At 43.8% G+C, this 69,308-nt stretch overlaps 3 protein-coding genes across 5 annotated transcripts; all 3 read right to left on the reverse strand.

The window, feature by feature from the left end:
- Positions 1-12,934: 12,934 nt before the first annotated feature.
- Positions 12,935-27,074, reverse strand: LOC307154378 (NLR family CARD domain-containing protein 3-like; the record flags this gene model as incomplete). 2 transcript variants are annotated; one of them, XM_079864271.1, is made up of 6 exons in its annotated part: positions 26,988-27,074; positions 24,266-24,618; positions 21,941-23,797; positions 15,923-16,096; positions 15,661-15,834; positions 12,935-14,947 (listed from the first exon to the last, which is right to left on the reverse strand). In XM_079864271.1, exons 2-6 carry the CDS (start codon positions 24,580-24,582, stop codon positions 14,536-14,538), a joined length of 2,934 nt encoding a protein of 977 aa, XP_079720397.1. In that variant the 5' UTR covers positions 24,583-24,618; positions 26,988-27,074. The 2 variants fall into 2 exon arrangements, with proteins under 2 accessions (XP_079720397.1, XP_079720398.1); XM_079864272.1 differs by lacking the exons at positions 12,935-14,947; positions 15,661-15,834; positions 15,923-16,096 and having other exon boundaries at positions 21,937-23,797.
- Positions 27,075-42,773: 15,699 nt separating this feature from the next.
- On the reverse strand, positions 42,774-47,280 carry LOC307148003 (uncharacterized protein). The gene is made up of 3 exons (XM_079853167.1): positions 45,652-47,280; positions 45,259-45,574; positions 42,774-44,537 (listed from the first exon to the last, which is right to left on the reverse strand). The coding sequence occupies exons 1-3, from the start codon at positions 45,781-45,783 to the stop codon at positions 43,588-43,590; spliced, it is 1,398 nt and encodes a 465-aa protein (XP_079709293.1). The 5' UTR covers positions 45,784-47,280; the 3' UTR covers positions 42,774-43,587.
- On the reverse strand, positions 46,313-50,806 carry LOC307148010 (uncharacterized protein). 2 transcript variants are annotated; one of them, XM_079853181.1, is made up of 3 exons: positions 50,643-50,806; positions 49,499-49,565; positions 46,313-47,805 (listed from the first exon to the last, which is right to left on the reverse strand). In XM_079853181.1, the coding sequence occupies exon 3, from the start codon at positions 47,796-47,798 to the stop codon at positions 46,482-46,484; it is 1,317 nt and encodes a 438-aa protein (XP_079709307.1). In that variant the 5' UTR covers positions 47,799-47,805; positions 49,499-49,565; positions 50,643-50,806; the 3' UTR covers positions 46,313-46,481. The 2 variants fall into 2 exon arrangements, with proteins under 2 accessions (XP_079709307.1, XP_079709308.1); XM_079853182.1 differs by having other exon boundaries at positions 49,499-49,697; positions 50,643-50,774.
- Between the last annotated feature and the right edge of the window lie 18,502 nt (positions 50,807-69,308).

A 69,308-nucleotide genomic window follows, 5' to 3' on the forward strand; every position in this document is an offset into this window, starting at 1 on the left:
AAAAAACCTGTAAAAGCTGCCGAGGAACTCCCTAGTTTGCTAAAACACATGACAATCTAAACATTGCTTTGAATAAAGAGTACTCTGTCTATCCCTGTTTCTAGCACTGTTTGATTGATTACTAGCCTAGCTTACAACAGGGTTATTGTTGTATAGCGAACACGGTTGAAGAGTACCTAAAAAGGTAGGCTTATACTACAAAGGGGAGATTTATTATATTTATAATTCTTATTATCCTTGTAATAAAATACGAATTTGTAGAGACTGATTCACCTAACTCTTAAAAGAACGACTAAGGGATAGGCTCCTTAGTTACCTCGGGATTCTTTATATGTCCTGGTTGGATGTAAAATAATTTGGAAAGGTATTAATCGTATAAATCTTTTACATTATACAAATCAGTTAAATGATTATTAGGCTGCATAAATTAGGTCAGCCGGAACCGGGAACACTTCCTATAACACCCAATGTACTCGTTACATCATAAGAAGAATGGCATCTACACTAATGTTAATCTTTCTGCTTATTCCGAAGTTTACTGTAATCAGCCGGATCCGGGCCGTATCCAGATCAGATGGAGGACCTGCGCCTAGACACGACCACAACGCATCCCTGAAGTGTCAGCAGAGATTGTGCCAACTAGACTCTCCCCTGTGAAGGCCTCATTGACACGACAGCCATTGGCTCTGATCCTCAACAAACCAGTCTCCATACCGGCATGATGACTCTGGTCTTCAACCAGATGGAACTGGATAATATTCTGATTGTTCCAATCCAATCTAACTTCTGACCTGTAATGCTGCCTGAATCATAATCATACACTGTTCGTTCGCTGGCCAGAGGAGAACTGACCCCCGACTGAGCCTGATTTCTCCCCAAGGTTTTTTTGTCCTTTCGGCCCTGATGGAGTTTTGGTTCCTTGCCACTGTCACCTTTTTTCACCTTTGTTGCCATTGGCTTTTGGCTTGCTTAGCTGGGGACATAAAATTTTACATTAACATTAATTAACATTGACTGAATATTAGAACATATTAGATATTAATGCATATTAGAACTCAACCAAGCTGGACCATGATATTACGGTTTTCTCCAGAGCGGAAATATACATAAATTAACTAAATTAATACCTTTTTTACAACAAAAATGAAACATCACTGAACTTACTTAAAGGGATAATTCACTGCTGGAAAGATGAATGTGTATTTAAATTGGGTCATTTATGTAGTAGAAATGTGAAAAGCCAGAAAATGTATTTTTGGCTCATGTGGATGAAAGACATGAGGGAGGGAAGCACGGTCATTCGAAAATACTACCGGGTTCAATTCAGATTTTTAGCTCATATGTGAGACAGATCGGATGTTTTCTATAACAGTGTAAACAGGAAAAAAACGCATGCATTCTGATATTTCGAGATCGGTTTCAGGCCTCGTTCATTTGTGGAAATAAATCAGATATGTGCCAATGCGACTATCATGTAAACAGACAGATCCGATTTTTTTAGGCATTAGGCTACATATCCGCGGTTTAATGATGAGAGAAACCCCGACGCGCATCTGCAAAGGGACGGATGGCCCGATGAAACATTGTGTCGTCGTAGGAGAGGAATGTGGACACGCATTGACACAACATATCAAAGGTTGGATTGCTCATCCTAAAATTTCAGACCCGTTTACGCCAAAAATAGTTTTTGAGTGCATATGATACGCAGTTCCCTTTCAGTCGCTCACGTTCGACGTAACGTCGACGTGACGACGTAATTGGGATCACTTCAGGGAGCCCTATCAACTTTGAGTGTCTACAGAACGAGCCAATGAACGTTGGCGTGCGTGAATCGCGTCACGCGCCCCGCCCCGCGGGTATAAACAGGAAGCGGGCGCACGCACACATTGTCTTTCACTTCGGAGCCGAGCTTTCGTGAGACTTCTGTCTACAAAAAGATTCAGCCCTTGAAGACTTCAAAGAGATCTACTCTCTGCTTACAGTGTTGGTGTGACGGCGCGATCAGCGGTGGCTGCGAGCATTGCAGCTCACAAACTGCTGTTTTCACAGCACTATTGTTCTGTGTTTGTGTGTGTGTGTGTCGGTTCGGTGGGCGTTTCCTTGTGTGTTTATTCACACCGCGGCTACCCTTGGGTGCCTCAGCACTGAGAGAGTATTTTTTCAACCTTTTTTGTTTTTACTAAAAGAGCAACACAAGCGTGACCCTGCGTCTTTTTCAAGATGTCATTCCGCTTGTGCGTTTCTGGATGCCGTCGTTCCCTGGCGCCAGCAGATGGCCACAGCAGTTGCCTCTCGTGTTTGGGCATTCAACACGCTGAGGCAGCTTTTGTGGATAGTTCATGTTCCCATTGCGGGAATATGACTATCGCAGCGCTTAGATCGAGACTCGCTTACCTCAAGGGAGGTGCAGTCCCCTCGCCTATGCCCCGATCTAGTGTCTATTCTGCCCTGCAGAATAGACCTACTTCGGTGCATGACCAGGGTGATCTGAGGATTACCGTGAGGGCTTCCCCGTCGAGTCATCCTCCGCGGGCCCCTCACGCCTCACAAGCGCTGTCGCCATTGGGGCTCCTTAGTGAACGTCTTGGTCCTTCTCCGGAACGACCAACCGTTTCCTTTGGGGCTCCAGCTGACGATCAGATGTCGATCGCAGCATCGGAGGGGGAGCTGTCCTCTGGAAATGACGACTCGGCTACGTTGCCCCCCTCGGGGTGTGTAGCGTTGTCCGAGCCAGATCCAGAATGGACTGCTATGCTTTCCCGGGCCGCCGAGAAGGTCGGGCTTGCGTGGAATCCTCCACCACGTCCCGAACCTTCTCGGTTGGACGATTGGTTTCTCGGGGCGGGCCGTGCTGGTTCTCAGTGCGCCGCCCCGGTACCTTTCTTTCCGGAAGTGCATGAGGAGTTCTCTAGGACGTGGAAGGCACCGTATAGTGCCCGAAGCCGTTCTAGTGGCTCCTCACCCCTCGCCACCCTCGACGGCGGGGCAGCTAAGGGGTATGTGGATATCCCCCCGGTGAAGCGGGCCATCGCGATGCAGCTGTGTCCGGCGTCCGCTTCCTCTTGGCGGGGTAATCCACGCCTCCCGTCCAAGGCCTGTAAGTTTTCGTCCGGGTTAACGGCGAAGGCTTACAAGGCCTGTGGACAGGCTGCTTCCGCCCTCCATGCCATGGCGCTCTTGCAGGTCCACCAGGCCCAGGCGCTCATGGACATGAACGAGGGTGGTTCTGACCCAGAGCTCATCCGGGAGCTCCGTGTGGCAACCGACCTCGCCCTCTGGGCGACGAAGGAAACCGCACGTTCAGTCGGTCAGGCGATGTCCACCTTGGTGGTCCAGGAGCGCCACCTTTGGCTCAACCTGGCGGATATGAGGGACACCGATAAATATCGGTTCCTGGATGCCCCTCTTTCCCAGGTTGGGTTGTTCGGCGACGCGGTCGAGAGCTTTGCCCAGCAGTTCTCGGCCGCACAGAAGCAGACCGAGGCCATCCGGCACATCCTGCCCCGGCGGACCCCTGCTGCTTCCACCCGTCCGCCGGCTGCAGACCCTCCGTCTACTCGTCGCCGAGGTCGGCCTTCTGCGACGTCCTCCGCTCCCGCCAAGCCCCAGCAGCAGCAGCCATCATCCAGGCCTCAGCGTGGAGCAAGCCGCAGAAAGCCAACCCCGCCCGTCCAGGCCGCTGCCAAACCAGGAGGCAAGCGACGGTGCAAACGACCCTGAGACGGGCGTTGCTCTTCAGGAGATGGCGAAGGCGCCACTCCTTCCCCCGGTGGAGGGCCGGGCGGAGAATCGACCCCACGGGTCAGTGGTACCCACATTTTCAAAAAAAGAGCAATTTCTGAAACCTCTGGGCCCCAAGAGGGCGCGCTTGGCAGTCGACGACGCCGCCATGCCTTGTCACTCCCGAGCCCCTCTTTCATCGCCAGCGAGCAGCAGTGGCTGTGTTCCGGACGTGCTGTCGCCTCCTCACACTCACTCTGCCCTTCGACGGAAGCAGGTATGTGCTGCACCACACACTCAGACCCCACTTCGGGCCGCTGTGCCGTCCGAGTCGGGTCCCTGCATTCCGCCGCGCTTCCCCACCCCGGGTACGTCTGTGGTGCCGTTAGTCCCGCTTGCTCGGTCTCTGGGAGCCTGGGTAACGCTTCCCAGCCCGTCTCGCTGGCTCATCCGTACCATCAGACTCGGCTATGCGATTCAGTTCGCCCGGCGCCCCCCTGCTTTCAAGGGCATCCTGTTCACCCGTGTTCTGGCGGACAATGCCCCCGTGCTCAGGGCGGAGATCGCAGTCCTACTGGCGAAGGACACAATCGAGCCGGTCCCTCCAGCCGATATGAAGACCGGCTTCTACAGCCCGTACTTCATTGTACCCAAGAAAGGTGGTGGGTTACGACCAATCTTGGACCTGCGCGTCCTGAACCGGTCCCTTCACAGGCTACCGTTCAAGATGCTTACGCAGAAACGCATTTTCAAATGCATCCGTCCCCAAGATTGGTTTGCAGCGATCGACCTGAAGGACGCGTACTTTCATGTCTCGATTCTCCCTCGACACAGACCGTTTCTCCGCTTTGCGTTCGAGGGACGGGCATATCAGTACAAGGTCTTACCCTTCGGGCTGGCCCTGTCGCCCCGCGTCTTCACGAAAGTCGCGGAGGCGGCCATTGCTCCCATGTGCGAGCGTGGTGTTCGCATCCTCAACTACCTCGACGACTGGCTGATTCTGGCCCAGTCGAGAGAGCAGTTGTGCGAACACAGGGACATGGTGCTCAGTCACCTCAGCCACCTAGGGCTTCGGGTCAACTGGGAAAAGAGCAAACTCACCCCCGGGCAGAGGATCTCTTTTCTTGGTATGGAGTTGGACTCGATCAACATGACAGCGCGCCTCACCGAGGCCCGTGTCCAGTCAGTGTTGAACTGCGTGAGCACGCTCAGACGCAGAACAGCGGCACCACTGAAACTGTTTCAGAGGCTCCTGGGGCATATGGCATCTGCAGCCGCGGTTACGCCGCTCGGATTGCTTCATATGAGGCCGCTCCAACACTGGCTCCACGATCGAGTCCCGAGATGGGCGTGGCAGAGCGGCTCGTGCCGGGTCCAAGTGACTCTGCACTGTCGCCAAACTCTCAGCTTGTGGTCGGACCCTTCGTTCCTGCGGGCAGGTGTTCCCCTGGTACAAGTGTCCAGGCACTCTGTGGTCTCCACGGATGCCTCTACCACCGGCTGGGGGGCCACGTACAACGGGCATGCAGCTTCAGGTCTGTGGACGGGGCCTCAACTGCATTGGCACATAAACTGCCTCGAGTTGTTAGCAGTACGTCTTGCACTGAGCCGTTTCAAAACGCTGCTACTAGGCAAGCACGTACTGGTCCGTACGGACAGCACTGCGACCATTGCGTACATCAACCGCCAAGGTGGTCTACGCTCCCGCCGCATGTCACAACTCGCCCGCCATCTCCTCCTCTGGAGTCAGAAGCATCTGAGGTCGCTTCGTGCCGTTTACATTCCGGGCCTGCTCAACCTTGCAACCGACGAGCTCTCACGGCAGCAGGTGCTACCGGGAGAATGGCGACTCCATCCCCAGGTGGTCCAGCTGATTTTCAGGCGCTTCGGGACCGCTCAGGTAGATCTGTTTGCCGCCCCGGACACGTCTCATTGCCAGTTGTTCTATTCTCTGACCGAGGGGACCCTCGGCACGGATGCTCTGGCACACAGCTGGCCCCGGGGCCTTCGCAAGTATGCGTTTCCCCAAGTGAGCCTTCTTGCACAGACCTTGTGCAAAGTCAGGGAGGACGAGGAGCAGGTCTTGTTAGTTGCGCCGTATTGGCCCAACCGGACCTGGTTCCCGGAACTAGTGCTCCTCGTGACAGCCCCTCCCTGGCCCATTCCTCTGAGAGAAGACCTGCTCTCTCAGAGACGGGGCACTTTATGGCACCCGCGTCCAGACCTCTGGAAACTCCATGTCTGGTCCCTGGACGGGACGCGGAGGTTCTAGGTGACCTACCCCCTGCGGTAGTTGACACCATCACTTCCGCTAGAGCCCCCTCTACGAGGCGCCTCTATGCGTTGAAGTGGAACCTGTTCGTTGACTGGTGCTCCTCTCACGAGGAGAACCCCCGATCTTGCTCGACCAGAGCCGTGCTTTCCTTCCTGCAAGAAGGGCTGGAGCGAAGGCTGTCTCCCTCCACCCTTAAAGTGTATGTTGCCGCTATTGCTGCACATCACGATGCTGTTGATGGTAAGTCTTTGGGGAAGCATGACCTGATCGTCAGGTTCCTGAGGGGAGCAAGAAGACTGAATCCTCCTCGCCCACTCTCTATACCCTCTTGGGATTTGTCTCTGGTCCTTTCGGCACTTCAGAGACCACCCTTTGAGCCTCTGCAATCAGCTGAGTTAAAAATCCTGTCCTGTAAGACAGTACTCCTGGTTGCATTGGCCTCTATCAAGAGGGTAGGGGACCTGCATGCATTTTCGGTCGACGAATCGTGCCTAGAATTCGGCCCGGATAACTCTCACGTCATCCTGAGACCCCGGCCCGGATACGTGCCCAAGGTTCCTACCACTCCCTTCCGGGACCAGGTAGTGAACCTGCAAGCGCTGCCTTCGGAGGAGGCAGACCCAGCCCTGGCTTTTCTCTGTCCCGTTCGCGCTCTGCGTCTGTACGTGGACAGAACGCAAAGCCTCAGGACCTCAGATCAGCTCTTCGTCTGTTACGGAGGCCAGCAGAAAGGGAAGGCTGTCTCCAAGCAGAGGATGGCCCACTGGATAGTGGATGCCTTCGCCTTGGCTTACGAAGCCCAAGGCGTGCCCTGCCCCCCTGGGTTGAAAGCCCACTCCACTAGGAGTGTCACTTCTTCCTGGGCGCTGGCACACGGCGCCTCGCTGACAGACATCTGTAGAGCTGCGGGCTGGGCGACACCTAACACGTTTGCTAGGTTTTATAGCTTACGTGTTGAGCCGGTTTCTTCCTGTGTGCTCGCTTCTACTAGCTGGTAACACCGAAGTTCCCGCTCTAGTGTCGGCTTGCTGCGCCACTCCCTTCCTAGGAACGGATACGTGCGCTTTTTTACTCCAGTCGAGTTCCCCATTGGCGAACCCTGTGAGTTCCTCCGCACCCCTTCGGCAGTCGGACATTGTGGAGCGTCCGACGCCAGGCCTAGTGCTCGTATGCTTGTGTAACTTGTGCTAGGCTGGGTTCCATATGTGCAATCCCTGCGGCGATCCCATATGTGTATTCTTCCACGACCAGCTCCCTGCGGTGAGCCCGTGTCTTCCCTTGGCAGAGTCTGCTCTGCCGTCACTGTCCGGTGTGTCTCCCCCTTCGGTTGGAGCCACCCCAGTGACATTCCATATGTCGCACTGCCCTGTCGGCCAGTCCATATGTGTATTCTCCACATGTCACCTCCCTTCGGGCAGGATGTGGCTCCGCAGCGTTCTTTCCCCTGGAAAGGTACGCTTTCCCAGTGTTATCCAAGAGTTCCGCTGTGTGGGGTATAATGGAACAGCAGTTGAACTCCCTCTACGCAGGCCTTCCGCCCCAACAGTTGGGGGTCTGAGAGTCTTGCGTAGGGCGCTGGATGTGGCAGCAACCGTGGCGTTTTCCATGGGATCCCAATTACGTAGTCACGTCGACGTTACGTCGAACGTGAGCGACTGAAAGGGAACGTCTCGGTTACTGATGTAACCCTCGTTCCCTGAAGGAGGGAACGGGAGACGTAACGTCCCGTCGCCACCGTTGCTGACCATCGCTGCATGGCCGTCACAAATCTCGGCTCCTCAGCGAAAAACAATGTGTGCGTGCGCCCGCTTCCTGTTTATACCCGCGGGGCGGGGCGCGTGACGCGATTCACGCACGCCAACGTTCATTGGCTCGTTCTGTAGACACTCGAAGTTGATAGGGCTCCCTGAAGTGATCCCAATTACGTCGTCACGTCGACGTTACGTCTCCCGTTCCCTCCTTCAGGGAACGAGGGTTACATCAGTAACCGAGACGTTTTCACGTGCATATGATATTTACTTTATGCCGTGTAATACACACGCACTCCACACCCCTAATCGTACACAAGGGGTTTACAGTGCATATCTGCATGCAGAAACTATTTTTGCCGTATAAATGGCACGAGAAATAAAATTTGTGGTATAGATACACACTTTCATGAGATCGTGTTGTATGTTCCCACCAGTCTTGAGATCTCTCTCGCACACAATAACTGAAGCATATGTGCAGGCTGCAATGATGGCCCTTTTCATCCTCCTCCGCCTCAAAATCATGGTGATAGTTGGCGAACTTCGCATAAGCTACCGTATTTTCCGTACTATAAGTCGCATCAGTCAAAAAATGAATCATGAAGAGGACAAAAATACATATATAAGTCGCACTGGACTATAAAGCGCATTTATTTAGACATTTATTTCACAAAATCCAAGACCAAGAACAGAACATTTAATCTGGAAAGGCAAGTTATTCAACTACACAATAGCACACAAAACAACAGGCTGAAGAGGTGTCCGGTATGTTAACGTAACACATTAACTAGGGCTGTAACGATATGCGTTATGAAACCGAAATCGCGACACACAGATCCACAAACTTGTGTTGCAGTGTGAGGCAGAGAGAGACACCCCTTCCACTCCCAGAGTTATCCTTACCGTCCAGATCCAATGCTACCACATCTTTAAATTACTAATAGTATTATGTTAAGTTAACATTATAAAATACGTAGACCTACACCACAAAACTAGTTGAGGATAAATTCTTTAAAAGTGGGCAATTCCAGCGTTATGGACATGACATTTGCAGTCAAAACTTGAAATAGAAAATATAGAAAATATCTCTGCATGTGTTTTATATTTAATATGAGGAAAATACACACGCGTTACGGACACAAAGAAATCTTTAACTTTTAGGTGGCAAAATATTTTTTAGTAATTCTGTGAAATACACTGCGCAAACCAAAAGTAATACTACCCACCGGATGAAGAAGGGTTGGCTCTCCACAGAAATTTTTTATTTTTTGTGTTCGCATTGAGGAAAAAACAGTGTTACGGACGGGACCGCTCTGAAACGGCACTAAAAGACTGCTTTGAAACGTTCACAGAGACCTCAAACAGAAAGCACAAAGCCTGTCTTTAAATTTAATTTCGTTTTGTATTAATTGTATCTTAATTTTAATCTTTTATTTAATAAATAAGAAGTATATATAGTAGACAATAGATAATCCCGACACGGAGGCACCGGCGCGTCAACTGCAGCTCATCTCATAAATGAACCGAAACTCAGCATATACGGTGGCCTACTTGCCTCACAGACCTGAGACATATATAGAAAGCTTGAAATGTCTACTTTTAAACAGAACAATTCAAAACGAAAGAAAAAAACTGCTCTGCTCTCTGCTTATGTAATCTGTATGAAAATAAGAATAATTATATTATCAAATACTCTGATGACACAGTGATATTGAGTCTCTTAGAGAAAGATCATGATATAATAGCGTATCAGTCTGAAATTGAGAATTTTGTGCGGTGGTGTAATGTAAATCATCTTATCGTAAATGCATCAAAAACGAAGGAAATGATAATACATACAAAAAGATTAGGTGATTATAGCCCAGTTATCATCTATGATAATATCATTGAGCAGGTGGATACCTATAAGTATCTAGGTGTGGTCATTGATCGTTCATTTACCTGGAAAGCCCACATTGATTATATTTGTTCAAAATCTCAACAACGATTGTATTTTTTGAGAAGACTTCGGCTGTTTGGTGTAAATCAGAGAATCATGCAATTATTTTATTATGCTGTTTTATGTAGTCTTGAATTATGGGATGCAAACTTGGTATGGCAATCTTTCGGTCCAATTAAAATCACAGCTTGCTCGTCTTGTGAAAACTGCAATGAAAGTTATGGGTGTAAGAGAGTACTCATCACTTCAATCAATTTACGAATCGTTGATTTTTAAAAATGCACAGACAATAGTGAGTGATTCAAGCCATGTTTTATTTCCAATGTATCAGATGCTGCCATCAGGGAGACGGTATAGAGTCCCATTGTGTAAGAGCAACCGTTACAAAAAGTAATTTATTCTTGTATCTATTAATATGTTAACCCTCAGGGGTCTGAGGGATTTTTGGGGTCCTTGAGATGTTCTGACATGCCCTGACAATTGTGCTTTTTTCAGTTGCTTATAAACATATTAATGGCAAAGGTGTAATTACACTCTATTTAGCACAAACAGGGCTAGCATGATATGTGAGCAACATGTATGTACATGTTTGTATTTTTGAGAGAATAATGTTTATGCATGGTTATTGAAAAAACTAAAAACTAAAGTTTCTGAAATAAGGCCACAAAACACATACTAAATATGTGGCAATAAGACTTTTGACTAATGGATGTCGTTGCCTAGAGCAGTGGTTCCCAACCTTTTTTTGTCTGAGACCCCCTTTTTCCCAAGAAAATATTTTAGGGCCCCCCTTCAAATTTAATGATTAAAATGAAAATTTAAAATTATCGCTCTTCCCAGCAAACACATTTACGTTGTGGCAACGTCTGTGGCAAGTTGCATTTCTTCTATGGCAACGTCGCTGTCTACGTGCTCGCAACATTGTAACAACGTAGAATTGTAAGACGCGACAGGGCTGTAGCAACGTTGTTGCGCGACATTCAGCAACTCAGAGACGACGTTCTGACAATATTTTTATATGCTGCTATATCCCCCATTTAGCATTTTGTTAGATAATTATATACTTTTATCGTTTGTTTATTTATATTATTATTTAATGGGGCTATCAACACCTGCAAGTGTATACTTTGAAGAGTAAAAATTACATAAGGTTTCGTTAATTCAACTTTATTAAAACTGCATATGGTAATCAAATTGCACTTCCAAAAGTAATACATTTGTGAAAAAAAGAAATAAACGAATATACAAATTTATTTTAAGTATAATAAATGAAACATAAAAAGCGAAAGCAGATCTGAACATTTAATGAACAAACCCGGGTCTGTAGGCTATGGCAGACAGTAGCCGAAAGCCGGACGAGAGGAGCAAAGAAACGAATGAGACTAAATAGCGGAAAAATCTAATGAAAACAGTGCAAGCGAGGCTACATTAATCACATTAGAAATTAAAGTTGTAGGGTGTGTTTGATAGCTGAGGTAGGCTTAATTAAACGCAATACTCACGTATCCTTGCTCGATGAAGAACGAGACAATGAGCCCAACAGGTGGTTGGGATTTAAAATGCTGATTTTCGCGCTTCAGGGCAGTGACGAGTACATTATGTAGTCCAGTGGTTGTCAAGACACCGTTGGCACAACCTTAAGCAATGGCCCTGAACGGTGGTTCAATGTCAACATTGTGACAAAGCTGTAACAACCTTCACCACACAACATAGAGAGCAACCTTTTGGCCATGTTGTTAGAAGGTTGGGTATGTTGCGCCAACGTTCTGTGTTTGCTGGGTTGTAAGCTTGCAGCAAGGATGACAAAATATGTTGTTTTCAAACAAATGGTATGTTTAGCCTACTATAACCAGATATGTTTATGCACAAATAATAGCCTATAATATTGAAAAATACAATAACAAGAACATCAGTAGGCCTAGCCCCTTAGTAATTTAAAAACGTAAGCCTAGGAGTAGCCAATAAATTGGCCCTATTTGAAATGCAATAACAAAAATATTCACACTGGTGTGTAGGTAAAAAAAACAAGAATATAGACTATTAATAAATGACTGCTGTCTGGGACCTCAATACTTGCATGTTATTTGTGAGGCTTTATCAATGTGAGGCTTTATTTTTGACGCTTTTGGCACTATAGCGAGCGATAATAAACTTGCGTTTATTAACAGAATAAGGCGGCGTTCACATATCGCGCCTAAAAACGCATAGAAAACGCTAGGCGCGCCGCATTCTCCTTTTTCCAAAGCGCTCGGGTGGTTGCGCTCCGGAGGCGTCTGTCGTTGCTAAGCTTGGTACTTGTCACGTGACCTGCGGTGCGCTTGCGGCATTCTAAAAAAGTTGAGATGTTTTTATCTCGATGCGGCGCGGACGCGCTTGGAAAAAACGAGCGCGTCGCCCCGCGACCGCGTCGCTTCCATTATGAGCGCGCATACCGCGCACCTACATTTGAAATAACGAACTTGCGCGCGCAAAAGACGCGATATGTGAACAGGCCCTAATGCGTCTTTCGGAAGAACATTGTAGCCGGAACTACTTCTCTCTGTGTACGTCTATGACGAGTCACGCAGATACTGGGCTACTCCGCAGCGGCAGCGATCCGAACCAGTGTGAAATAGTCCCAATGTAAACACTTATTATAGGTGTACCATAGTGGTTCAGGATAAGACAAAAACACGGATTGGAAAATGGATTCATGATTCATTACATAATGAACTCGCTCATTATATAAATTTTGAACAGAAAAAAGTTAAGGACTATTATTTAATGCTCATTGCTAAAAAAAATTCAAAATACGACGCGACCCCCCACAGAGCTCGCTGAGGCCCCCTTGTGGGTTGCGACCCCCCTGTTGGGAACCACTGGCCTAGAGTGTTTTCTTCAAAATGATGTGAAAATCATCCTGCCTAATCATTCACATAACACAATACATTGATTTAAATCTTGTAAAACACTTTTTGTTTGGAAAGGCCATATGCGCAAAGGGCGTCAACCATTCAACACCATCATGCATATTTAGTGATTCACACCTGAGGAGACAATGGGGCCCGCATACTTAATGAGCCATTCATTCAGGTGTGTCACCTATAGCAACAAGAAAGAATGCAAGAGCAGTATATATATATATATATATATATATATATATATATATATATATATATATATATATATATATATATATATATATATATATTCTACCAAATTGGTTCACAGTTGGAAGCAACTCAATTTTTATTTATTTTTTTTTTTCACAAATTGTGCTTGCAAATTGTATAATATCCAAGGAAAACATGTCTAGTAATTGTGCAGTTAATTCTCATACTGTATTTTAAGTTTTGGAATATTTATCATCTCCACAAATTTGTCAATAATAAAACACAATAACAATTATTTAAAGAAAAGGCTTATATTTAGCTTTTAAAAATCGTTAATTCATTCACACACAGAAACGCGATTTACTAGAGAATGAAATAAACTTACTACAGTATTCCATCCATTGCTCCTTGAAATACCAGCACTTCTGAGGTACATTTTCCATTATTATTATTATTCCTCACAGCGCTGCGAGACACAATGATCTGAATAAGCTTGATGTGTTTTCTCGAGCTGATATGGGGGCGTTCACAGTTTGCACGGATCGCCTCAGTCATTTGCGTTTGAATAGCGCGTGCTCTCCGTGGGCGGGGCAGATTTAAACGTAATGAGCTGAGATGAGAACGACTGACATCTCTCACTTTTCATAAAGATTACATAAACAGAGAAAAAATTTTCATTTAAAAGAAGAGAATTCAAGCTTCATGCCAGTGTGTCTGTATGCCTGTTTGACTGAGTATTCGCTGAGTTATGGTTCATTTTCGGACGCGTTTCAGAATGGACTTCACTGACAGAGAGGAGGCAGAACTCGCATCATGTTTTATTTTTCTTTATTTGGCGAAAAACACAACACTTTGTTTTTATTGTGAGTATACGCAAAAATAATACACACTTAACAGGATCGATTGATGTATAACACAAGCATATAGGATAAAAAGTAATATTTTTATTTATTTATCTTTTTGAACTGATAAGGAAAAAAACGAGCCTATCGCGCCGGCGTGATAGCCGACCTCTAGGGGTTAAATAGCAAGATGTAGTAATGAAAAACGTTATTTTTTCTTTTTTTTTCTTTTTTTTTTATTAAATCCTTTTTAATTTACCTATATGGTGGGAAGAGGCACTGTTGATGCTGTTATCACTTCAGCTTTTTATTGGTTTGTGTGTGCATATGTGTATGTATGTATATGTTGTGTATTATTGCAGCTTGAGTCCAAGACAAATTTCCTTGAAAAGGACAATAAAGTATACAAACAAACAAACAAACAAACGTGTATTTCTCTCTGGCGCGTTCACTACGGCGAATATCAGGAGTCAGTATCGTCAACTTCATCTTTGCAGCCGACACTGACACAGAAAACACTTGTTAATTAATAAACAATTAAAATGTCTCCTTGCTATATTTGACATATTCATAATCATTACTTTTGCTGGTTCTTTGTGACAGCTTTTAGGTGCTTTATTGGCAGCGCCACCCTTACATGTTACATGAACGCGTCACCACCGCATCAGCTTCGTAAACATGGAGATTTTTTTCTTTTTGAGGGCATTTTGTTTGTGTTCAGTCTTTTGTTCAGTTTTTCAGTTGTTTTCAGTAATTTTTTTCAGGGGTATAAGCTACAGAAGCAGCATGTGTACTCTCGCGGCTGTAGACGGTAATGTTTTCTCTTGGTTCATGTCAGTCAGTATGAATTAATTTTGATATACAAGTCGCACCTGACTATGAGTCACAGGACCAGCCAAACTATTAAAAAAAGTGCGACTTATAGTCCGGAAAATACGGTATATCGCAAAGCTAGCATCAAGCATATTTCACGTTTGTCCATCTGTGCAAGAACCCCCTTTAAGCATGCGCAACGTTTCAGATAGTATGTCAAATGTAAACACATTAATCGGATATGGGGCAAGAAAGTGTAAACGGATGGTAAAAAAAAAAATCGGATATAGACAAAAAAACAGATTTGGGCATCAAGACCTGCAGTGTAAACGAGGCTTGCTTGTCCCACATACTTGAGTATCTGCAATGAGCAGTTTGGATCCATCCATTTGCCAGAGATCAGCTTGACTCCTGGGTGATTGTAGCTCAGGTCCAGCTCTCTCAGGTGTGATGGGTTTGAACTCAGAGATAAAGACAAATAACCACAGCCTTCCTCTGTCACCATACAGCCAGACAACCTACAGACACACAGTCAGATCATCTACAAAAACACACATGACTGGCAGACTGTAAATAATCTCTTATATGTTCTTTTTTCAATTTCAGCGGACAAATATATACATTTATCAAGGCAGAAATTCTTCTTTACAATAAAACAAAAACATATACATCAATACAGAGACAGCATTCAGCATTCAACCCATCATGTCTACATCAGCATTATAACCCATCATGGTCATGGAAATTCAAAACTTAAGCCAAATACAGATGTTTTGTGTTTTCCTCATTTTGACAGCAACTATGTACAAGAACAAGGGGAGCTATTACTTCTATATATATATATATATATATATATATATATATATATATATATATATATATATATATATATATATCATCAACTGTAAGTGGCTCTGGTTTTAGCCATTTCTTTGTAATAACTTTTTTACTGGCTGCCAGAAGAATAAACATCAGTTTTTTATCAATGTTATTCCACCCATCAAAAGAACTATTAGCCAGATATAAACATTCACACTTGAAAGGAATCAACACCTCAAAACCAGCTTCCAAATTTCCTTCAATCCCTTGCCAAAACTGGGTTAATTTCTGACACTCCCCAAAAATATGATGGTTAGATTCCCTTTTCCCACATAATCTCCAACAGCTAGCACCTGTCCCTTTGTATCTTTTCTGTGTTGGTGTGGTAAATCTCTGATATATTCTTAAATACCTCAGAATCTGCAGCTTACAGTGTGGGCTCTTCAGTCCTTCAGAAATAATCTTCACTCCTGAATCCTGCAAGTCATTGTTACTCAGATCCAGCTCTCTCAGGTGTGAGGGGTTTGAACTCAGAGCTGAAGACACATAACCACAGCCTTCCTCTGTCACCATACAGAGAGACAACCTACAGACACACAGTCAGATCATCTACAAACACACATCAACATTATGACCGGCAGACTGTAAATAATCTCTCATATGTTCTTAAATACCTCAGTATCTGCAGCTGACAGTGTGGGCTTTTCAGTCCATCAGAAATAATCTTCACTCCTGAATCCTGCAGGTCATTGTTACTCAGGTCCAGCTCTCTCAGGACACAGTTTGAGGATTGTAGAGCTGATGACACAATTTCACAATCCTGACCAGTGAGATTACAGCCAACAAGACTAGAAGAGAGTAAATACAGCACAATAAGTTGGGGTTCAGGGTGCTTTTCTTTAAAGGGGCAGCAGTAGCACCTTAAAAACTAGAAAAACAGAGATAAATAATTGGCAATACAAAGATAAAATAAAGTCAAATATTGTGAAATATGTGGTAGTTGTGGAGAAGTAGTCCACGTTGGTGGATGAACATTTTGACGGTCACTGACCATAGGGTTCCCTTGTCCATAGCATAGCCTAGTTATTCCAAACTGAAGTAGTATTCATAACAAAAATGTAAATATATATATATTTGTATATATATATATAAAAAAAAATTCAAGTAGATAAAGGATTGCCAAGATATAATGTAGAATGAATCTGTTTCATATGGAGTTGGGACGTGAGGTCAAAGACTGTCACTTTCGGCTCTGGCCACATCCCCAGGTCCATCATCCCCAGAGGCCTTGAGTCTAAAGGACTTTGTATATGTTAAATTATGTTGTAAAACATATGCATAGAGAGTGTGATGTCATATTGTGTGCACGCGCATCTATGGTTTGCGTGAAAGAATACGTCAGTAGCGCTAAGTAAAAAAAAAAAAAAAACATTCGTCCGCAGCCGCTCCACTCCTGACCGCAAGTCCACCGTCAGTGATGTAGACTGGCACTAGGCAGGTTTTTTGTGTTCATTTCTATTGCATTACGATTGAAAGCAGTATCAATAATGTCAAAAATATGATGTGCAGTCAAGTTCGGGTGTGTGTATATGCTGTTTAAATGAGTGTTCTCACTGATACGCTTGTTGTGATTCGCGGAGTTTTGAGGAGTTTTATTTTGACGACTTGATATTATTTCTTATTCAAAAGTTTCCCGCACCCCTGCAAAGATCCAGGCAAGACAAGATTTAACATGTTTACTTGCAAAATAATTACATTCTAAATTTAGAAAGCCTAACATTCCAGTTTAATGCGACATGTAGCCTAAGCTATGTGTGGCGAACAGTAGGTTTATTACGGAAAGAGGTTTAAAGAAGAGTCGACTACGCCACCCTGGTCACTAAACCAGAGAAGTATCCTAATGAGGACACACAGGTTCGGTGTTTTTGCAACAACTCTATTATTTTTCCAGTCATAGACCAGCACTCAAGCACTGACTAGAATCCAGCGCTGACTAGAATCAGCATTCACGTGCTCAAAAATGTGTTTGGCACTGACAACAATCCGGTGGTGGCTAGCATCCAGCGCTGACTAGAATCACGCAGAGGAGGAATGGAAAGCTCACAAGCCACTAAAAATGATTGACTTAAGAAACACTTATATTTTTTTCAAATATTTTCAATAAATCATATTCCCATTCACTCCAGCGACGAATTTATAAATTAATTAAACTAAATTCTATTTATAAGGTAAAACTTTAACATTTTTAGGCATTAACTAATTCCAATCCCTAATGCCAAAATGTTTTCTTTGTTCACTAAGTAATTTACTGGTCAGGGATTATTGTTAACTCGCAAGACAGTAAGGAGAAAATGACAATTTGATGGATAATTTAAATATATTCTGCAATCACATTTTGGTAACGTATTCATTCCGCCGTCACATCCGAGCGCTAAACGCTGCTTGGGTAGTTTCAAGATATAAAAATAAATATTTAATTGTTCATATGTGTTTATTCTTGTTAGAATTTTTTTATGAACACAAATTAATCACGACAAACCTAATTAATTTTAATTGTATTAATTATACCATTGATGAAAACAAGCAGATACCGAGGTATTTTAGGCCTACAATTCTAACATAATTTTTCATGAAAAATCATGATTGTATTTATTTATTTTTCAAAACTAAGGTTAATGTAAGCAGCTTCTTGCAATACTCTCCTAAATGTGTAATAAAACCTAAGTGCAAACATTACCACTTTAATGACTGTCCTTTATTTTTCAGTGCATTTGTTTTACAATATATGGCAATTACTGTCATGTAGGGGTGGAACGGTACATGTATTCGTATTGAACCGAAAAGGTACCGGGCGTCACGGTTCGGTGCATGAATTTACACGGAGAATACATGGTATAAAAATAAATAAAACTCGCGTGCAAATTACTTAATGTAGTGCGGAACTACTGTTAGATACGCGGGTTCTTTAGGGACACCTAATCTGTAGCCCCGCCTTAGCTCTGAAGCTCTGTGGCTATAATGAACAGGCTGCAATGTCAAGATTGCAATGCTGGAATATGTTGTGTGTGTGTTCCTGCGTGTGTGTGTGTGAGAGAGAGAGGTGCGGGCGCGATCGAACAGTGGAAACATAAAAACATACTCCGTCATTTTGTTCATACAGGACTGTCAGGTAGCTGTTAGGACCACAGCCACCAGCCCAAAATTGTTTGCCGAAAGGCCTGGGAAAAGTTGTAATGAGTGGAGTACACAGTAGGTATGGATTAATGTCCAAGTGGATTTATTAGGACAGCTGTCTCAGCACACGTGCTCCCAAATGAAGTTCAAAATAAACTAAACAAATCATCAAAAATACGAAAAATAAACAATATAACTCAAAAATAAAACATGCTGAAAGCAGCAAAACACGGCATCAAATCTAGCCTTGAGGAACAAGCCTCTCACAGTAAAGACTCACATCTTGCAGCACTTGACTGTACAAGCTTTGGCTCTTGGCCCATCTCCCCCTCTGGCTCAACTAGCCTCTCCCTTTGTACATGAAATCTTCCCGCCAAACACTAGCGGACCATACCAACAGTAGGGGTCGAGTAACTCCCATGACAACCAAAATGCATTCAATGTCTATGCTGTTACATATGCATTTAAACAGAAAACAATCTCAAATAATATAATCAATCAAATAAACAATATGAAAACAATCATAACACATTAAACAATAAATCATTGTATACAACACTGTGCACTGATGTTCCTATGATGATAACCCCCCAGGTTCATCATCACAAGGACATCATTCAAACTGCAAAGTGTTTACTTATATGTGTGTACACTTGCAATAAAACACAACATTGTGCTTTTGTCAAACTGTAAACTCTTGTCAAACTGTAACCTAGAACTGTCACCCAACCAAAATCTCTCTCTCTCTCTCTCACACACACACACACACACACACACACACACACACACACACACACACACACACACACACACACACACACACACACGGTTTAAAAGCAAAAAATATGTATCCAGCCCCATTTAAAAACAGTCTGTGAGTGCCATCTTTTGGACATTCATCATATTGCATTGGTTTTCATTTCTTGTCTTCAAACAGAGCACAAATCTGTTTATTTTTAAGTTACACATTCTACATTGATTAAAAAAGAAAATCAATTGTGTTTTTAATAGTAGTATTATTTTATACAGAAATAAATTATTTATAATTAAGATGAGAATAAAGTTAGTGTTAATTAAAATTTTAAGGAAAACAAATAAATTGATCTGAAATATAATTTTTTTTAAATTTTAAATTAATTCAGGTACAATTACCAAACATATCTCAAGGTCTTTTAGTCTTTTTATTAATTAAATGAATAAACTAATTATATAAAACAATTGTCAATGCACTACAAATAAACAGCAAATCTATGCCTTTACTTTATTAATAAAACCTATTTAAAAAATACAAGGCTTAAGACATTTATTTTCCTTTGGTGGTACAGCCTGAGACATGCACAATAAAAAAAAATTGCCTTCTGCATTTTTGTTTTGCTTTTCCCTCCATTGTACCGAACTCGTACCCAACCGTGATGTCTGAACCGAGGTATGAACCGAACCGTGACTTCTGTGTACCATTCCACCCCTACTGTCATGGGATTAACATTATAACTATTATTATGTAGTACTGTAATGTAGACAGACACAACTAAAAGAGGTTGAATTTTTCATATAATTTGCACACAGAATATGGGTTGGAGCTTTTCATTTTGAACTCTCAAAGTGCACCAGATTGATGACTTTAACATTAAAATGCACAAAGTTTTCGTTCAGGGACCTGGATATTGCATAGGGGGCGCTGGCCCAAAAAAGGTTGAGAACCACTGCTCTGAATGGCACGAATGGTATTACTGACTATTTAAACTGAGCAGTGTAATATCTTATATGTAAGGTTGACCATTTTATTTTGGTATTTTGGCGCGTGGCTCCTTTAATACTTATGTTCCGGTTCTGGTTGCTCTCCTTCGGTTCAGATAAGCGCGACTGAAGAGAGGCGAGTTGTGCTGAAGCTCCGTCTAAAAAGATGATATGAGTTTTGTTTATTGTACTAAAACATGTAATTTTGTTCTTTAATACACTTTAACCTTATTCATACTTGTATAAAGTTTGTGTGAAGGATGTGAAGCATGTATTTTTGAAGAGAGTTCATTAAGCATGAGTGTGGAAGCTCTGGCTAAAATAATGCCTTACTAAAATAATCACTGACAGGCTGATGTTACAATGGCGAGAGATGGCCACAGATTCCAGCTTGTTTTGATTCATTTGTCCTTTTATACATGCAGAATAAAATCTGCCTTGCGTAATTTCTGTTGGTCTCGTTCATTTACCCACACAACGCAAAGCTAAATGAAGACCGGTCACGCGTGAGGCGCAGACGCGATCGAACAGAGGAAACATAAAAACATACTCCATCATTTTGGTCATACAGATAAGAGCAGGATTGTTCGAAACTAGGGAAGCACCGAAACCATTTTTCCAGAACCGATCCGATCCCAAAAATTCTGAGTATCGGCCGATACCGATCCGATATCAGCACAGTTTTCTTTTTAATCAGTGTAGAATTTCTATACCTCTGTTTGTTGAACTGATAATTACACTTGTGTGTTAAACATCATTATAAAGAAAAACAACAAATGAAAAAATTATATGATCATAATCTATGACAAAATACTATTATAAACTAGATTAGTTGAAAATTCAGCAGCAAAAGTTAATCTAGAAAAATCATGAGAGCACAGTAACTGAATAAAATCTAAACATTTAGAGAAAACATTATTTAGTGGAGATGGAGAACAAATAAAAGTGAATAAGTGTAGCACTAAATCTGTTAAAATGTTACTCATTGCTCTTTGTATTGTTGTAAAATACATTCATGAAAAACAAGTAAATATATTTATGATATATACTATAAAAGTAAAAGACATTTCTTTTAAATGTTTAGCATAGCTGTTTAATGAGGCAGCAACATATTATATATAGGACAGAACAAGAAAGGCTATCAATAATCTTTCATTGCCCAAAAGTATTATAATATGAAAGGCTCCAATACAGAGCGGCACAAAGCGCTTATGCGTATCCCGTGCGCAGAATGATGCGCTTGAAGCAACATGGAGTCACAGCGCTTCACACTTACAGTTCAAAACTGCATTTTGAAGTATTTAATTTTATTTGTGTACACTCACAATAAACCAGAACACTGTGGCTTTGTAAAATAAATAAACAAACAGGATGTGTTTTCCGGTTTCCTTCCCGTCAACTAGTTTGTGGAGCGCTTCACAAAAATAACCCGAACTCAGCAGAATACTGTCACACCGCTTTTTCTTTTCTTTTGTAAATCTGTTAATTATTTAAGTCAAATATACTTAGCATATTTATTCCTTTTATACAGCCCTATAGACTATGACTTTATGAAAAAAAAATTTATTTTATTTTAAATGTAACTCCATTCTCCTTAAATCATCCTGGCGACCCAGGGTTTGGAAACCTGAGCTCTAGGGTTACTGAGTTTGGCTCCTCTAGTATAAGTGAACCTCAGGGAATATAATAAATAATGTAAAAACTCCATGTCATGACCCCTGTAAAGATGTAAGATGCATTATTAAAAAGGATTCTTTAGCTATTAATGATTAAACACTCACAGAGCTTTCCTGCAGTTGACCACAGCTGGTATCAGTCTTCTTCTACCCTCAGCTGATGTGTTGTATTTCATGGTGTTCAGCTCATCCAGCGCCTCCTCTGAGATCTGAAGCATGTAGGAGATTGTAGAGCAGTGAGCAGGAGAGAGTTTCTCCTCTGAGTGTTTGTCTGATTTCACAAACTCCTGAATCTCTCTGGACAGAGTCTGATCTTTCACTTCCAGCAGACAGAGGAACAGATTGATGGATTCATCAGCTGAGAGATTATTAATATTCCACTTATCTTTGATCTTGTCTTTAATGTACTGTGTGGTTTCTCTGATGTTCTCTGAGCTGTTCTCTGTGTGTGTCAGTAGATCCTGTAAGAGTCTCTGATTGGACTCCAGTGAGACGCCCAGCAGGAACCGCAGGAACAGATCCAGCCGTCCATTCTCACTCCAGAGGGCTTTATCTACTGCTGATCTTAGTAGATCATACAGAGAGACTTCATCAGATCTGAATACATCCAGAAGCTGCAGTGGTTCCTTGTTCTTCATTAAATAGCAGTAAAACACATAGAAAGCAGCAAGAAACTCCTGAACGCTCAGATGAATGAAGCTGTAGACTTTCCTCTGATGAATCACAGATTCCTCCTTAAAGATCTCAGTGCAAATCCCAGAATGCACTGAGGCGTCAGTGACGTCTATGCCGCTCTCAATCAGGTCCTCCTCATAGAACATCACATTGCCCTTCATCAGCTGATGGAAAGCCACTCCAGCAAGTTTCAGGATCGCTTCTCTGTTGGACTGCAGGAGTTTCTCTGGATCTCTCTCTTCATACTTCTGATTCCTCATGTTGATCTGAATCAGCAGGAAGTGGATGTACATCTCAGTCAGAGTTTGAGGGATTTCTGCACTCAGATCTTCTTCCAGGAGCTTCTGAAGCACAGTGGAGGAGATCCAGCAGAAGACGGGTATGTGGCACATGATGTGGAGGCTTCTTGCTCTTCTGATGTGTGAGATGATTCTGCTGGCTTGATGCTCGTCACTGATTCTCTTCCTGAAATATTCCTCCTTCTGAGGCTCATTGAATCCCTGAATCTCTGTCAGACGGTGGATGTATTTGGAGGGGATCTGATTGGCTGCTGCTGGTCTGGAGGTGATCCAGATGAGAGCCGAGGGAAGCAGATCTCCTTTCATGAGCTTTGACATCAACACACCCACTGATGAAGTCTCAGTCACATCAGAAACTTCCTGAGCGTCTGAAAACATCAGTGTGATTCTGCTTTCATCCAGACCATCAAAGATGAACACAACTTTACACTCCTCATAAATCTTTGAGTCCAGATCTTGAAGTTCAGGATGAAAGTCCAGCAGAAGTCTGTGAAGACTGTACTGATGACCTCGGATCAAGTTCAGCTCTCGAAATGGAAGCACAAACATGAAATCTACATCCTGATTGTCTTTTCCCTCGGCCCAGTCCAGAATGAACTTCTGCACAGAGACGGTTTTCCCGATTCCAGCGATGCCTTTAGTGAGAACAGTCTTGATCTGCTCTTTCTCCTGGCGTCCTGGTTCAGGAGAGGCTTTAAAGATGTCATTGCAGTAGATTGGAGTGTCTTGTGAGTGTTGTGTTCTGGCTGTTTTCTCCATCTGTAAAACCTCATGTTCTTCATTCACTCCTTCTCTCTCTCCCTCTATGATGTAGAGCTGTGTGTAGATCCTGTTCAGGAGGGTTTCATTCTCTTGGAGTTTCAGTCCCTCAAATAATCTCTCATACTTGTTCTTCATGCTGGCTTTGTGTCTGTGTTTGACTCTCTGTAGTTCATCATTCACTGGTTGAGGAGAATCCTGGTCTCCAGTCTGATCATCTCTATAAAATCTAGAAAAACAAAAGTCCACAGATTTAAGATCAAGAAAAATAACATAAATTAAAATCTAAATCTACACAATCTTGTCAATCTTTTATTTTCTATACAATTAATTAATGTGTTTCATTTCAGTTTTAGTTCAACACTTTCTGCATTGCATAGCTCTCCGACTCCAGATCCTGAGAAACACAAAGAAATAATTATTCCTGTCTGCCGTTTAATTTATTTAATTAGGGCTGCAATAACTAATTGATCAAATGAATAATAATGGATGATGTGGAAAATACATCTTCAGGAATTCATATTCATTTTGTTTTGATTTTTCATCTGATTAATTGAAAGAATAAATCAACAAATTAATCCATAATCAAAATAATCATTAGTTGCAGCCCTATTGCAAATCTCCTCTCTCTGTGTGAATTCAGTGTGTGTTTGACTCCCATAAAACAGTTAATTCACCACTACAGGTTTACACTCACCTGAGGTCAGAGGTCACTGCTTCATCACTGGGGTCAGAGGTCACTGCTTTATCACTGGGGTCAGAGGTCACTGGTTTATCACTGGAGTCAGAGGTCACTGCTTTATCACTGGGGTCAGAGGTCACTGCTTTATCACTGGGGTCAGAGGTCACTGCTTTATCACTGGGGTCAGAGGTCACTGCTTTATCACTGGGGTCAGAGGTCACTACTTCATCACTGAATTTAGGAGGAGGCTTATCCATGGATCCGTCACTCTTCACAGACACACAGCTGGGATCTGGAGATGAAGATCTCTCACAGCTCTCTCTGTTCTCCATAATGAGAAACTGACTTCAGATCTGCATAAGGAAACACTGAGAGAAAAATCATAAGACTATTTAGTAAGACTACATAAGACATTAAAGGAGAACTCCGGTCAATTTTAACATTGAGCTCATTTTTTTGTACATTTGGAGTGCTGTCAATACAGAGAACAACGACAAAAATCGCTGTTGCCTACACCGAGTTATTCTATTTTTAAGATCTGTTGACTTCAATGGGGCAAGTTTTAAACCTGCTTTTAGCCTCTTAACATCCTTGATGTGTCATTTCAAGTGCACAGGTCATGTGAGTGATTCCTTCAGAGTGAACACGAGTGAATCTGACTGCAGTAGATGTGAAAGATAGGGATAAAAATGATGTTTATTCAGCCAGCGCAAATACCTGTATTTACATACTGTTTTCGGTCGAAGTCCACAGTAGTCGATTGTTGAGTTCACGCGCTTGATCATAGGTAACTAAACATATGCGTGTGAACTCGCGCGCGCTCTCACATCTTCAAACAACACGTCGAGTGATGTCTCCCTCGCGCATATTAATCAAAGTCAATTGACACGATAGTAAAAGGTCGGAAGACCGCAGTCTCACGTGGAGCATTTGGAATTTTTTTCTCTTGAATTACCGCGGGGTGTGAATTGTAGGCTACTAAAAAACGTTGCCTTATCTTCTCTAAAAAGCGTTCACTATTCAGTGATGCAATGTTTTCTGTGTTGACACAAATCTTGTGCGATGTCCTGTCCTAAACTGCTGGGATAATCACACAATGCCTGCCATAGGCTACACGTCTGACATGTCCGATACACTGTGTATCATACACATAATACGAAAGATTTAGATTATCTCGTCCCGGGCCCAGGCAAGACTGTCAGCTGGCCTGACTATATATGTTTAGTACGAAGACTTCTGAAGGTGAATTTACATTTCCTAAGGATCTTCTTTACTTTCGGTTTCTGAATGCGCATGCGCAGAAGGCTCAGATATCAACGATAAACCCCGCCCATCTCTCTTCTTCTTCCTCAGTGTTCTGGCGGGTTTAGTTCTGTCGTGAAGGATGTTTAGCGCCTCCTACTGTATACTGGAGTGAGTGACATCATGACTTCCTCAATCTCTAAGCGCAGAAATGCTGTAATAACGGCGTTAGACTTCTCTTTACATCTGTAAATATCATCAAGCTGGTTTTGTCATTTATGAACAGTTTGATCATCTGAGAGATTTCCAGGGGTCTGTGATTATAAGAGCAGAAGTTTCATTAATTACTGCCTTTTCCTCAGTTTACTCTCATTAATTTACCAATATCACATTTTACTAAGTCCCAATTATTAATAAAACAGCGTTAATTACAGCTTTTTTTACAATAATGCTTAACAAAATATTTAATTTTAAGCTTAATGGTATTAAGAGATATAACACATATTTAACTTCCAATATGCTGGTTTCAACTGTTTAAAGGCTTCTAGATACACGAGTTAGAAAGTGTCCCAAAGTAACTTCAGCAAACAAAACAAAGTTCTTTCTGATATTTGTGTATATAACATAACAAAATCAGATTATATGTATTGGGAGAAATATTTCCATAATAATCATAATGGCAAAGCCACAATAAATGTACTAGTGTCTCTGAGTTATGTTTACAAGAAGAACAATTTGTATTAATATCTTTATGGAATTTCTAATAATAACAGGATAAACATGATGGATAATCTGGACAACAAACCAAAACTAAACTTTAGTGAGCAGTTCCTGTTTGCACAAAGTGTCCTGATCACATATATATATATATATATATATATATATATATATATATATATATATATATATATATATATATATATCACTGAAAACAAATGTTCTAAGACATGAAACATAAAACTATGTTCCACTGGGTCAAACGCCTTGTAGAAGTCTTAAAAAAGCTGAAACAATTCTGATCAAACCCACAAACCTTCATTTCATATTAAGGGTCTTTCTGAATATCTTTGTGTACTTTAGAAAGCTGTCTTTTAATTCTTTGGCAAAAGGCGACTCAAATGTAAACTGAAAACTTATCGTGTTTCTCTCAAATAACTGATATTATATAGAATAACGATAGACGATTAATCAATAATCACGACAGGTATAATTGTGCTGTTGTAGAATACAAGCGTTTCAATGTACAATCTCTCACTAACTTTATGCACATGACAAATAAACTTAAGCATCATGAACTCATTTCGTATACATGAATTGGGAAATAAGAAATCAAGCTTTATTTCTGACATGAAACAGAAAAAAGAAAGGCGGTTTAGAGGCTATTCTGTTTTGACTAAACTGAGCCAACAAACGAGTTACAGACACACGGATCTAACGACGCACATGTGATAATAATATGTAGACCTACACATCAAATCAGAAGCAAATAACTGACCGTAAAGTGTGACATCTGTGAGAGTCTCCGAAGTGGCGTCTTCTCATCCATCAAGTGTTTTAACTTGTTTTCGACGATCTGTTTCCTGAAGGAGAGAGTCGTCACACCTGTTCCACCTGCTCCTGTGCATCAGAGCTCACCTGACCTGAAACATGAAAACCATGAGGCGGATTGAAGAGTTTCTACACCAGATAGTGACTGTATTTTACAACACAGCGAGTCAGAGCAAACATTCTGAATTCATTTCCTATCCTTCGCATCAGAAATAGTGAAAAATACTGGGAAAAAATATAGAAATGTGAGAAATACAGAAATAAGCTCGAACTTCACTTAGGGGAGACCGGGGACAGTTGCAACAGTGGATGGTTGCAAGTTGCAACATGTCATTTTTCTCCAATCAGAAACAAGCTTGAGTGATGACACACACACTGCACATGCACAGTGACATGGATATGAAAGGTAAAGTTAGTTTTAGGTTCGATATTCGCCAGACATTCGTTTTTCCATGTCACTGCTCTATAGTCAGCAGTCTTACAGATTATCAATACCAATATTTCTTTTAACAGTTGTCAATCAATTTATGTCGACATTAAATATTTGTTAAAAATAACCTTACGTGCATTGTAGCTGCATATTTATACCTGAGAGTGCTTTTAATGCGCGGTCACGGCTCATAATGCTTGAGGGAACGTCTGCCAATTAAACCAACTGCGTTAAAACGTATAATTTTTACTAGTTAAAATGACTTTTAACATTTAAAAACAGACATGTTCAAATTCCAAAGCTTGCTTTAGGTTACTATTAGAAACACCGACTTACCAGTGACATTTTGCCAATACCTCCCTTACTGAATGTACAGGAGGCCTACACAATTATTTTCAGAAAAAAAGTTACTGTAATTCACCAAAAGCTTTTTTCTAAGTTTAAAGCTTGTAGTTTGTTCATAGGGGCCATACTGACTTACTACAGGGGATATTTTGCCAATATGTTGCAAAGTGTTTTCTGTGCAAAAGGCTGTGAAGATTAAGGGCGAAGTAGCGCTAGACATTATTTGGGGACTTTTATTATGAAAAACGTTACGTGCGCACGCGCGCAGAAGCAAAACAATTCCTCTCAGAGCAACGCATGTAGCCTCAGACGGTAGTAGCCTCAGACGGCATTTTCATCTCATCCACGAGCACTGGGGAAGACGAATAATATTATCAGCCTCGGATTGAGTGTATTGTGCTTCTGTGCGTCTTATAAGAGAAAACCACATCAAAATACCAGCACAATTTGTTACACTCTCATCAGAACAAGACTGTGCCCCTTGTGCTCACATCTCTATGACTGCTTGCTCGCTTGACATTCGCTCTCACCCTTAACGCTCCTCAAAGCCCATTGCAGTCTACAAGCCTCTTTCTCTGTCCCTCAGAGTTATAACAATGTGTATGTTAACGGTGGGCTCCTCCCTCTGATGTTCATCTTCTCATTTGTCGTAATAAAACCATCCAAGTTGATCACTCTCATCTCTGTCGTGTTCTGACCGACACACCTGGTACACTGCTAAACACACCTGAAACCAGCCCTTATCATCTTCAAGAGTAGCCTTCGCTACAGTTTGGTCCTTCGAGCCGGATACGCAGCTGTGCTGGGAATATGCAGCAGAGGGATGAAGCATCATGGGCCACTCGGCCCAAACGGCAGCTAAGGCAGCCATCATATTTGAAGGATTATGAGGTCAGTGCAGTGCGACCGAAGATACGTGGCCCACCACATGTCAGCCCTGTAACACATACGCTTAGAGGGGATGAGTGGAGTACACCGCCCCATGTGAAGTGGAGTAGGCTCCCCAATGTACAGGATGATTTCCCCCCCTGCTCAGAGGAGAGCTTTCACGACACCCTAGGATGGCAACATACCCATTTGCCCTACACTGAAAAGGGAGCGGGGCAGAGCATGCTACATCAAGAGAGCAGGCAGTACATTTTAGCCTCACCTCATGAAGATAGAAGGGATACATGTGAGTTAACAGCCTCAGCCAGAGTGCTAGGAGCAGCTCAGCACGATCCGTCCTCATAGCAATGGCCAATGCCACCTCTTCCAGTACCGGGTGACTTATTAGTGTTAGAGGAAGAGGAGTATGACGAAGGACTGCCTCCTCCACCATGGCCTTCGTTTGAATACCCTCCAACGTCTGCGGTTGCCGAGGAGCAGCGTATGGTCACCGTGATAGACCGAATGATGAGCGAGTTACAGCTAATGAGGGACAGTGTGACTTCCAGCGTCACAGCCCATACTCGGCCACATTCTACCCCTCGTAGCTTAAACCCCCCTCATAGTTAGGGAAAGTTAGGAATTTTTTTTGCCAAAAAAAAGAATTGGTAAAAATTCTTACCAATAGCTTTTTTTACCATGTGTTCCCATAGATGTCTAGTAACACCTCCCAATTTATCCACGGCCAAATCCTCGGGGAAACGCCTGGAGAGGCGATCAAAGTTGGGGTGCCCAGACGTCCTGGGTAAAAATAATGTTTTTTTTTTTTTTTTTTTTAATATTACCTTTTGAGATGTCTAACTAGGGGTTTTTAGGGGTGCCGAATCTATCCCAGCCATTAGTTTTGAGTAAAAATGACTCCAAGTCCATACAAAAACCACATAAAAATGGTTTTATTGAACAATTACAAAACAAAACTTACTAAATCGGTTTAAGGCCAGACACTACAGGTGAATAGAGTCAAATTTTTAACTAGCAGATATCACCATGAAACTTTCCCAGTTGATTACCTATATTAAGATGAGAAAAAAAAATGTATTACAAGTTTTCTGTAATTTAATGTTTAAATATGCAAATTAGGCAATATCTAATTAAATATGCGCTAATTTGCATATCTTTTAAAAAACTAAATCTGAGTATGGGATAAAGCCAGGTTAAAAATTATTTTTTTCATTGTGTTCACATATTAGATGGGAAAAAAATTGCTGAGGGATTTATGGATATCTACTTTTGTTATCCTGTAAATCAGAATATACTGTCAATAGCCTTAAAAAAAATATTTTCGCCATGTTTTTTGGAATAAAATGTTATATAAATCAGGCTAGGAAAAATATTTTTACAAATCCCTCTGTATATATCTTCATAATATAACTAGGTACAAGACTGGAGAGTTTGGTGTATATCGGTGCTACGGAAGTGCAGATTTCGGACTTGGAGAATGAGAGAAAAGTCATTTTGAGAAAACGGGCTTTAAAGATTTATCATCAGCCAATGAGATTGCGCATTCAGCCCTTTTACTTTCATGATTGGTTGCTGATAAAAAGGAAATGACCATATTTGGATCTGACAGTTGGATTTACAGCACTCATTTACAAACAAACATTTTTTTTCGCCTATCGTGCGTCTACTCTACACCGTACCACTAAAAAGACGGATTATATCCAAGACTTCAGCCATAAATTAGTATTAATATTGATAGCATCACTGGTAGCGTCGTTGCTAACTTAACGTACTGTCCATCTGTTAAAATGGCGAATATATTAGATGTAAGTAGTCTACCTTTTGGTGCAGGTGAAGACACATTTGAGCTGCACGCGGTGCAGTCTGAGCTGGAAGCTGTTGAGAAACAGATCCACGACCTTTTAGTGAGACAGGCCGAGCTGATAGACCGGCGTTTGGCTCTTGAAACATCACGCGCGGATGCACACAAATCAGAGATTAACGTTACTAACCCGCGGACTCCGACCTCGTCTACTCCGTGCGTTTCTCAACATCGGCGAGCGTCGAGGTCGCGATCAGCCATGGTCTCGTTCACTCCGGCTCCAACATGCCACCACGAAGCCTGGATATTTCCGCAGCGGAAGACGCGAGTCAGGCCTAGACCAAGAAAACTCTCTCCGACCCTCCCGGTTTTCGAGATATCCACACAAAACCGCTTCTCCCCTCTTCGCGAAACAGAACGCGATGCTGTGATCATTGGCGATTCCATCGTTCGACACGTACACGCTACGTTAAATAAAAGTAAGGTGCATAGTCACTGCTTTCCTGGTGCTCGTGTTTCTGAAATCGCCGCTCGCGTTCCCGAGATTCTGAACGATAACGAGCGCGTCGGAACTGTGGTCTTGCACGCGGGAGTGAACGACATCAGGCTGCGCCAGACGGAAGTTCTGAAGAAAGACTTCAGGAATCTGATCGATACGGTACGCAGCACATCGCCTGATATAACGATCATTGTGTCAGGACCGCTTCCCACGTACCGTCTAGGTCATGAAAAGTTTAGTAGATTATTCGCGCTAAACGAATGGTTAATGTCATGGTGCAATGAGCAGAAACTACTCTTTGTAAATAATTGGAATCTGTTTTGGGAGCGTCCTAGGCTTTACCGTGCTGATGGCTTACACCCAAGCAGATTCGGATCGGATCTTCTGTCAGATAACATCTCCAAAATGTTAAATACCTTTTGACTAGTAACCAAAAGTCCAAATCATAGTCTCTGCTGCACCAATTTAACTGATATAAATAGTGTTGAACATTGCATAGAAACTCTGTCTATTCCTCGTTTAGTGAGATTAAATAATAAATCTACTGCAGGATCTAGAAAAAATCTAATTGTTATTAAACCAGAAAATGTTGCTATTAGTAATCAAAAACAATTTCTAAAGCTAGGTCTTCTAAACATTAGATCACTCACACCTAAGGCAGTTATTGTAAATGAAATAGTCACAGATAATAGCTTCGATGTACTTTGCCTTACTGAAACCTGGCTTAAACCAAATGATTATTTCGGTCTAAATGAGTCTACTCCATCAGGATACTCCTATAAGCACGAGCCCCGTCTGATTGGTCGTGGCGGCGGTGTTGCAACAATCTATAGAGATATTCTCAATGTTACTCAGAAAACGGGCTATAAGTTTATTTCGTTTGAAGTACTTGTACTAAATGTTACGCTCTTAGATGCTAGAAAAACATCCCTATTATCTCTAGCCTTGGCTACCGTATATAGACCGCCTGGGCCTTACGCTGATTTCCTAAAAGAGTTTGCAGATTTTCTCTCAGACCTATTAGTTAATTTCGATAAAGCATTAATTGTTGGAGACTTTAATATCCACGTAGATAATTCAAATGATGCGCTAGGGGCTGCGTTTACAGATTTATTAAACTCCTTTGGGGTCAAGCAAAACGTTACCGGACCAACTCATCGTTTTAATCATACACTCGATTTAATTATATCACATGGAACCGATCCAACCGATATAGATATCATTCCACAAAGTGACGATGTCACTGACCATTACATGGTAACTTGCATATTACGTACTCCTGTAATATGTCATGCTGCGCCGTGTTATCGATTAGGCAGAACAATCCTTCCATCTACCATAGATAATTTTTCAAATAGCTTATCTGATCTGTCTCAGCTGCTCAGTGAACCTAAACAAACAGATGAACTTGAGGAATTAACTAGCACTATGAGCACCATTCTCTCTGGATCATTGGATATTGTTGCACCCATTAGATTAAGAAAGGTTAGAGAGAAAAGTAAAGCACCATGGTACAACAATACTACGCATGTTCTAAAGAGAGAAACCCGTAATTTAGAGCGTAAATGGAAAAAAACTAACTTAGAGGTCTTTAGAATCGCATGGAAAGACAGTATGTCACGTTACAAAAAGGCCCTAAAAGAGGCCAGGGCTGAGCATCTCCGCAAACTAATAGAAAACAACCAAAACAATCCTAGGTTCTTATTTAACACTGTGGCTAGACTAACAAATAAACAGATGTCTCCTGAACAAAATATTCCGTTACAGTTTAGTAGTAATGATTTCATGAAGTTCTTCACTGAGAAAATAGAAAACATCAGAACCACAATTGTAAACGTTCAATCCTCAATTGCGTCTTATAATTCAGCCTCAATTATCACCCCGCAAGAACAATTACAATGCTTTACAACTATAGAACAAAAAGAGTTAAATAAACTTATCACTTCATCTAAAACAACAACATGTTTACTAGATCCTATACCAACTAAACTTTTGAAAGAAGTGTTACCTATAGTGGAGGAGCCTCTCCTCAATATTATTAACTCGTCTTTATCTTTAGGTTATGTTCCAAGAACATTTAAACTGGCAGTTATAAAACCTCTCATTAAGAAACCACAATTAGATCCACATAATCTAGCAAATTATAGACCCATTTCAAATCTACCTTTTATGTCTAAAATACTAGAAAAAGCTGTGTCCGCTCAACTGGGCTCTTTCTTGCAAGAAAATGACATCTATGAAAAGTTTCAGTCTGGATTCAGGCCGCATCATAGCACTGAAACTGCGCTTGTTAAAATTACAAATGATTTACTTTTATCTTCTGACCAAGGCTGTATCTCAATACTAGTTTTACTTGATCTTAGTGCTGCGTTCGATACTATAGATCATACAATACTCTTAGATCGACTACAAAATTATACTGGTGTTCAAGGACAAGCACTAAGCTGGTTTAGATCGTATTTATCTGACCGCTACCATTTTGTTTATTTAAATGGAGAAAAATCGATCATAACTCCAGTAAACTATGGAGTGCCGCAGGGATCTGTGTTAGGCCCTCTATTATTCTCAATATATATGCTGCCACTTGGAAATATTATAAGGAAACATGGAATTAGTTTCCATTGTTATGCTGATGACACTCAAATCTATATTTCATCACGGCCAGATGAAAACGCTAAATTATCCAAATTGACAGAGTGTGTTAAAGATATAAAAGATTGGATGACGCGCAATTTTCTTTTAGTAAATCCAGACAAGACAGAGGTACTAATCATCGGTTCAAAAAACCACCCACAAAACCTCTTACAATACAACTTTAACATCGTAGGATGTCCTGTTACTTCATCCTCTACAGTAAAAGACCTGGGTGTTATATTAGACTGCAACCTGTCTTTTGAAAATCATATTTCATATGTTACAAGAACAGCCTTTTTCCACCTTAGAAACATTGCTAAGCTACGTAATATGCTATCTGTTTCTGATGCAGAAAAGTTAGTTCATGCATTCATGACCTCGAGACTAGATTACTGTAATGCTTTATTGGCTGGTTGTCCTGCATCCTTAATAAACAAGCTACAGTTAGTCCAAAATGCCGCCGCTAGAGTTCTAACTAGATCAAGAAAATATGATCATATAACACCAATTTTATCATCACTACATTGGCTACCTATAAAGTTCCGTATTAATTACAAGGTATTGCTACTGACTTATAAAGCCCTAAACGGCTTAGCTCCAGTCTATTTAACCGATCTTCTATCGCCCTATAATCCATTGCGCTCTTTAAGGTCAGTAAATTCGAGGCTTTTGGTCATACCTAGGATATCCAGATCCACCAAAGGAGGGAGAGCATTTTCACATTTAGCTCCAAAACTCTGGAATAGCCTTCCTGATACTGTTCGTTGCTCAGACTCGCTCTCCCAGTTTAAAACTAGATTAAAGACGCATCTCTTCAGCCAGGCATTCATATAATACTTTTAATCTTACAGTTAAATCCGACCTCTAGTTCATAAACGCCAGAGGAGAACTGGCCCCCGACTGAGCCCGGGTTCTCCCAAGGTTTTTTTTTCTCCATTAGGTCACCTGATGGAGTTTTTCGGTTCCTTGCCACTGTTGCCTTTGGCTTGCTCAGTTGGGGATATTTGGGAATATTTAATTTAATTAATCAATCAACGATACTATTGATCAGCATTACCAAACGTGGACGTTCCACTAGAAACAAACATTGATGTATTGTTTTATTACTGTGAAGCTGCTTTGATACAACCTATGTTGTGAAAAGCGCTATATAAATAAACTTGACTTGACTTGACTTGAGTACAGGGGGCCAGCACCAAGAATTCCTTTCTTCGTCCATAAGGACCCGATGGAGTTCTCTCGGCTTAAACTATCCCTAACAAACCTGTTACCTACCGACGCTACAGAGCTTTTCAAGTACCAGATTCTGGTGGATCACGTAAAACTTGAAGAGGCCTGTCTCATTGCCGACTCCTTTATTAACTCGCCTAGGCCATACACTGACACCATGGCAGCCTTGACAGAGAAGACCGGTCAGCCGCACCATGTGGCCTTGCAGAGGATCGCTGCAGTGATGGATTCACCTGAGATTAGAAGAGGAGATGTATATGCTTTTGAGAGGTTCTCCCTGCAAGTACAGTCACTTGTGGGTATGTTACAGACACTGGGCCCAGATGGAGAAGTCGAGCTTAGATGTGGCTCACATGTGGCCCGAGTCCTCACCAAGCTTCCAATGGAGATGAGAGCGAACTTCAGGCGTCAGATGTTCTATCGTCCCGGACACACTCACACACTGCTCGACCTGGCGGAATGGCTGCGATATGAGTCGTGGTGCCAAGGTTACGATAACCCTTCAGACATCCGTACCCAGGGGCCGTCAGGCTACCGAGTCGAGAAGCGACGCAGCAAGCCAGCAGCTACAGTGCTACATGGAGCAGGGAGCTATCCGTCGAACCGGGGATTGAGACAAGAGGGTCAGAGCTCATCTGCGCCAAAATGGAAGAGCAAATCTACCCTACTGTCCATACTGTGAGGACACAGAGCACTTCTTGAAGTGTCCAGTGATTCAGAGACTTACCAAAGAGGAAGTCATAGAGTGGATCAGGGTTAATAAGAGATGTTGGAGATGCGGGAGAGCACATCAGGCAGCGCAATGTGACCTCAAGAAACTCTGCCAGGTGTGTCAAGGGAAGCATCTGAGGGTATTGCATGACGCCAACGCACGCCCCAAGGCTGAGCCTCCGAAAGCTGAAAGCTGTCTGGTGAGCACTAGTACTGAGGTTCTCTACCTGGACAGACCATCAGCCCACTCTCATGTTCTGCTGAAAGTCGTTAGAGTTCTCCTGCACAACCGGGACAGAACACTAGACACTTACGCAGTTTTAGACGATGGTTCAGAGCGCACATTGCTCCTCCCCGAGGCAGTTGATAAATTGGGCTTACAGAAGAAGCCTGAGGACCTCGCTCTCCGCACGATTAGGCAGGAAGTCCAAACTCTGAAGGGAGCCGCTGTCTCGTTCAAGATCTCGTCCTCTACCCAATCCAAAGAAAACATTTCATATAGTGGAGGCCTTCACCTCTCAACGCTTGGGTTTAGCAGACCACTCCTACCCCGTTGCCAGCTTGAAGAGGAAGTACAAGCACCTGGCAGATCTTCCCCTTGAGACATTCGATCAGGTCAAGCCTCTCGTGTTAATTGGTGCTGACTACCCCCATCTACTTAGCCCAATTGAACCGGTGAGAATGGACCCTCCTGGAGGTCTGGCAGCCATTCACACTAGACTGGGATGGACGCTTCAAGGACCTGCACACCGCACACAGTGGGCACCGAGCACCCAGCAGTGTCTTTTCACTAGTGTCTCACCCCAGTTGACAGAGCTGATGCAGAATGTGGAGATGCTTTGGAAGATGGATACCTTGCCATACCAGAGTGGTAAACTGGAAATGAGGTCGAAGCAGGATAAGGAAGCAGTGGAGCTCCTAGAGGCCAAGACAAGGCGAGTACAGGTTGCAGGCATCAACAGATATGCCACACCTTTACTACGGAAGCGAGATATCCCCCCTCTCCGAGCTCCCAAGGAAGCCGTCCTACCCAGTCTCAGAAGTCTGGAGAGACGCTTGGCCCGGGACCCCCTACGAGCCGATGAGTACTGTGCTGCGATCCACAAGTTGGTGGAGACGGGAGCAGTCAAGAAGATTGACCTTAGGGAAGTCTCAACCACAGATGAGTCGTGGTACATACCCCACCATTTAGTGAGCCATAACGGAAAGAGTCGTTTGGTCCTTAAAGGGGGGGTGAAATGCTCATTTTCACTCAATCTCCTGTTAATCTTGAGTACCTATAGAGTAGTATTGCATCCTTCATATCTCCAAAACGTCTTTAGTTTTATTATATTTATAAGTGAAAGATTGACTGTACCGAGTCTTTCCGGAAAAAAACGAGCGGCTGGGGGCGGGCCGTGTGGGCGGTGTGCTATAGCTGTGCTAACTGATCTAACAACAACACAGAGAGACATTTGAAGTAGTTTACTCACCGTGACTGCTCGATCCTTAAGCATTAGACGATCTGCAAATAAGTCGATCTGGGCTTTGTTTATAAAACAATCATCGTCGAAATGCAGGGAACAAAGAGTCGTGCACAACCTCCGTTGATGCTTCGAAAAAAACAAACTCCATCCACTATTCCCTTAACGCTGGGTTCTTTGGGAATCTGTGCAGGGTTGTCTTGCCCTGCCAACCAAAAACCCACTTCTTTGGTGACATTGACTTCCCTAAAAGCCGAGCAGAGCGCTTTGAGGTAACGTACTGCTTTCGCTCTCTTCTCTCTCTGGTCTGCGAGTGCGCGCGCGGCCGCGGAGAAGTGCCCTTAGGACCCATATAAGGAAATTCCGCCCTCTCTTACGTAAGACAGAGCCATACTCGAAAAAAACTTTCCGAAACTTGTGACAAACCGGAAGGAGTATTTTTGGAACAAAAATACTCCTTCAAACGTACAACTTAACTTTTGAAACTTTGTCCATGTTTAGCATGGGAATCCAACTCTTTAACAGTGTAAAAAACTCAGTATGCATGAAACAGCAATTCACCCCCCCTTTAACTGCTCCTTCCCGTTCCGAGGTTGAAGCCTCAATGATACCCTCCTTCCTGGACCAACATTGGGAGCCTCTCTTCTGGGCGTTCTACTGCGCTTCAGGGAACATGCGGTAGCAGTCAGTGATGACATCAGAGGCATGTTCCATCAGGTTCAGCTCTTACCAGAAGATCGGTCGCTCCTCAGGTTTATCTGGAGGGACATGAAGCGTGAAACCCACCCTGATGTTTTCGAGTGGCAGGTCTTACCATTTGGCACTGCGTGTTCACCGTGTTGCGCCACTTTCGCTCTCCAGAAGCATGCAAGAGTTCATGGGGGTCCAGGAGAAGGAGTCAGGTATTCAGTGGAGCACTGTTTCTACGTGGACAACTGTCTTCAGAGTGTGCGCACAGCAGAGGAAGCTAAGGAGCTGGTGGACCGGCTCAGGGAAGTGCTAGTATCTGGAGGGTTTGAGATTAGGCAGTGGGCCTGCAACGTACCTGATGTCCTCAGGCACCTACCTGCAGAGGCGAGGTCCGACAGCATGGAGCGATGGCTTTCGCACGATGAACCTGGACTTTCGGAACCAGCCCTCGGGCTTAGCTGGCACTGGGAGACAGACACCTTGGGTTACAAGAGCCGACCTCTAGAGTATGGAGCACTCACAATGAGGAATGTTTACAAGGTGCTCGCCCGACAATATGATCCCTTGGGATTCATTGCACCTTACACGACCCGCGCTAAGATGATCGTCCAGAGCATGTGGGACAAGCCGCGTGACTGGGATGACCCCCTTATCCCTCAAGATCTGCAGAAAGCATGGAAGGAGTGGGAATCAGAATTACACCTGCTGCCCCGCATCTCATTACCCCGACACTATACTCCAGCTCTAACCGATCAGATGGTTGCTTCCAGACAGATCCACGTGTTCAGTGACGCCTCGGAAAGGGCCAGTCTCTTTTCTGAGAACAGAAGATATCCAGGGACGGGTTCACCTGGCATTCCTGGCGGCTACGTCCAGGGTAGCACCCCGGCGACGGCATTCCATTCCCCACCTCGAGCTCTGTGGTGCCTTGACAGCTGCCCAATTGGCGAAGACGTTGGAGAGAGAACTGACGCTGAAGACGGATCGGACAATCCTTTGGAGTGATTCGACAACAGTGTTAACATAGTTGCAGTCGGAGTCATGTCGCTTTAAGGTTTTCATAGGCACTCGTATCTCTGAGATCCAGGAGCTGACAGGAGAGCGTACCTGGCGCTATGTTAACTCGGCGCAGAACCCAGCAGATGATGTGACCTGTGGGAAAACTCTGGCCGAATTAGCTGTGCCTAACCGCTGGAGCCAAGGGCCCTCTTTCCTCCTCAAGGGTTCTGCTGAATGGCCATCTTCACCTGGAGAGGCACCAGAAGAGGATATCACGGAGTACAAGAAGTCTGCTTCGTGTGGCGTGATATCTAGAGCGGATCGACAGGAGACCCACCTGGGATAGTCATTCGAGTCCTGGAAGAATATGGTTGAATCCGTAGCGCAGGAGGCACACGGGGCGGCCGACCGAGATGAGTCCTTGACGGCAGCGGACTACAGGCAAGCAGAGATAACTATCTTCAGGAGAGTTCAGGTTGAGTGCTTTGCGGAGGAGTTGCATCACCTAAAGGCAGGGAAAGCAATACTTCGTAGTAGTCGTCTCCTTGCCCTGTCCCCGGAGCTGGATCCTGAAGAGGGAATCATAAGAGTTGGAGGAAGACTCCGACGTGCCGAATGGTTAGACCCTGGATTCAAACATCCTATTGTCCTGGACCCCTTGCATCCAGCAACAAAACTCCTTATCCAGGACTACGATGCTCGTCTCTGTTATCCGGGTCCTGAGCAAGTATTTGCAGAGTTGCGCCGAGTCTTCTGGATTCTCCGTGGCAGGGAGGCAGTTCGGAAGGTGCAACATCAGTGCAAGGAGTGGCGAAGATGGAAATCTAAGCCGCTGGTCCCGAAAATGGCTGACCTACCTGTGGCCCGTCTACGCTTATTCAAACCGCCGTTTTACTCCACGGGTGTCGACTGCTTTGGGCCATTTCAAGTCAAAATAGGACGACGCTCCGAGAAGAGATGGGGTATCATCTATAAATGTCTTACCACCCGGGCGGTGCATCTAGACATCATGCACAGTATGGACGCAGACTCCTTCCTGATGAGCCTCAGGCGGTTCAGCACGCGCAGAGGTACTCCAGCTGAACTCTACTCCGACCAGGGCACGAACTTTAGGGCAGGAGAGAAGGAGCTCCGTGAGTCTTTTAACAGCATGTCCTCCGACCTCCAAGGACTCCTAGCCAAGCAGAAGATTGATTTCCACTTCAATCCCCCTGCAGCTCCTCACTTCAGGGGAACATGGGAGAGGGAGATCAAGTCTGTCAAGACTGCACTGTCTACAGTCATAGGAGTTCAACCTATCTCTGAGGAGGTACTACATACTACCTTACTGGAGGTAGAGGCAATACTGAATACCAAACCGTTGGGCTATACCTCATCCAGTGTTGCTGACTTGGATGCAGTGACTCCTAATGTCCTCTTGATGGGGCGGCTTGATGGAGCACTACCTCCAGTTGTCTACCCTAAGAGCGAAGGACTAAGCCGGCGGAGATGGCGACACTGCCAAGTTATAACAGATGACTTCTGGGCAAGGTTCATCAGGTGCTACCTGCCAACCCTACAATCCAGGCAGAAGTGGCATGGTGCCCCAGCTGATCTTACAGTGGATTCAGTAGTCCTGTTGATGGACCCCCAGTTTCCCAGGGCACTTTGGCCAGTTGGCAGAGTGGTTAAAGTACATCCGAGTGCAGATGGTCATGTGCGATCCGCGGACGTGCAAGTCAAAGATAAAGTGTATTCCTGGCCAGTTGCCCGGATTATTACTCTTCCAGTCATCCCAGATGCTGAGGAGGATGAGGATTGGAGGAATGTCCTCCAACGGCTTCAAATTTAGGATAAGCCTTTTACGTGAGCAAATTGCACGCAATTTGGGGGCGGCTGTGCAAAAGGCTGTGAAGATTAAGGGCGAAGTAGCGCTAGACATTATTTGGGGACTTTTATTATGAAAAACGTTACGTGCGCACGCGCGCAGAAGCAAAACAATTCCTCTCAGAGCAACGCATGTAGCCTCAGACGGCAGTAGCCTCAGACGGCATTTTCATCTCATCCACGAGCACTGGGGAAGACGAATAATATTATCAGCCTCGGATTGAGTGTATTGTGCTTCTGTGCGTCTTATAAGAGAAAACCACATCAAAATACCAGCACAATTTGTTACACTCTCATCAGAACAAGACTGTGCCCCTTGTGCTCACATCTCTATGACTGCTTGCTCGCTTGACATTCGCTCTCACCCTTAACGCTCCTCAAAGCCCATTGCAGTCTACAAGCCTCTTTCTCTGTCCCTCAGAGTTATATCAATGTGTATGTTAACGGTGGGCTCCTCCCTCTGATGTTCATCTTCTCATTTGTCGTAATAAAACCATCCAAGTTGATCACTCTCATCTCTGTCGTGTTCTGACCGACACACCTGGTACACTGCTAAACACACCTGAAACCAGCCCTTATCATCTTCAAGAGTAGCCTTCGCTACATTGTCCACGTTCCAAAGGTTGTTGTGTTTATTAGTGACCAGACTGACTTACTACAGGTGAGATTTTGCCAATATCTGCCTTGCTGTAAATACAGTAAACACTTTTTTTTATTATTACAAAGTGACTGTGGCTTACCTAAAGTGCTTTTTCACGTTCCAAAGGTTGTATTACTTTCCTAGTGACAACACCAACTTACTACAGGTGAAATTTTGACAATACCCTTCTTTAAGTACATTAAACAAAAAAAATTTTTTATGAAAAAACTATTGTAGTTCACATAACATGTTTTTTTTTCATGTTCCCTTCTTTACTACAAGTACATTAAATAAATGCTTTTATGATAAATGACTGTAGTTTAGTGTTTTTGTCAAGTTCCAACTGTTGTAGTATTTTCCTAGACCAGACTGACTTACTACAGGTCAAATTTTCACAATACCTCCCTTACTGTAAGTACAGTACACAAATATTAATATGAAAATATTACTGTAATTCACCTAAAATGTTTTTTTTTTTTCATGTTTCAAAGGTTGTATTCCCTAGTAACCAGACTGACTTACTACAGGTCAAATTTTCACAATACCTCCCTTACTGTACGTACAGTACACAAATATGAAAATATTACTGTAATTCACCTAAAATGTTTTTTTTTTTTTTTTTTTTCATGCTTCAAAGATAGGCGGATCAGTTTGATATCCGTCTCTGTTGATCTATGAACATCTGAAAAATCATTAAAAAGATGTTATAAAGTGATATTCAATCTCTGACACTCATGATTTGACATCAGAATGTCAGGGATTTTCTAATCGAAATTGTAGTGGCGTTTCCATTACAGATTTGCGCAAAACTTTTGCCATTTGTTTCTAAATGTCGACAAAAAACTATTGCGAAATGACAGCGTTTCCATTAACTAATGTTATGGGACTAAAACTTCATGCAAAAATCATAGAAACAGATGTTCGTAGGTTTGCGTATATCCCAACCACTCCACTGGCCATTATTATTAATCGAAGGAGATGTATGTAGGGAATTACTACAACTTTTGAAACATGAAAAAACACTTTAGGTGAATTACAGTAATATTTAAACATCAATATTTGTGTTCTGTACGTACAGTGAGGGAAGTATTGTCAAAATTGCACACTGGCATGAAGTTGGTTTGAAGCTGGATGTTCGATATTCGCATATTTAGGGACCGTCTCAAAATTACATGCAACATTGGTATAAACAATTCTAACTTCAATTGCATTTGAAGACAACGACTTACAGTCATAAAACCAACTGTACATTGTTCATCTAGGTGTCAGGTATGATGCACACCTTTTAGATTTTTGATATTTATGACAATAAACTGTTAAACCATATGCAAATATTGCTATGTATTTCACTACAGTATGGGATCATACACAGAATATGACAATATTTAAAGCTCAATAGCATTTGAAGACAATGACTTACAGTCATAAAACCAACTGTACATTGTCCATCATATGGCATTTTTTGTGCCACCTGACACCTAGATGAACAATGTACATATAATAATATGCCACGATATTAAACGACTGACTGAACTTAGCGTCTTATCAGAACCTTTAATGAGGGACTCTGTTCAGTGCCAGATGAGAAAACACACACATTCACTAGATTTGTCGCCTTCATTTTATGCAAATGACTCAATAAATCCCAATCAATTAATGTTTTAACTATGCAAATTAATTTTAAGTTATATGACATTTATTTTGGGTTTATGTTAAGATTGTTTTAAGTTCACTTAAATTAAAAGTTATATTGTTGAAGCATAATAAATGTTAAAAGATTGATAGCTTTCAATTACACTGTAATGCTGAATGGCTATAATGTTTAAAATGGGGGGGGGGGGGGGGGAATTAATCAAGACAGTAGCTCTATTAGTATCAGTGATCCTGGCCTTCATCCAAGTATTTAAAATATACTGTCTTTCAGTTATTTCTACATTAATTTGGAGATTAACTGTGAAATGATTACATTATAAAATATTTAAACAAAAACTTATCTTAAAAACTTGTGATTTTAATGTAAGTGAGTTTAATGTTAACTAATCAAACAATATTTTATTATTCGTCATCCCTGGGAGAAAACTGGGAAAAAAAACCTATTTAACATTTTCCTTAACATGAGGATCTACCAACGACAAACATTTACAAGGTGTTTTTAAAGGAATAACTGTCCTGACAGCAGTATATTCATTTCAAAGTCTTGCTTCTTTAGTAAAGTTACATTCAGAAAACTAAAACAACAATGTTAGTCATTAAAACATCAAGCAAGCTCAAATCCTCAGGGCTGAACGAGCTCGATTCCCAGCAGACCGGATGTTGATTGCCGGATAACAGTGAGTGTGCAGAAGCTGATTTCAGGGAAGCTCTTCAGCGTGTTTCTTCTGATGGCTCTGGAAAACCCCTAAATAAGCGAAGCTCTCTCCGCAGACGGAGCACTGGTAGGGTTTCTCTCCCGTGTGGACTTGCTCGTGGACCTTCAGCACGTCGGATCGGGCGAAGCTCTTCCCGCAGACGGAGCACTTGTACGGCCTCTCTCCCGTGTGGATCCTCTGGTGCTTCAGTAAGGTTGAGCTCTGGCTGAAGCTCTTCCCGCAGACGCAGCAGTCGTGAGGCTTGTCCCCCGTGTGACGCTGCTGGTGGATCCGGTAATGGCGCGGGTCGGAGAAGCTCTTCCCGCAGGAGGAGCACAGGTACGGCTTCTCTCCGGTGTGGATGCGCTCATGGCACGTCAGATGAGAGCGCTGTCGGAAGCGCTTCTCGCAGTGTGTGCACTGATACGGCCTCTCCTCGGTGTGTGTTCTGTGGTGTGTCTGCAGACAGCTGGAGTTGGTGAAGGTAGTCCCACACTCGCTGCACTGGAACGGCCTCTCCCCGGTGTGTGTGCGCACATGCTTCATCAGAACCGGTTTGTGACGGAAGCTCTTCTCGCAGTGAGGGCACGGATACGGCTTCTCCCCCGTGTGGATCCGCCTGTGAACATCCAGATTCCCTTTGGAGCTGAAACGCTTGTCGCACTCGCCGCAGTGGAACGGCTTTTCTCCGGTGTGCGTCTTCATGTGGACTCTCAGACCTGAAGGAACGGGAAACAGCTTCCCACACGGCTGGCAGCGAAACTCCTGGTGCTGTTTAACACGGAGCCTCCGCTCCTCTGAGGAGGGACAGCTGCGTCTCGTACAGTGCTTCTGTTCGGCGTGTCTTCTCTCGTGTCTCGCTAGATGTCCCCGTGAGCTCATGGTTTTCCCGCAGGAGAAACTCTTGGCCGTCAGCTGATCTCTCGATTCAGAAGATGAGCCTCCATTCTCATCTGAAGGGAATAAAATTTGGTAATACAAAAACTTTAAAATGTAGTGTATCTGCCAGTAATTACATTAATTCTGTTTATTTAAGGCTAAAAAACTATATATTGTGGCCATGAATTAAGAATTAATTCCCGTGACTTAGTTTGTTCCCTTGTTTTGGTAAATTGTGGACACACTGTCTAAAAAACAATGGAAACATGATTACAACATGGCCATGATTTACTAAAACGAGGGTACGAATAATTAATTTGTGGGTATTGATCGTGATATTATTAATCGCAAAGCCTGTAAGTTTATTAAACGAACTCATGCCACCTATTTCACCACATTTATAATGTACTTTTATAGCATTAGTACAACTGCTAAATATTTCATGACTTAATTATACAGTAGCACTTTCCAATTCAGTTAACATTAGTTAACTACAAAAGTTAACATGAACTATAACTTGTACAGCTTTTATTTATGTTAATTTAAAGATCAAAAATTGTATTTATTAACATTATTACATTAACAAAGGTTAATAAATGTTGTAAAAATGTATTGCTTCTTGTTAGTTCATGTTAATTCCTTAACAAACGAGTTCTAGATGTAAAGTGTTACCAATATTCATTACCATAATCTATTTTTGGCCAGGCCAGATCGGAGGTTCTGCTCCACGGCTAACGAAGGACATTCAAGTGTCAGGAAAAACAACAAAAGGTAGAAAGAAAGGAAGAAACACACCTGCAGGTATAAACTCATCATCCTCATCATTCTCATCTTCCTCCTCCTCCTGGCTCTGCTGCTGTTCCTCTGCTGTGGTTTCTTCTCCTCGTCTCTCTATCAGGTTCCTGCAGTCCTCCAGTGTGACGGAGCACATCTTCATCTGCTGTTCTCCAGCGTTACAGTCAGAGGTTTGATCAGCGGATCCATGATCCTGAGCGTCAGTATAACACAGTAAAGTGAGGCTGAGCTCTGAGTCCTGTGTGTCTCTGGATCTCCAGACTGAATCCTGAGCTTCTGTCCCATCACTCACACACACTGAAACCTTCTCCAGATCCTGACAAACACATCATAGATCAGCACAGATAAACGACGGCCTGCTGATATTAAGTGTTAGGATTGAGCTGCTCAAACCTCTCCTCTGTCTCTCAGCTTCGCCTCCAGTGACGACACCTCTCTCTTCAGCTGACAGAGCTCAGCGAGGAGGTCCTCAATGTCCAGCATGGACAGGTCCGTCCCTACTGATTTACAGCAGATCACATCCATCTGAAGACAAACATCATCATCATTACAACACACAAACTCAGAACGAGAGCAGAATGATTTGATAATTAAAATGACTTTATATTTCAAATAAATGCTGTACTTTTGAACTTTCTATTGTATAAAGAATCATGAAAAATAAAATGCATCACCATTTCCACAAAAATATGAACTGCTTTCAACATTGATAATAAAAATTCTATAAATGTTTCTTGATCATCAAATCATCATATTAGAGTGATTTCTGAAGGATCATGTGACACTGAAGACTGGAGTAATGATGCTGAACATTCAGCTTTGATCACTGGAATAAATTACACTTTACTGCATATTCACATTGAGAACAGATGATTTACATTATAATAATATTTCACCGTTTTACTGTATTTTTTGATCAAATAAATGAGCAGAAACATTAACAAATCTCAATCATTCCAAACTTCTGACCTACAGTGGGGCATGTTGTCACAGCCGCAGCTAACTAGAGAAGAGCACTATCTAGAGTAACAAGAAAGTAATCTTCCACAATGTATGCATGTAAAATCTGTCATTTAATTCCTGTCAGCAATAATTTACACCGTAATACAGCAGTGAATCAAGAGCAGTTCATGAAACAGGAGAAAGTAACAAAAGGAATTGAAGGAAACGGTATAAAAGCCGGCAGAGTGTGTGTGAAGTGGAGTCAATGTTCGAGATGAGGACTAATCGCAGGCGAGCCAGTCGAGTCGGCAGCCGACCGTCTCCAGAGCGGGTTTAGCTGACGGACACGAGGGATCGGGAGCGTCCCGGGTCGAGTCCGAGCCGTTGGAGGCCGGAGCGACCGGAGAGTCCATGACGAAGCCCTGCTGTCCGGAAGCGCTCGAGTCGAGCGGGAAAATCCCACAGGCTTTGAACCCCGCCGTGATGTTGTCCGCAGTGGCGGCCTGTGGGAGCGCCGTCGCCACGATCCCCGGGATGTGGTGGATCGTGACGCTCCGGCCCGGGCTTCCCAGCATCCAGCTGTCGATGGCCGCGTTGATGCACTTCTGGAACGGGCCGCAAACCGAGCGCTCAAGGTGTGGCGGGAAGGACAGCGCGACCACGCCGTTAGCTTTAGCGAAGTTGAGGGCGTCGATGGACAGGTGCGACACGTGGACGTCCATGAGCAGGAGGCAGGGCTTATCCGCGGAGCATCCGGTCTGCCGCGCCAGATGCTGCAGGAAGTGTAGGAACTGCTCCTCCCGCATCCAGCCGCTGATGTGCGCGCCGCCGGAGCTCCCCGCGGGCGAGCCGGTGAGGAAGTGCTCCCGGAACTGCACCCGCGGGAAGACGAAATAGGGCGGGATTACGGCGCCGCTGGCCGAGACGGTGCCGGCGACGCTCACGAGGGGCCCGCGGTCGGGACACGCCACGGAGGATCCCGTCTGCCTCCGGGACACCACTCGATCCGGCCTCGGAGCCGTCGTGATCCCCGTCTCCTCCATCACCCAGATGTCCTCGGGCCTGAAGCGGTGCCGCTCCATCAGCGCCTTCAGCTTCACGTAGAACATCTCTTTGTTCACGACGCCCGCTAGACACGCCGGCTCCGGCGTCCTGACGGACAGCAGCGGGTGCCGCTTGATGAACGCGGCGAACCAGTCGGCGCTGGCCTGCTTGTTCTCCCGCCACGACGGCGGCGTCTGCAGCTGCTGGCCTTTAGCGAGCTGGAACGCCAGCTTCCGGATGGCCTTGGGCGGGAGCGAGTGGTACACGTCGGACGCCATCAGCACGTAGGAGACCAGCTCCGCCTCCAGCTCCGCGCTGAACACCTGCCGGGCGCCGATGAAGCCCACGGGGCAGCTGGGATGCTCCGCGCTTCCCTCCACCTCCTCGCGCGGGATCTTGGTGCAGTAGCGGGCGAGCGTGCGGTAGTTGATCCCGAACTCCTCCGCAGCTCCTCGGATGGTCTTCTTGAACACCAGCACCTGGCGGACGGCCTTCAGCATGGTCTCCGGCGCCGTGCCCGCCCGGGTCGTCTTCCTTTTATACGTCCTCACCATGATAGCGCTGGAAGAGGAACAAACACAAATACATTTTTGGTATAAAATAATAACAAATTACAAATTAAATATACTCGACTTTAAAAACTACTTCATAATTCCTTACAGAGTGACATTGGCACTTTATCCGAGTCAGACGTAGGGCTGTGCGATTAATCATAACTGAGTTTCAATTTCGGCTTCTGACGATTAAAAAAACTGAGCTAAAGTGGTTATTGTGCCACTTTTCCTTCACAGCATTCCCAAGCCAAACTTAACGTCCACATCAGCCGAGTTGAGTGTTGTAAAACGCAGTGTACTGATTAGGGATGTGCGGTATACCGGTACTGCACAAATACCGGTATATATTATACTTCAAACGGTACAATATCATAATTTTGCTCAATTCGGTATTTGATGCGCTGCAATTTCGAAGTTCACCGCTAGGCGGCAGTGCGCTACGCAAACAGACGCGGGTCACTTGAAACCGGCAAAAAGTGACAACGGAGAAACAAGGGCCCTGTCCCAAATGGCACACTTCATGTGCACTTTCGGTCTTGTGGACTTACAATGGCTGCCGTGTGTGCGTGTCCGTTAAGTCCGTGAGACAGCAGTGTGTCCCATTTGTCATTTTTAGATCTCAGAAGGGTGCTCGCGAGCGCCCCCATGTGGGCCTTGATGCGCACTTTTGCCGAGCCCGCGCTTATGTGGACCCCGCAGCAGACTTCTTCCCGACAGTCAAAGCGGCGTTACGTCACGAAAGTGCGGACTCAGAGGAAGACCGCGAGTGCTTAGGGCTCCATTTGGGACAGGGCCAAGATGGATCGAACTGATCAAGCTAATTCTACACGCCCGCAATCAATCAATAAAGAAGGCAGTAGGAGTGAAATATGGCATTACTTTGTCTACAGAGGTAATGAAAAAGGTGAAGCTACAGACGTGAATGCACCACTATGCAAACGCTGTTTGAAATCATGTGTCGCAACGGGAGGCAACACTTCAAATCTGGCTAAGCATTTGTCTCTAGCTCATCCTGACTTATTCAAGGAGTTCAGAGATCGACAGGTGAGTCCATCATTCAACTGATTTAATTTAGTCTTTTATTCACAACCCTGATCAGCGCACATAGCCTACATAACTGCTTATCAATGAAATAAGATACGGTAAACACGAAAGCTCAAATGTGCTTGCATGACACGCCAGAACCAATGAATGAAGTTTAGGTCTCATCATTCTCATCACTCTCAGTTTCAAGCAGTGTTTTTTTAATAAAATTGTTTCAATTCATTTAACTTTTGAGGCTGGTTATTGGTCACCTGTGGTGTCGATTTAGTATCGATACTGAGGTATTAGATTCCGGTATCGTACCGAAGCCAAAATTGTGGTATCGAGCCATCCCTAGTACTGATGCTAAACTGAGGGACGGGTTTGATGTTAAACAGTGTTATTAAAAGCGCATTTAGCCGGCTTTCTGTGTGCGCTCCGAGTCGGAGAGAACGTGGGCTTCAGATACGCGCCGAACGATGACATCCCGGTGTTCTCCAGAGCGGCTATATATATATATGAACTAAACAACTTTTTTACAACCAAAATTTACCATCACTGAACTTACTTAAGCTGAACTGTGACGCTATTTCCATCTGGAAACAACCTTTGATGCATTATTTTCCCATTATCTCGTATTCTGTGCAATAACAATAATAATAGTGCAGATGTCTGACCTTGGGGTGAGCAGCTCCTGTGTCCGTCAGTCTTCAGCGCCGTCACGTGACCCCGGTCCTGCCGCCACTTAACAGACACAACGAAAACCAGTTCAACCCAGTCCGCAGAGGACTTAACCTGCCACTAACTAGCGCTAGCTATGCTAGTCCACAGATAAAGACAAGCACCATAATGCCAAGTACGTTTACATCATTACATCTGCAAATGCAAAGAGATGTCAAATATTAGTGAACATTAACTTACAAGTTAAATCCCAGCTAAAATAAAAAATAATTGTGGCAACAGTGATTTGCAATGTTTCCAAAATGTAAGAACATTCTTTAAAAAGGTTACGATAATAATGTTAACAACATCCTCATTCCCTTATTTTTTACCCACATAACATTCTTTGAACATGTATTTGTAATATTCTACGCAAATTGACGTTCAGCAAATATCAATGTTGTCTAGTTCATCAACTACAAAGAACATAAGAGTTCTCTCAACGTTATGAGAACGTTTTCAGGTAAAAACACAATGTTTTCTCCTAACATCACAAGAACATCAGTAATGTTGTAAGAACGTTCTGTAAATGTTATTTTTAGTACATTTTATCTTAACTTAACATTTACAGAACGTTGTTGTTAGCTGGGGTTGTCACGTGACTTTTTTAGGGGGGAAATACCCTTACCATACGAAACAAAGTTCAAACTTTCTGTAAACATTTACCTTCGTTACATAAATGAGTCTGGTCTATATGTATGTCAGTGTGTTATAAGTTCACTTATTACCCAACACATGCAACTGTGCAAACATTAACAGAGTCATTCACTGCACACACAAACACAAAAGCGCATTCATTTGGAGATCTGAAGTTAATTTTGACTTAATCCTCATATCTGTCCGTGACAACTAGCCCCGGTCTCTTCTACAGTACTGCCCCATTCATTTAACACATTTATGTTCAGTCGCTGGATTTAATAAGTTAATATGTGTGAGAAATTAAACGTGATACTTCTCCTGAAACTGTGAATAAAACAGTCCTGTACAATAACTGCGAGAAGCTGCATGAAGCGGTTCGTTTGCGGTCATTAAAGCACTAAAGTTGTAAAAACATCAATCATATTAGGAGATAATAAACAGATAAATAGAGTAAACACGCACCAGCGGAGCGTTGCAGCCGCGAGGACTGGATCTTCCGCGGGGTCATGCGGTCACAGCGCCCTCTGCTGCCCTGGAGGAACCGAAACTCACCGCTCATTCCCAATCCCTGATCTCATCCATGTCTAATCCCTTCAAGACTTCCGAAGTCTGCATCTGCAATGGGACAATGGGAGTTTTGGCAATGCAATGGCTGTGGAAGGAGACCGCTGTATGCTCATTTAGGGAGCGTCTCTAAAGTTGCATTCGACATTGATTTAAACTTTAAAGTAACGTTTCTAACTTTTTGAGCATTTAAAGAGAATGACTTCTTTTCACTGCTGGTGTGGGCTCATGCAAAATATAAAGCTCAATAGCATTTGAAGAGAATGACTTATATTCATAAAACCAACTGAAAAGTGTTCATTTAGGTGTCAGGTACGATGCACTGATTTATATTAAAATAAACTGTCAAATCATATGTAAACATTGACACTGGCAAAGAAATTTTTTTACATTCAATCTCCAAAAAAGTCAACAAGGCACCTCATACTTGTTTCGACCATGGAATAAAAAAAAATAAAAAAGCTATTTGAGATCTCACAATTCTGACCTTTTTTGTGATATAAAGTTTTGTCAGGATTGTGAGATATTTTGCAATTATCTTTTACATTTGTTTTTATTCTGTGGCAGAAACAAGCTTCCATTTTTTCACAGTTCTCTGGTGGCTGACAGAAATAAGATGCGGAAAACAAATAAATGTGTTTCATATATTAAAACATTTGTGTATCATCAGTTCTTTTAATTATATCATTAATACGACATCTATTTTTTTGTGTGAAGAAAACCAATTTTTTTATATTTTGGTTCATGCATTTAGGGTTAAATAAAAAAAAATAAAAAAAATCTTAAAGGTGTGCATCGTACCTGACACCTAGCCTGAACACTTATGATGATAATTAAGTGTAAAGATAGGTGTTATTGAAAATGTTTGGTGTTCGGGGTGAGGATTGGGGTTGATCCATTCATAAAGCAGCTGTTGATGTGCACAAATAAGCGACCTGTGCCATAAGATTTCCTTATTCCTGTTCCTTTTGTTTGTTTTTGTTTTTGTTGTTGTTGTTTTTTTGTTCGTTCATGCACGTTATGAATGAATAAACATTTATATGACTTTGCAATAAATAAATAAATAAATAAACTTATATGAACGAGATGGCGTTTCTTCAGGACAATGGTGCAACACGGAACATTACGCAAGACTTCATATTGTGCAGATACACAATAAATGTTTTGTTAAAAAAAATTAAAAATAACCTCATGACAGTAAATTTACAAGACAATAAATACTCTAGGGGGTAGTCTAGGGGGAAAAATAGATCCTAAATGTGCAAATATCTAATGTCCAAGTCCACTTTATGGACGAGAACTGCGCACTCTGGCCCAGGAATCACTGAGGCTGCTGCCCTATGAACATGATTATGATAACGATCATAAACACCACACGTGACGCAGATTTCTGTGATCAACATGTTGCTCTTCACTGCAGTGAACTCGCATTCCCTTTCACGGGTTTACTGTGATGCTTTCGGCTCGAATCCCGATCCGCCCCTCTCCCTCTTATTATTTAGCTCCCACCGGCGATATCAATTAAAATGGGAAAAATAATAAAAGTACAGCTCTGCCAACTCTCCCGCATTCACCCTGAGATTTTTTATTTTAAATTTTTTTTAATTTTTTTTATTGAACACCAAGAACGTAATAAAAACAGAAATCTACAATGGCATTGACAAATACAGATAAATGAGTATTACGCAAGGCACATGTCAGTCAAATAAATGGATAGTGACAAAAGAACATTACATATATTTGGAGAAAAAAGAAGGGGTCTCTTCATTCCTCTTCTAAGAGATCAAGGTCTCTTATTATTCTAGCCAATTTCTGGGCCTTTTTACTTTTCATACATTGCAACGATGGAAAGAAATTACAAATAAAGTCTCTTTGAAATACAGACAAATAAGGTTTCGTCTTCATACATTTGCATTTATGAATAAAGAATTTGCCCAGAATCAACATTACATTAATAAAAAAGTCATTTTTTTCCTCATCCAACAGCATTCCAAACATAATATGCTTCCTAGCAAAAGTGGGCAGTGAATGAATCTTTGTCTCCAACCAGTAAGACATATTTTCCCAAAAGGTATTTGAAAAAACACAAGAAAAAAAAGGGGTGATCAGTTGTCTCTATATCAACTTGACAAAAAGTACAGGCATTTTCTTCAAAATTAAACCTTTGTCTTAAAAATTCACTTGACGGGTATACCCCTTGAATATTTTGAAATGGGTTTCCTTAGCTTTAGGAGCCACTGGAAAGCTAATATACTGTGTTCGCAGTTTTTTAACAAATGGTTTGTCATAAGCTTGCAAAACACAGTTATTATACAGAAATGTCGGATATAATATAAACAAGAGCGAATAAGTTTGTTGGGAAGCATTGCCCTGAGGTCATTACCATTGAAGAGAAGGGATGGGAGTTCACAAGATCCATCTGGCATGTTGACAGAAGCGTTTTGTACAAAATGTATAAAACTTTTTGGAATGGCATTTAAGACACGCTCAAAATGTTTGCGTTCACATTGTAAATTGTATTTAGTACAAAAGTCTCTAAAAAGTTAACAATCTCCCATCTTCATCCATTAAATGAAGAACTGACCAAATACCCTTTTCAAGCCAATCAAGAACACATAGAGACTTGTACCTAGATACAATAAATCTATTGTTCCATATAGGGATTCTGTGTGGAGAGAAGTTGTGGTTATATAATAACTCCCATTATAACAAGATCTGCTGGTGAAAGGAAGATAATTTGATTGGCAGTCTGGAAACAGTAAAATCACATCTCAGTAGAAAATCAATTCCACCCAATTTTCTAAATATACCTCTGGGTATGCAAAACCAAAAACTAGTTTAATTTGTTATAAATTGTTTAAGCCATTTGACCTTCAACATACCATTTATACAATAGAAGTCAAAGGCTTGTAATCCACCATTTTCATAATCTTGTATAAGATTTGCCCTCTTTATATAGTGCACACGTTTTCTCCATATATATTAATCTGATTAATGGTCTTAATAGCTCTATTAGAAATGGAGAGACAAGATGCAGGATATACACCTAGAGAGACTTTCCATTTTAGTTAAACTCTACCAAAGATAGACAAATCCCGTTGCATCCATGCATCAAGCCTGCCTTTGCATTCATTCCATCTATTCCAGACATTTTGCTTTTCCATGATGACCTCATCCTTAGAAATGTTTAAATATCTGACATTCGACTTGACTGGAATATTATATGCAATTGTAAGAGGGCATTCATGTATGGTAATAATTTCACATTTGCCGATATTGAGCTTTAAACCTGAGAATTTAGAAAAGTTGTTAACTAACTCAATTACTTTAGGAACCTGGTCAAGACCTTTTAAAAATAATGTTGTATCGTCAGCCAATTGACTAAGTATAATTTCCTGTCCAAACACATTTCATTTTTTAATATTTGAGTTTTTAATTAGGAGAGCCAACATCTCTGTAGCCAGAATAAACAATGAGGGTGAGACGGGGCATCCTTGTTTAACTCCTCTCTAAATATCAAATCTGGGTGAAGTACCTGTTGGTAGGGCCACTGAGCTATTGGTATTTGTGTAGAATAACTGAATAATATTACAAAAATTTCCACCAAACCCATACATTTTCAAACATTTAAAAATAAATGAATGTTCTAACATATCAAAGGCTTTATCAAAGTCTAAAAATAAAATAACCCCATCATCGTCTGTTTCTTGATTATACTCCAGCAAGTCCAAAACCAGTCGAATATTGTTATGTATAGATTGGCCTCTAATGAATCCAGTTTGTGTCTCCCCAATAATTTTTGATAAACCAAGGTTTAAGCGATTATTATATATGTGGGTTAGTAATTTATAGTCATTGTTTAGTAAAGTTATAGGTCTTAAATTGTCCAACAATTTGGGAATAAGCGTGATTAGGCCTTGTCTCATTGAATTAGGCAAAACCAAGGTTTTAGTAATTTCCTGAAAAGCTGCAAAAATAAATTCCCTTAATAATTCCCGATAAAAGTTAGACGTAATACCGTCTGGGCCAGGTGATTTATCCAATGACAGACACATAACAGCAGAATCAAGCTCTTCAACTGTTAACTCTGCATCACATATCATTTTGAACTGTTCATCTACAGTATATGAGGAACAAATTCTCCATTTTTTTCAAAGAGGGAATTAGGGTCTAATATTGAAGAGGACGAAGAATATAAGTCCTGATAAAAGTTGGCGATTTCTTTAGCTATTACTTGTGGCTTAGAACACTCTGCACCATTAATAATTAAAGTTTTAACAGAGTTTCTTTCTGGCTGCTTTTTTTCTAACTTACAGAAATAAGCTGAGTTTTTCCCCCCTTTTCCCATCCACTTGGCTCTTGATCTAATATATGCTCCCTTAGCTTTTCTCATATAGATTTCATCCAATTGTGATTGCAAAAATAACAATCATCCTCTGCTAAACTTGATTTGTTAGAATATTCATTTATTTCTTTAATAATAGAGGTCTCTTTTAAAGTATAAGATTTGCTTAACTGTTTACTATAAGAGATGGATAACTGTCGAACTTTGTATTTAAAGAATTCCCATTTACTTGTCCAGGAAACCAGGCTATTATCATTAGGAATATTTAAAACAGTATCCTTAACCAATTTCATATAATCTTCATTTCCGAGAAGGTTAGAGTTAAACTTCCAATAACCCTTGTTACGGAAAGGTTTATTTTTATGATATATCATCAATTCAATTGAACAGTGATCTGTTAGGGGAGCTGCCGATATACTAGACATAGTTTGATAAGACAAAAAACTATGAGAAACCAAAAATCAATTCGGGACTTGCAAGAAGCATCAGGTTTAAACCAGGAAAACTGTCTTAGATAGGGGTTTGACTCACGCCAGGGATCTATTAAGCCTTGATTATTACAAAAGTGTAATAATAATGAGTTGTAATGATTTACATTATATTATGTAGTTGGTGACCTATCTAACCACTCATCATACACCATATTAAAGTCACCACCCAATATAATAAAGTCAGTCAGTAGCATACTTTGTTTTCATTTCCTCTAATATCAGTGAAATTTCTGAAATTAAAGATTTGTTTTGGGATAAATTGTTATAACCATACACATTTCCTAAGATAATGTAACAATGTTCAATTTTTTGAATGCAAAATAACCAATGTCCATCCAAGCTAGATCTTGACTCGACACGTTCCCCAGGGAAATTGTTAAACAGAAAAGCAACACCTCCTGAGCGAGTTGTGCCATGAGCAAATCAAACAGGTTCACCCCACTGATTACACCAAAAAGTACAATCACTGCCAATTGAATGAGTTTCCTGCAAAAAAAAAACACATTGATCTTTTCTTTCTTTACAAAACAGAAATGTAGCTTTTCTTTTTATATTGTCTCTCAGACCCCTAACATTTAGTGAAAGAAAAGAAATGCAGCTACTAAGTTTAAACAGAGAACAAGAAAAACAGTATTAACAAAACACTATAACCAATCCCTATGAGGATAGAATAACTCTGGTTATTAGGATTTAACACAAAATCAAAACAAAATAATATGAACTGATGCTGGCAGATGAGTTTCATATTCAGTTCTCACAACGTACAGCCTCTTCATAGTTTCATGGCAGTAATCAGCCCACGCTTTGATTTGTAGTTGAGATTAAACGGCCGTCGATGTATCCCACAGGACCGCGATAGTAAGCTTTCTTTCCGGCGCTTCTGGCTTCCTAGATGAGCGGCCAAAGAGCTGCACGAGCACTCCGGTCCTCGGCTGACAGATCCTCCGCGAACCGGATTCCACGTTCAGTGCACAGCTGCGAGTTCTTTGTAATCTTCCAGATTTCGTCTCTATATCTACGCATGGTGAACTGAACAATCATTTGACGGTGTCTTCCTCTCTCCTTTTTTCCAACCCGGTGAACCGAGTCAACGACATCCAAGAGTTCAGTCACCTCTTTCCGTGCATCCTCGTCAACATGCTCTTTCATCCCTTTAATACGAAGATTCCATCTCCGCTTATAACGCTCAAGCTCGGACGTTTTCAACCTTAACTCCGCATTAGACTTCTCAAGAACTGCGGTTTTCTTTTCCAAGACGACATATTTTTGCTTGTATTCCTTAATCTCCGCAGCATTAAACTCCACTGATTTGGATATGTTCGTAATCATGATGCTGTTTTGTCTAATTTTGTCTGCTATGTCCTCCAGCTTTCTATCTTGAGAATCGAATGTCACCGTTAAGAAAGCTGCATTGGAGATTTCACAGTCGTCTGGCTTCACCTTTTTTTGAAGAGTTTTGGTTGGAGTAATGTGAGAAGCATCCCGTCGTCTTTCCTTTGGGTTCTCACGGTCGTAACTGTGATCCATTTCCATGGGTACATTTTAGGATCTGTTTGCTGAATGCGCCATGTTCCCGTCAAAAATTTTAAACGTTCGATCTAGAGCGTATCAAGAGAAACAACTGAACGCAATAGAAACATGTTTAATTGATCACTTGAGTTTCTGAGACTGGTTTATGAGAAGGCGGCAATAAAAAGTATTATTGAAATAGTTCTGCCAGAGCTCAGCAAAACATGTGCGCCTAGCTCGCCATCTTGCCAGAAGTCCTTCACCCTGAGACTCACGCGACTGACACTTTTACGCTAAGCCATCAGGAAGTGAGTGCTTCTAATTTGCTTCACTTTTCTCCATTGAAACCTATGGGGTCGCTGTGTCCAGTTTATAATATACTGTCTTGCACTTTTCACACACTCTCACGACACACATCCATTTTCTCACGCACAGAAGAATCGCGAAGCAAAGAGGACACGGAGACCGACAGACTAGACAGAGCAGTTACTTATGATATAAAAAATCTTCAATTTTATTACGAAATTCAAACAATAAATACCGTTTTGCCGCTTGTAAATGTGACGCGACAGATCCCTAGCGGCACGTGAACCGATCACCTCTACTAGCTAACAGTAAATAAACACGAATAAACAATTTTGAAAGATACAGTACAACTTACCAAATGTATATTCCTTATACATAATATCGATCAATCGCGGAAAGGGGTCAATAAAACAGCTGGAGAACAATTATGTCACATTTACCTCAGGAAAGCCATTTAATGAACATAATATAGGCTATAGCACGTTAGTTGGCTAGAAAAAAAGAGCTATAGAGATTATTTTGCTAAATATGTGTACTATATTACATATTTATTATATTTTTACTTAAATCATTAAATAAAGTTGTTATTATAATAAAAAAGTGCATTATATTTAATTTGACCTTAAATAACACTACCAGCTGATAGGGCTCTCTGTGTGTTTACAGCATTAGGTGAGATTTTTTTTTTTTCTTGAGAAAAATTAACGCCTATCTTGTGTACCTAATATTTATCCAAATGAGTGAATATTAAATCAAATCACAAGAATTGAATTGAAATCGTGAAATTTGTGTCAATAAAAAAAAAAACATAGCTTACCAGAAATTGTACCATGTAAACATTGTAACATGTTGTCACTAAACCTAATAAAATTCAGTTTAGTTACTAAAATATTTTGACAATCACAATACACTTATTGTGATGCAAGATTATTTTTTACACCCCCCCTCCCTCCTAAATCTCACTCCAAGCAAAACTCAAAAGTTGGCAGCTATGAAAGTAGCCTATATTAAAATAAGCTGACGTGCTGAGTTGTGAAATATGTTTTGTCATATCTCATGCATCAGCATTCCAGTGCTGTGTGTGTGTGTAAAAGTCAAGCAATCGGCCTCTTATCAGAGATCATTAGTGTCGCTCCCTGGATAGCTCACCATAAACATTCCCACCGGTGATGGAATATCCCATTATTAGGGGTGTAACAATATATCTTGTCATAATATATCACAAAACAAAAATGCAGCAATATGTATCATGGATAATAAAATATGTAATATGTATATAACAATGCAGAAATATTATTCACCCAAAATGAAAATGACTGTAAAATATTTTTTTTTACGTTTACAGAGTTTAGTGTTAAAATTACATTAAACTACAATATATAATGTTGAATATCATGTATAATAATGCAATAGAGGAATATGTGTGGGTCCTGGTAATGCCAAATGTCTGATGTTACCAGTAAAAAGTGGCCGACATTATTGTAAATATATCTCAGTGACAGAGATCAAGCATATTCATCTAAAATAATTCTGTATTTTCAGCTTCAGAATCATGAATATTGTTATTCTGGTGTCTCTATTGTCCTGTGCTTTGAGTTTCCAGAAAAATGTTTCCAGCACCAAGTCCAAGCCTGTTCATTTGTTAACCTTGTACCATATGTCTTATTATATTGTATTGTGAGATGAGCGCATAGTTACACCCTCTCCATTATAATTACAAAAAACAACAACATAATACTTTGATACCTTTCACTTTATACAACAAATATATAATATGATTTAAAATGCTTTCAATGTTTGGAACAGTAGTGTTTTTTTATTGTCCACAGATTCACTGATCATTATGTGCAAAAACTGTCATGTAAATACAGTAGTCAACATTTGAAGTGGATCAAAGTTTGTCCTAAGACAAGAACAGGTATTGTTCAAAACTCATGTATAACTTTGATGAAAAGTTTTGATCCACTTCAAATGTTGACTACTGTATATTTAGACTAATAAGTACCCTAACATCAGGTATTTCTGTCTGATTATTGTACCTTTATTGTTTGAAAACTTATTTTTATACCGTTTCCCACAATCCCGGAGAACATGCCCAGACCTGCCTCGGTGAATCACAATCAGCTGTGAAACACAATCAGTCCTCCTCCTCCTTTGTTCCCGGATTAAGTGGGAAACACAAGAGTATCTTGAAATGTGGGCTGGTGTCACCTGTTGCACAATCATATGCAGTTTTGGGTGAAAAAACACCTGTATTTTGGTGAAATCACTACACTAACAGAGTTTGACCATCTCATTCCCAGTCCAGGGACTGACAGATGTCATGTTTCCATACTGCCAAATCACACGAGCCATGAAGCGGCAGTAATTAATGTACATGTCACAGGTCGGGATGGGCCAAGCCGGACTGCGCCCACCCCTGAACCAGGACCACCCTGAGGAACGTGTCAGAGACGAGACGGAAGCAGAATTTAAGGAAATAACAGTTCTTTTTATTAAAGTTAAAAGTAATTTGAATAACCTAAGCTAAAATCTTCCTTTCCTCTTCTTCCCCGGAATCGAGGCAATGCAGCAGTCTCCGGGGCCCACTCCCACGCCGGTACAAGGTTCGCAATGGCCTGTGATGGATCGATGGATTTCCACAGATGAGTATGCGGTCGGGGCTGTCCCTCTTCCCACACTGATGCAGGGTCCGCAGGGACCTACGACGGACAGGTGAGTTTCCACAGGTGAGTAGACAGTCGGGGCTGTTCCTCTTCCCACACTGATGCAGGGTCCACAGGGGCCGACGACAGACAGGTGAGTTTCCACAGGTGAGTAGACAGTCGGGGGTGTTCCTCTTCCCACACTGATGCAGGATCCACGGGGACCGACGACAGACAGGTGAGTTTCCACAGGTGAGTAGACGGTCGGGGCCCTTCCTCTTCCCACGCCGCTGTAGGGTTCACAATGGGATGCGGAAGGCAGGTGAGTTTCCACAGGTGAGTAGACGGTCGGGGCCCTTCCTCTTCCCACGCCGCTGTAAGGTTCACAATGGGATGCGGTAGGCAGGTGAGGTTCCACCCGTGAGTAGATGGTCAGGGCTCTTCCTCTTCTCACACCGATGCAGAGTTCACAGGGACCAACGACGGACAGGTGAGTTTCCACAGGTGAGTAGACAGTTGGGACTCTGGGGCTGCAGCAAACTCGAGTCAACAGGCTGAACGGAGCTTCTCTAGGACAGACAGTTAGGACAGACAGAGTCAGCTTCAAAAGCAGTATATAGGCCTCACGTGTGTTGCCGGGGACAGGTGACTTCACCCCATGCAGATGGGCCGGGGGCTATAGCAGACTCAAAGGCGCAGGCCGAGCGGAGCTTCTCCTGGACAGACAGAATCAACTTCAACAGCAATATACAACTCACGTGTGTTGCAGGGGACAGCTAACTTCACACCATGCAGATGGACTTGGGGTTGTAGCAGACTCAAAGTCGCAGCTGAGCAGAGCTGCTCTAAGACAGACAAAATCCACTTCACCACAGTATACAGTTCTTACATGTGTTGCAGGGGACAGATAACTTCACACCATGCAGATGGGCCTGGGGCTATAGCAGATTCAAGTCGCAGGCTGAGTGGAGCTTTTCTAGAACAGACAGAATCAACTTCAACAGCAGTATACAGTTCTCACGTGTGTTGCCGTGAACAGATAACTTCACACCATACAGATGGGCCGGGGGCTATAGCAGACTCAAAGTCGCAGGCTGAGCGGAGCTTCTCTAGAACAGACAGAATCAACTTCGACAGCAGTATACAGCTCTCACGTGTGTTGCAGGGGACGGATAACTTCACACCATGCAGATGGACTTGGGGCCGTAGCAGACTCAAAGTCGCAGGCTGAGCGGAGCTTCTCTAGAACAGACAGAATCAACTTCAACAGCAGTAAACAATTCTCACGTGCGTTGCAGGGAGCAGATAACTTCACACCGTGCAGGTGGGCTTAGTGCTGCAGCAGACTCAAAATCAACAGGCTGAGTGGAACTTCTACAAAGACAAACAGAATCAACTTCAACAGCAGTATACAATTCTCACGTGTGTTGCAGGGGGCAGATAACTTCACACCGTACAGGTGGGCTTAGGGCTGCAGTAGACTCCAAGTCAACAGGCTGAGCGGAGCTTCTTCTAAGACAGTCAGAACCACTACTTCAAAACAGAGAGGTTAGTTTGACTTACAGATGCTGTTCCTTCTAGTCCTCAACAGATGGAACCGATCGACATTATGAATCTCCAGTTACTGACAGTAGACCAGCATGGCACGAGGAGAGTGCACGGCAAGAGAAAATAAATCTTCCACACACACACGGCAATTTCACTCCAAACATGCAACGTGAGGGAGGGAAACGTCAATTTAGGCACTGCAATCCACTTCAAATAAGTGCAGATAAGGCCAGCACTCACCCAGGGGTCTCCGTGCCACAAGCAACGAGCTTCAATGCTGGGAAAAAGAGGTTTCGGGGTTTTCCTCCACAGACATAGACAGGATTCACATCACCGTTCCAACACGGGGGAAGAGGGTAAGAGATCGAACATGAATCAGTATAATTCACTCAGTGACGTTTAGATAGCACAATCAAAGCACTCCAATCCACCTCAAATTCAGTGTTGAAACATGCAGGTACGAGATACGATGGTCGATTACTTATCTCTCTCCCTTCCAGGCAAACGGTGTGTTTTCACAACTCTTCCACACTCCTCGAGTCCCCTCCAGCAGCACTTCCCTTTGCACACCACAATTCTTCTCTGCAACACTCAAATAGAACGACTTCTCACGGGAGAGAACCACACAACAGTCTCTCTTCACTGGCTTTTTATATCCTTCTCAATGCCCACATGGCTTTGTCATGGCTCCAAATTAATTGCTCACACCTGGTGTCAATTTCCTCATCCCGGTTGGCAGGGCAACAGATATACACTTACACGGGGGGGTAGTGTTTCCTTATTATTGTACCGGAGGGGACACAATTGCGGCGAACTTTAGTTCCGCCCTCTTTTGTCACACCGTGACATACTCCCCCGCCAAACCGTTCTAGTCCCGAGAACGGGAGCCGGACACCCAGTCTCCATATCTATCTGGGGGTCGACCTCGGTTCTCCCGCTGGGGCCGCCTGGGTGGAGAAATAGGCTCTTCAGGCCGTGGCTCTATGCCTAGTCCCCTCGGGACCACCGCCCATCCTACCAACTGGGGCATCCATGCTGTTTCACCGGGGGGCTTTTCGGCAGCAGGAGTCGGATAGTTCGGACAGGGGCGAATCAGGTTGCGATGCAACACCCGCTCTGGACCGGCTCTCCCTTCGGGACGGATGGCATAAACCGGCTGGTCTGGGTGTGGTTGCCGCTGGACTACATAGGGCTGTGACTCCCACCGGTCGCTTAGTTTGCCCTTCCCCTGGCGACGGTTGTCCCTTACCAATACTCTCTCCCCTGGTAGTAGCGGTGCTTCCCGAGCCGTCCGGTCGTATAGCCTTTTGTTCTTCGCTGCAGCCCGATTGATCTGATCCGAGACCTGCTCATAAGCCGACTGAAGGCGCTGGTGGTGCCTGGTCACCCAATCGGTCAGACTGCTCCCTTCTTCCGCCGCCATGGTCCCCAAGAGCAAATCAGTTGGAAGCCTCACATGCCTTCCAAACATCAGGTAAGTTGGGGCGTAGCCCGTAGTACTGTGTACACTATTGTTGTATGCCTGAACTAATGCTGGAAGTCTGTCGGCCCAATGGCCCTGCTGGTCCTCCTCCAGGGTCCCCAGCAGGCTCAGCAGCGTCTGGTTAAACCTCTCACACCCCCCGTTTCCTTGGGGGTGATAAGGGGTCGTATGGGTCTTCTTCCCTCCATACAGCTGGCACAGCTCGTGTATCACCCTGGACTCAAAGTTAGGCCCCTGATCAGAATGGAGTACTTCGGGACACCCGAACGGCTGGATTACGTACTTCCACAGGGCGTTGGCGGTGGTAATGGCAGTCTGATCTAGGGTCGGAACGGCCCAAGCGTACTTCGTGAACAGGTCCGTCACCACAAGGATATACTGGATCCGGTCCACCGGCCGACCCAGGGTCAGATAGTCCATAGCGACAATGTGCAAGGGTGCCTTGGCCTGAATTGGAACCAGAGGAGCCCGTACCTCTTTCCTGGTCTTAAACAATATACAGCGTGGACACTTCTGTAGATAGGCCCTCGTTGTGCCCTCCATTCCGGGCCAGTAGAAGTGTCGCCGTAATAAGGCTGTCGTCCTCTCCTGCCCTTGATGCCCCATCCTGGTGTGATAGGCTTCCAACAACGCTGGCCAGCGTCCCTCGGGGACCACCACCTGACAGACCTTGTCGCCCCACTTGGGATCTTGAAGGGCCCTGCAGATCACCCCTTCCTTCAAGTAGAGTCTCTCTCTCTGGCCCAACAGTCCTCGCACTGTCCGGGTCTGAGCTCGGCATTCCGCACCGTCGGGCCATGCCTTCCGCCTCAGCCAAATCCGGACCACCAGCAGATCCTCGTCCTCGCCCTGCCATACCCTCCAGCGCTGCGGGTCCCATCCCCAACAACCCGGGGGTTCTTCCAAGGGCTGGCCTGGTGCCTCCACAATCCCCACCATTAGTCCTTCGTCATGTCCTGCTTCATGAGCCAATACAGGGCCCGATGATCCTTCCTCTGGCAGCCTAGATAGGACATCGGCGTTGGTATGTTCCCTCCCTGGCCGGTATTGGAGCTGGTAATCGAAGTTCGCCAGTTGTGCCACCCATCTCTGTTCTACCGCCCCCAGCTTGGCGGTCTGCAGATGTACGAGCGGATTATTGTCCGTAACCACTTGCACCCTGGCTCCCCACAGGTAATCTTTAAATTTTTCACTCACCGCCCACTTCATTGCCAGCAGCTCGAGTTTAAAGGAACTGTAATTGGCGTCGTTTCTCTCGGTGGGGTGCAGGCTTCGGCTCGCATAAGCGATTACCCTCTCCTTTCCTTGTTGCTTCTGAGCCAGGACAGCTCCTAAGCCCAGGTTACTGGCATCTGTGTACAGGATGAAAGGCTGTGTGAAGTCGGCATAAGCCAAAATCGGGGCCTGTAGTAACTCCTGTTTGAGCCTCTGAAAGGCCTCCTCACACGCTGGATCCCACTGGATCGATGGCGACCCTCGACCCCGAATTCGTCCCGTACCTCCCAGCAGCTGATTGATCGGCTTGGCGATTCTGGAGAAGTCTTTAATGAATCGCCTATAATATCCGACGAAGCCCAGGAAGGATCTAACCTGCCGTACCGTCTTAGGGGTGGCCCACCCCTGCACAGCCGCCACCTTCTCCGGATCGACAGAAATCCCTCCAGCACTCACAATGTGGCCCAAGAATTTTACCTCCTTTCGGAAAAGCTGACATTTATCCGGCTGGAGTTTCAGCCCATACCTCTCCAGGGAGAGAAAGACCTGTTCCAGGTGTTGGAGATGGGACCCGAAATCCGGAGAATAGACGATCACGTCGTCGAGGTAGACGAGCGTGGTCTCCATTAGTTGGCCGCCCAGGCAACGCTGCATGAGCCGTTGGAAGGTGGCTGGGGCGTTGCAGAGGCCAAAGGGCATCCGGTCCCACTCATATAACCCAAAGGGGGTAGTGAACGCAGTCTTCTCCCTGTCCCGCTCATCCACCTGGACTTGCCAGTATCCGCTGGCCAGATCGAGTGTCGAATACCAAGCTGCTTGTGTAAGGCTGGTGAGAGAATCTTCTACTCGGGGCAGTGGGAAAGCATCCCTTTTGGTCACCTGGTTGAGCCGCCGGTAGTCCACGCAGAACCTCCAAGAACCATTTTTCTTCCGTACCAGTACTATCGGCGCGGCCCAAGGACTGCTGCTCTCCCGGATAATTCCCTTATCCAACATCCCCCTCAGGAGGGTGCGAACCTCTGAGTACAGGGTCGGAGGCACGGGTCGATAACGCTCCCTGCTGGGTGTGGCCTCTCCGGTCGGGATCTGGTGCTTAACTGCATCCGTACGGCCATAGTCCTCGTCGTGGGTAGAGAACAAATGTTGCCATTTCGTCAAGAAACATTGGAGTTGTTGGACTTGGTCCTCTTTCAATCCCTCTCCACGTAACGACTCTCCTTCCAGGTGTGTCGGCAGTCTTCCTCCAACCTCTTCCACGTGTCGACCCGTTTGTGCCAGGGCCACCTCTACCACTGTTGGACTTACTCGACAGAATTCCACTTCTCCCTGTTCTCGAATTTGATGGGGCTTCACCGAGGTAACTCGGGCTAGGCGTTGGTGGCGGTATAGGTGGATCGGGAAAGAATTTGTATTTCGGACTCTAACTGAGACTCGGCCTCTCCTTGCGGACGCCAGCCCCCGAGCAACTTCCACCTTGGGGCCATCTGGGTAGGGCTCCACCAAAACCCACTCCTGGGGGCTATAAAGCCGAGAGGGCACCCTGGCCCAGACCACGGCTTCACTTCGAGCGGGAATGGACAAGGCATAACGGCAGGCCACTCTCCCAGTACTCTCCCGTTCGCCCTGCTGCTCGGCCAGGCAAACCCGGCGACAGTCGGCTCTCACCCGATCCCACTCCTGGCCATCTGATGACGAGGCAGCTCGCACTGGTCTGCCCCGGAACAGTTCCTCCCAACACTCAGAGATCACGTTCATGCCCAGCAGGGCCCGATGAGACCCCAGACAGCCATCTCGCACCACCACTACTCCCTTCTGGGGTACCACAACCCCGTGTATCTCCAGATCCATCACCAAATATCCAACGTATGGTATGTCAAGTCCATTTGCCCCACGCAGGGTCAACCAGGGGGCTTCGGCCGTCGACCGACCCTGGGCACCAAATAACTCATGAGTCAGGCTCTCCGCAAACAAGGTTACTTGCGACCCGGTGTCCAGGAGGCATTGTACTTCCCGGCCATTGACCTGAATCGCCACAACCGGGCAACGGCCCACCAGGTGTTCGTTGGGGAGTGTGGGAAGCTGAGGGTCTAACAAGGGGGTCCCGACCACTTGACCCACAGTGGCCGGACGCTCTAAAAACCCCCCTGCGATGCCCGTCTGGAGGAGCACTGACGGAAGTAATGACCCGGTTCTCCACAGTTATTGCAGAGAGGACGACCCTGTTCATCCCACTGGAATCGAGGCCCCAAAGGCCGAAGTGGACGGCGTTCTGGGAGATAGCCCCCATCGGAGTACGCCCGCTCCCGTGGCGGAGGCAATGACCGGGGATGTTCACGGCGAAGTTCTGCCACAAGGGACTTAGACAGTTCGGACAGTTGCTCACTTACGTCCTTCAGCTCCTCCCGAAGGGCCTGTTTCCAGTCCGATATAGCAGGGGGCGGTGGAACACTAGAGGCGTTGGTGGCCAGACAACTGGGAGGGTCTACGCTCGCAGCATGGTCGCGTTCAAGGGCTAAAGCTTCTCCACGCAGCTCTTCAAAAGTGAGGTCGGGTTCTCGTCGTAGTTGGACCCGCAGACTCTGACGCACAGGGCCTTCTCGTAATCCTAATAGAAACTGATCTCTCAACAGGACTTCCTCATCACCCAGACCATGATCCTGTCTTCCTTTCAAACGGGAGAACTGTTCCCTCAACTGTAGTGTGAATGCACGAACATTTTGTCGAGGCCCTTGTCTACAATTGAAAAACTGCGTTCGCAGGACAGCTACCGGGGTGGTGTCTCCATATTGCCCCGTGAGAAATTCAAAGATTGCTTGGGCCGTCGTCCGATTTGCTTCCGGCGCTGCCTGTACCTCTCTTCTTGCTTCTCCTTCCAGGGAATTTAAAACAAACTGTACTTTCTGAGGGGCACTCAGACCTTGAAGTCCGGCTAAGTACTCGACCTGAGCTTTCCAACATGACAAACTCACTTCTGATCCGGGGCCTCCATACTTCTGGGCCCACGGGGCTCCCATAAAAATCGGCATCGCCGATTGCCGCACTACTGGCTCTTCTTCTTCAGCCATCTCGCTCTGATCGCTCAACTCAAGGTGGTACCCTGCCGACTAACGCCAAATCTGTCACAGGTCGGGATGGGCCAAGCCGGACTGCGCCCACCCCTGAACCAGGACCACCCTGAGGAACGTGTCAGAGACGAGACGGAAGCAGAATTTAAGGAAATAACAGTTCTTTTTATTAAAGTTAAAAGTAATTTGAATAACCTAAGCTAAAATCTTCCTTTCCTCTTCTTCCCCGGAATCGAGGCAATGCAGCAGTCTCCGGGGCCCACTCCCACGCCGGTACAAGGTTCGCAATGGCCTGTGATGGATCGATGGATTTCCACAGATGAGTATGCGGTCGGGGCTGTCCCTCTTCCCACACTGATGCAGGGTCCGCAGGGACCTACGACGGACAGGTGAGTTTCCACAGGTGAGTAGACAGTCGGGGCTGTTCCTCTTCCCACACTGATGCAGGGTCCACAGGGGCCGACGACAGACAGGTGAGTTTCCACAGGTGAGTAGACAGTCGGGGGTGTTCCTCTTCCCACACTGATGCAGGATCCACGGGGACCGACGACAGACAGGTGAGTTTCCACAGGTGAGTAGACGGTCGGGGCCCTTCCTCTTCCCACGCCGCTGTAGGGTTCACAATGGGATGCGGTAGGCAGGTGAGTTTCCACAGGTGAGTAGACGGTCGGGGCCCTTCCTCTTCCCACGCCGCTGTAAGGTTCACAATGGGATGCGGTAGGCAGGTGAGGTTCCACCCGTGAGTAGATGGTCAGGGCTCTTCCTCTTCTCACACCGATGCAGAGTTCACAGGGACCAACGACGGACAGGTGAGTTTCCACAGGTGAGTAGACAGTTGGGACTCTGGGGCTGCAGCAAACTCGAGTCAACAGGCTGAACGGAGCTTCTCTAGGACAGACAGTTAGGACAGACAGAGTCAGCTTCAAAAGCAGTATATAGGCCTCACGTGTGTTGCCGGGGACAGGTGACTTCACCCCATGCAGATGGGCCGGGGGCTATAGCAGACTCAAAGTCGCAGCTGAGCAGAGCTGCTCTAAGACAGACAAAATCCACTTCACCACAGTATACAGTTCTTACATGTGTTGCAGGGGACAGATAACTTCACACCATGCAGATGGGCCTGGGGCTATAGCAGATTCAAGTCGCAGGCTGAGTGGAGCTTTTCTAGAACAGACAGAATCAACTTCAACAGCAGTATACAGTTCTCACGTGTGTTGCCGTGAACAGATAACTTCACACCATACAGATGGGCCGGGGGCTATAGCAGACTCAAAGTCGCAGGCTGAGCGGAGCTTCTCTAGAACAGACAGAATCAACTTCAACAGCAGTAAACAATTCTCACGTGCGTTGCAGGGAGCAGATAACTTCACACCGTGCAGGTGGGCTTAGTGCTGCAGCAGACTCAAAATCAACAGGCTGAGTGGAACTTCTACAAAGACAAACAGAATCAACTTCAACAGCAGTATACAATTCTCACATGTGTTGCAGGGGGCAGATAACTTCACACCGTACAGGTGGGCTTAGGGCTGCAGTAGACTCCAAGTCAACAGGCTGAGCGGAGCTTCTTCTAAGACAGTCAGAACCACTACTTCAAAACAGAGAGGTTAGTTTGACTTACAGATGCTGTTCCTTCTAGTCCTCAACAGATGGAACCGATCGACATTATGAATCTCCAGTTACTGACAGTAGACCAGCATGGCACGAGGAGAGTGCACGGCAAGAGAAAATAAATCTTCCACACACACACGGCAATTTCACTCCAAACATGCAACGTGAGGGAGGGAAACGTCAATTTAGGCACTGCAATCCACTTCAAATAAGTGCAGATAAGGCCAGCACTCACCCAGGGGTCTCCATGCCACAAGCAACGAGCTTCAATGCTGGGAAAAAGAGGTTTCGGGGTTTTCCTCCACAGACATAGACAGGATTCACATCACCGTTCCAACACGGGGGAAGA

Source organism: Squalius cephalus (genome assembly GCF_949319135.1).
Source record: "Squalius cephalus genome assembly, chromosome: 2".
NCBI lineage: Eukaryota > Metazoa > Chordata > Actinopteri > Cypriniformes > Leuciscidae > Squalius > Squalius cephalus.

Excerpts from the sequence above, each read along its gene's own strand:
- LOC307148003 (XM_079853167.1), bottom strand. The coding sequence starts at position 45,783 with ATGGATGTGATCTGCTGTAAATCAGTAGGGACGGACCTGTCCATGCTG. Across the intron at positions 45,575-45,651 it reads AGCTGAGAGACAGAGGAGAG|GATCTGGAGAAGGTTTCAGT; the intron begins GTTTGAGCAGCT and ends TGTGTTTGTCAG. Across the intron at positions 44,538-45,258 it reads TGATGAGTTTATACCTGCAG|ATGAGAATGGAGGCTCATCT; the intron begins GTGTGTTTCTTC and ends TATTCCCTTCAG.
- LOC307148010 (XM_079853181.1), bottom strand. The coding sequence starts at position 47,798 with ATGGTGAGGACGTATAAAAGGAAGACGACCCGGGCGGGCACGGCGCCG.